Below are 72,089 nucleotides of genomic sequence, written 5' to 3' on the forward strand. Positions count from 1 at the left end.
TAGATGATAGATAGATAGATAGATATTAGACAATAATAGATAGATATTAGACATTTCTGTTTATTGTGACAAAACTGTAGCTGCTTTAATAGGAGCTATTAGGATTAAAGGTGTATTATTTGCATTGGGTGCTATTAATATTGGTCTTCCCCTTAAAAGTGAGGTACTGGGAGACTTCAGGGATGCTATAAGACTACAGGGTAGAACCTACTGCCTCAGAGTTATACTGCTGGGTGGGAAGAAACACAACATGAAAATCAAGGGATCAAAGTGCCTCAAAAAAACAACACTTTCCAACAATGGAATCTATATATGAAGGAGTAGAAGAAATGTCAGAAAAGGAATTTAGAAGATACATAATTAGGCTGAACTTTGAAATGAAGGATGGTACAGTAGAGGAAATACAGGAAGTAAATTATCACTTCAATAAGGAGGCAGAAATTATAAAAAGAAATCAAGCAAAAAATCCTCAAATGAAGAAAACAATAAACTGAATTAAAATTTCAATGAAAAATATTACCAACAGACTAGACCACTTAGAAAAAAAATCTCAGGCAATGAAGACATAGTATATACTCTTGAAAATAAAGTCAACCACACCAAGAAGATGGCAAGAAATCATTAACAGGTTTCTAAGAAATATGAGATAACATGAAAAGACCAAATTTAAGATTCATCAAAATTGATGAAGGCTTGAAGATGCAAACCAAAGTAATGCATAATCTTTAAAAAAAATAATATCAAAAAATGCAGAATAAAATACAAGAGGCTTACAAGACCTAGAATGTACAAATTTCAGCAAAACCACACCAAGTCACATTATAATAAGAGTGAATAACATACAGAATAAGAATAAAATTTTAAAGCCTGCAAGGAAAAAAATACATATGGGGGGACCAATTCAAATTTCAGCTGATTTCTCAACACAGACCCTCAATGCCAGGAGGTCCTAGAATAACATATATCAAGCTCTTAAAAAAAAGTGGATTTCAACCAAGATTTTTATATATGGCAAAATTAAGCTTTAGATTCAAAGATGAAGGCTCTGAAAATCTGCCATATTTGGAGAAGGACAGAGATAAGATGCCACAAGTGTGCAGATAGGGAGGAGGCATCAGGAGAGTTGGGGGCATGAAGCCACCAGAAAGCATCCTTTTCAGCTGATTCCACCCCTGTTTAGGAGTCTTGACTAAATGAGAAGTGAATTCAGTACAAAATGAGTAAATAAGAGATCAGCAAAGCAGAGGCAGAGAATGGGAGGCATTAGGTAGAAAGGTGAGAAGCAGAGACCAAAGGATGGGCAAGCCTGCCTTTATAGTTTCCCTCATCTTTGGAAAAAATCTGCTTATAACAAACTCAGCTCAACAGCCTGGTTTGGAAAAGGTTCAGCTTTAATTTTACCACAATTATTCATTAGAAAGCCCCCTGGGGAAAAATGTGCTGTGAAAAGATTAGAAAATTTAGCTCAGACAACCCTAGCAGCACCAATTCATCCTTTACCTAGGATGATTATTCTTCATGATTTAGTGCTTAGTTTTATTGCCTGCTCACAAAACTACACTGTTTTACCTTGGATGATATAAATTAGGAGGCATTCTTAGAACTTATTTTTCTTTAAGAGCATGAATGCTTCCTTCAGTGTAGACTTGCACATTCATTATTAGAAGAGGTAAATTATTCTATTTGAGAGAAAAATTATGTTCTCTGGTAATATGTACAATGTATATATTTTTATAATTGGGGTCTTTAACTTAATGCATGAAGCTGTTTTGAGAATGACTTATGCTGAGTAATTTTTGGTATTTAGAATCTGATCTTTATGAAGTCTGTGTTCATGGTCTTTTTAATACTTACCTTTCATTCTATAAAATCATTAAGATACAATTATTGCCTAATTTAGTACTCTAAATTTACCAGTGATTTTTAGAATTTGGTATTCTATTTTGAAATCTAACATGCCAAGAACTTTGAAAAATTAATTCACTTGTGATATTTTTATTAACATTTTTCGTAATTTTAGTCTGGTTTGAAGCTGCTATATTTGGAATGAAGTTACTTAGTCAAATTTTAACTAAATTTAAGAATTTTGTCTGTAGAAATGAAGGTGAAAAGGTACTTATGACAATTCAATTTGAAGTGAAAAAAGGCATTGGCAACCTGCCTTTGGCTGATCTTTGATCCTTGGTTGTAAGTGGACTATCTAGTTATTTAGTGCTTGGCCTTCATCTACTGGACTGTTTATGAATTTGAATAAATTATAAATGCCTTGGGTACAAATTAATGATTCCTTTCACCTTGTGAAGAAATAAAGAATATTGGCAGTCATGTAATTTTTGAAAAGCATCTAGTAATTAAAAAAACTATTTATGAATTCTTCATAGTAAACATCCTTTATTTAGTAAAATTTTGTGTTATTACTATTTTTTAAAGTCTTTAGAATATATAATAGTTAAACATTAGAAAGAGGCAATACAAAATGGTAGGTGAAAATGTGAACTTGGAAATCTGACTGACAGCCTGGGTTAAAATCCTGAGTCTGACACAGCACAGCCATGTAACCTGGGGCACACTACTCAAACTCTCAGAATTTTTTTTCCTTTTCTGTAAAGATGGCATAATAATAATGCCTGTGTCAAGATTGTTGTAGGGTAATCTGTTGAAAAATGTGTAAAAGTGTGAAAATCTTTGGACCTATAGTAATACCTAGGTCATAGAAAGACTATCATAAATTTTCTTTCTTTCTTTTAATTTTCCTATTACAGGAAGTCCCTCTTATTCAGTTTCTTTTCCATATTTTTAGTTACTAGGTCAGCTGCCATCCTAAATTGTTGCATGAAAAATTCCAGAAATAAAGAATTCATGAGTTTTAAAAATGTGCTATTCTGAGCATAGTGATGAAATATTGTTCCTTCCCATTGTATACATAAATGATTCCTTTGTCAGGTGACTCCAGATTGTATACACAACCTGGATGTTATCAGATTGTTACAATAATATGCTTGTGTTCAAATAAGCCTATTTTACTTAATAATTGCCCCAAAGCATGTGAATGGTGATGCAAAGGAGGTACCAGGGCATAAAACATGAAGGAGAGATTAACTCCTATACTCTGTCACAGCATGGAAGGTACCTAAAAAATCATTTTTGTGCATGGAGGTTGATAGTTTTCATGGTTTTAGACATCTATTGGGGGGTCTTGAAACATCTATACTCTGAGGTCCAGGGGGAAGAGATGCTGTGTTATTACTTTTTTGAGTAATTCCAACATAGGAAGAGGCAGTCATGATATTTTTCTGTTGGTGTTAGTTAGTTCAAGAGACTCTTAGCAAAATCTTGTATATATGATTACTCTCATGTGACTGGAGATGTGAAAATTATTTTCTTAATGTTTTATGAACAAGAGTTCAAATTCTTAATAGCAGTATGAAAAGAAAAAGAACTGATGAAGTGCTAGTGAAAAGAGCACTTTGAGCTGAGTTTAAGTTATGCAGGTTTTAAAAGTACTATCCAAATTTATCACAGTGCTTTTCAAATGACATTGTTCTTGGTTAAAGAAAATTCTTAGTTTGATTCTGGGTATGAAACTGTAAGTGAAAAGCCCATCTTCTCTTTCCTTCCTTTTCTCACCTTACACGTTAACCCTGAAAGTAAAACCCATCCTGTGTACAACTCTTCAAAGTTGCTGTTTGTCATTCAAGAGCCTATTTTAGCAGACAGAGAAGGTCCTGAAGATCCAGACCTTCTTTCTTGTTATTCTGAGAAAAGAATGTTGCTGATAATGCCTGCTGAAGGGAAAGTCCCACACTCACAGTCTTGGTCAGAGAAGGAGGTGTACAGCAGCAATGACAGATATTTTTGCCCTCTGCATACTCCAAATGTGTCTCATTTTACATGGTAAAGCTATGTAATGTATATAGAAGTGTGTGTGTCTGCGCAGATGTGCATGTGTGTATAAAACAGCCAGTATACACATTTGATTTTATATGGAACTTTGGTAATTAGATTTGATAATTTCAATTTGATAATTAAATAATCAGATTATTTCATTTTTATATATTATAACCTATTACAGGGTGAAAGGCTTTGGTTCTTGTCTGTGTCTCATGATACTAATTTTTAAGTAAGATTTTTTTTATGGTGCTGGGGATTCAATGCAGGGCCTTTTGCATGCATGGCAAGCACTCTACCTACTGAGCTATATATCCCTAACTAGAGAAAGATTTGTGATCAAAATAAAATATCTCACATCAGTGAGATATCTTTCACATCAGTGAAGTGAACATACATGTTTTTGCCTCCAAGCGGGATAGTTTCAGTTGAAGACTAAAAGCTGAATCTTGTTTCATACATACCTATCTTCCTCTTAACATATTTAACTACACATATTTATGGAAGTAGGATTTAGGTTTGGGACCTATCTTTTTGGTCTCATGGTATTGTTGCTGTACTCTCTCTGAAGCTGTCCTCTTAGAAGTTTCTGCTAATATTGAGCATTTTATACTATCACAAAGGATATGTTTAAGAGAGAGAAACCATTTAGACCATATTCTAGAGGTTGCACATGTAAGTTTAGGGCCACCAGATCAGTTTAGTTTGCCATAGATTGTCCCTGTTTTAGCAGTTAATTTTTTTGTTTTTGTTTTTGTTTTAGTCTCTGGGAAAAGCAAGGTGGTTGGCCACCCTTCTTGTTTACTGCTATTGGATATGTTGAAGAGAGAGAAACCATTTAGACCATATTCTAGAGGTTGCACATGTAAGTTTAGGGCCACCAGATCAGTTTAGTTTGCCATAGATTGTCCCTGTTTTAGCAGTTAATTTTTTTGTTTTTGTTTTTGTTTTAGTCTCTGGGAAAAGCAAGGTGGTTGGCCACCCTTCTTGTTTACTGCTATTGGGGGTATGTAACTTACCCTGTTGTATTTGTTTTTTCTTTACTACTGTCAAACTTTCTACATTTCCATGGAACTATGGAAAGTTTTTTAAAAAATCTAAGAATAGGTAATTATCCGGAAATTTTTCTAAGATTATTTCATTCAACAGATTGTTCATTCCTTTGGTTTGGACCTCTATACCTTCTTCTATCCCAATGACTCTCAAGTTTGGTTTTTTTTATAACATCCCATATCTCTTGGATGCCTTACTCGTGATTTCTTATCATCCTTTCTGCGTTGACTGTATTCTTTTCGAGTTGATAAACTTTGTCTTCATTATCTGATGTGCTTACTTCTATTTGATCTAGTCTATCTGTAATATTCTCGTTTGAGTTTTTAATTTGGTTTATGGTTTCCTGCATTTCTAGGATTACTGTTTGATTTTTTTTAAATCTCTGTCTCCTGGTAGAGTTCATTTTTTGCTATTTGAATTTGCTTATGCAATTCATTTTCAATGTATTCTTTCATTGTTTGGACTTGCTGTCTAATGACTTCTTTAAGATTCCATTCCATCTGAATAAAGTATGCCTTGAGTTCTTTCTCTGTCCATTTTTCTGATGCCTCTAGGTTCTCCTGTAAATTTAAGTTGTCCTGCATTGTTTGTAATCCTTTTTTCCCTTGTTTTTCCATGGTGTTCACGTTACTTTCCAACTCTGTTTAACTGCTGTATTTCTGTTTTCTCCTATAAATTTGTTTTGGTTTTGTATATCTCTGTGGTCTCTCCTTTGTGGTGGGAGACTATGCCTAGAAATGTTGGGCTTTATACTAAGCAAGGCTGAAATATTTTGTGAATAGAACTGTGCTACAGTCTGGCTGGGCACAAATAACCGAGCCGCCACGAAGCACTTGTAGGTTCAAACAACAACTCTTTATTCCCGAACTCTCACCGGCACTCCACACACACTCCCCGGGAACACTCTCACCCTCCACCGGACTCCACAGGCACTCTCTCGGAAACCCGCAAGAACTCAATGGGAACTCCAAAGTAGCGGGTGTCCGAGGCAGCAGGAGCCGCCCTATTGCCGGACAGCAAAGGTCTATATACAACTGAATACACAGCTTAACTTAACCATCATCATCTCAATGGCTTGCTGGCGTCACCTCTCAATCACTCTCTCTGGCAAAATGCCTGGTGCCACCCTGACTTGGCTGTGGCTCTCAACAGAACTGAATTTATTTTCAAAGTATTTTTCTCAGTAATGTACCATTGTCCCTACAGCAGAACTTACTATTGATTCCACTTATATAACATTATTGAAATAAGCAGATGACAGGTTGTTGGGAGTTAGTGAGGTAGGGGAGGGCCAAAGGTGAGTGGAATAGAGAAGGACAGGCCAACAGAGCTTTGTGGCCATGGAAATACTCAGCCTTGACTGTTTCACAGCAGCATTCTTGTCAGTTGTCCAGTTGTGATTTTGCAGGCTGTTACCATTACAGGAAATTTTGTAAAGGGAATATATCATCTGTGAATTATTATTTCTTAAAAATACTGGTGAATTTGTAGTTATCTCAAGAGCTTAGATAGAGGAAATGGGAAGAGAAATGTGACATCTGCTAACAGTATTAGAAAAGGTTTTATTTCCAGGTTGGGTTTGTGGCTTAGTGGCAAAATTGCTTGCCTAACAAGTGTTAGGCACTGGGTTTGATCCTTAGCACCACATACATAAATAAGCAAATAAAATAAAGACATTCTGTCCATCTACAACTACAAAAAAATAAGAGAAAAAGTCTGGATGGTTTCCAGAAGGAAACTCCTCTAGAAACTCTTTGTAGCCGATCCTGCACAGGGAGTTTTTTAAGAGCTCTGAGACCATATATGCTCATTGTGGTGACAGCACAACTACTGCTTAATTTCTGTTTGATGTTGTGCACACCGTGTTCAGCATTTTAGTACCATTTCAAATGTAGTGGCTTCTGAGTATTTGTTAGGAATGTGATGTGCCTTTTCAGTGCCCTAAAGTGCTGTGAAGTGAAAAGGAAGCTGTAGTCACTACAGTCTGGTTGTGCAGAGCCTGAACTCAGATACCACAGCAGGGTTCATGGCTTAGCTCTACCACCTCTTGGTTGTATGATCTTTAGCAAATCAGTTATCATTTTGGCTTCAGTTCTTAAATGCAGTATGAGATCAGAGAAGTCAGTTGTGTCTCTATCATAAGTGTGGTGTGAAGAACAATTGAGACAATGAATGCATTTCATGAGTACTCTGCAGATGCCATTTTTTGTTTGTTTGTTTGTTTGTTTTCAGTTATTATTGGAAGCAGGTATAGTAGTGGTACAGGAAAACCAAGAGATATATTTCTTCTTTCCTTTCAACAACTGTGATTTTAGAAAGACTCTTAGCCTTCCATAACTTGGTTTTCTTCTGTGGAATCTCAGTATGTTTGAGTAGATAACAGGTCAACAAGCTTCTTGAATCCAAATGCCTGGATCCTGAAGTGAACTTTCTAGAGGCACTAAAGCCATGACTGAAAGCACAAGCTAGTTTATTAGTTCGTGTCTCTTTTATTTTATCTTTTGATAAAATTAATGGCAACCATTAACATTTTATGGTCTACCATTTTGCACTTTTCAGGTATTTTTTATTAATTTAAAATTATTTATTTATTCTAATTTGTTATACATGACAGCAGAATGCATTTCAATTAATAGTACACATATATAGGACAGTTTTTCATTTCTCTGGTTGTACATGAAGTAGAGTCCCAGCATTTGTGACTTCATACATGTACTTAGGGTAATGATTTCCATCATTTCACCACCATTCCTACCTTATGCCCCCTCTCTTCTCCTCCCTCCCTTTTGCCCTATCTAAAGTTCCTCTATTACTCTTATGCTCCCTCCACATTATGAATCAGTATCCTTATATCAGAGAAAAGATTTGTCCTTTGGATTTTGGGGATTGGCTTGCTTCACTTACTATTATATACCTCAAATTCATCCATTTACCTGAAAATGCTATGATTTTATTCTCTTTTAATTCTGAGTAATGTTACATTGTGTGTATATACATTGTGTGTGTTTATATAAATGTGTGTGTGTGTGTGTGTGTGTGTGTGTGTATATATATATATATATATATATATATATATATATATATATATACATTCATTTGGACTCTACCCCATTTATTGATTCTTGATTTCAATTCTTGTGCTATAGGAGTTTTATTGAGAAAGTTTTTTTATTGGTCTATTTTGGTACCAATAACATGCTGTTTTAAGTACTATTGTTTTATATTATAGTTTTAGGTCTGGAATAGTAATATCACCAGGTTCATTCTTCTTGCTAAGAATTCATGAAAGAGAGAAAGAGAGAGAGAGAGAGAGAGAGAGAGAATCTTGAAGAAAAATACACAAATTAATTTTGTTGGAGTTCAGTATATTTTCTCCTTCCCTTCTCACCAAATAGGTGGGGTTGCCTGTTGTTTGCTGGTATCTCTGCCCTCAGGATGGTAAATGTTATGAGGGTTGGAGGGTTTGTCTTGGGGGTGGAGCTCCTAGAGGTGGGGTATAGCAATTACCAGTCCTGATGGGGGACTGGCACCCCAATGATCTCTTTTGGGGCCCACTTGTGTGATGTGGGCACCTGGTCTTACCTCCTTATATCATGTGGAGACCTCACAATTTCTGGTTTCCAATTCAGCCTCTTAAATGTATCTCACTCATCCTCTCTCTTATTACTTCTCAGTGAGGAACCTCTTTCTCCAGATGTTTTATGAGCTGAACTCTGGGGCTGCACACCTGTCTTGTAGAGCTGTTTTGTGTTGGGCAGTCACTGTGCCATGTTAGTGGCTGCCAGGGAGAGGGGTGAGTTGGGGATTGTAGGTCCCCACTCAGCTGGTGTTTCAAGCTGGGAGTTGTCCCAACTGAAGATGATGATGAAGGTGACTCGTGATTGAGGTGGCTGCTTTAAGCGATTAGGAGTCAGGTAGGTTGGGGGGCAGGCAATGGCATTGGGTGATGGGTTCAGAGATTCTGCTCTGTGTCATGCAGTGTTGTGGCTGTCTGCTGTCTTCAAAGCCTGTGCAAAGTCTCCAGGTAAAGGTAGGCTTCCTTGTGTATGGGATTATGACACTGTCTGCAGAGTCCCAAGATGGAGTCAAATTGGGGACCCCCATGTTTGTTGATGGACATCCACACTGGAGTGGTGGTTGGAGTTCCTGCACGTGAGTTGCAGCTGACTGTCCTGTGTGGGATCAGCATCTGGGATTCGTGTGCAGGTGGATGGCCAGGAGTCCTGTAAGGGTGCTGAGGCTCATGGTCCTGCTCTGATGCTGAGGCCTGCATCCCTGTGTGGGCACAGCCGCCGTGATTACTGTGTGGGAGCAGCTGTGAGGGCATCCTCTATCTCTCCAAGAGAAGCAATAGTCCCACTACTAGAATCCCAGGTCATGGATTGAAATAGAATGTTGCCTTTTATCTTCATTCCTGGCAGAGTTTTATTTTGACCATATTTTCCAAAGGTTACAAGGTAACTTCCGAATCATCCCCAAAAAGACAACCTGAGAAAAGGAAGCAATTTTTTTTGAGGGGGGTGGGCTACTAGAGATTGAACCCAGGGGAGTTCTACCACTGAGCTACATCTCTAGCCTTTTTATTTTTTAATTTTAAGAATGGGTCTTATTGAATTGCTCAGGCTGACCTCTAACTTGTGATCCTCCTACCTTGGCCTCCCAAATTGCGGGATTACATTACTATTGTGCCCAATAAAAGGAAACAATTCTTAGTTGAAGGTTTTATTTTATCTTCTTCTTCTTTTTTTTTCTTTTAGAAAGAAATTGGAATTTTGTTTTTAGAGGATTTTGAACTAGAATTTTTTTAATTTTTAAAATTATAATTTACAATGCTGGGTGTTGTGGCACACCTGTAATCCCAGCAGCTCAGGAGGCTGAGGAAGGGAGATCACTAGTTCAAAGCCAGCCTCAGCAAAAGTGAGGAGCTAAGCAACTCAGTGAGATTTTGTCTCTAAATGAAATAGGGCTGGGGATGTGGCTCAGTGGTTGAGTGTCCCTGAGTTCAATCCCTGGTACCAAATATAAATATATAAATATATATATATATACACACACACACATACATATACACATATAATTTACAGAATTACTCTTTTGATTAAGATAAAACACAGCATTTTTGCAAAGCTAAAGAAAACAGATCCCAACAAAACAAAACAAAACAAAACTCCTTGTATGATTCTGTTTATGTTCATGTGACATTCTGGAAAAGACAAAATTGTAGGGACGCAGAATAGATGAGCGGGTCCAGGGCTGGGCGTGGAGGAGGGGCTGACCACACAGGGGCAGCTCCAGGGACTTGACTGGTGCTGGCATAGTTCTGTACCTTGGTTTTAGTAGCTATTTCATAACTCTGTGCTTGCTCTTAATTCAGAATGGTACAGAACAAAGAGTGAATTTCACTGTATATAAATAATAAGAAGAAATAAAATTATCATACAAAAAGACCAAACACATATGTATTGTGCAAAAGGTACAAAATACTTAAAACCAAAAGTATTATAATCACCCATACTCTAGGGAATAGCTGTAAAGATGTTGGTGGTTTCTTTCTAGTTCTTTTGTACATTTCTCTGGGTCCTTTGTGTCTTAAAAGAAAATTGGTAGCTTACTTTGATACTGTTTTGTTGCCTCTTGTTTCTTAATCTTTAAGAAAGTCAGCTGTTCTGTGTTTGCCGAGTGAGTTGTGCCATCACCGTCTCCCCATCCTTCGTGTCTGGAATCCTTTCTGCAGCAGGCTGCACCCAAGTTTTTCAACCCCATGAGCCACACATGCCCCAGTGACTAGAATGTTCTATTGTTGCAACTTAAAGTTCTGCACAGTATTTTTTCAGTATCCTAAAAGCAACTTTATCAGATGAAATGGAAAATTTTAGCCAGAAAATTGAGAAACAGACTTCTCAGGTTTTATTTAAAAGAAGTTTCTTCACATGAAAACACATGCAATGGCTTTATTTGAGAAGAATGTTTCTTCTTGTGTGTTTTATTCACTTAAATATAAACTGTAGGGGCAGAGCTGGAGCGTCTGACCTTGTGGACTTCCTGTTGGCTCTCAGGGCCTGGACCCCCTCAGGCTGGCCTCCCCCTACCCCTGTTCATGGGCCGCACTGTTGAGAAACAATTTTTATTCTCAAGTAAATTCTGCACCGTTTTACTCCATTCTTTCCTAAATTGGGACTTGGGGGACAAGAGAATGCAGCTTGTCAAACAGAAATGCTGACTAAGACTGGCCTCTGGTGGTTAGGGCAACAGGGATGAGGAAGGAGGGAGGCCCAGGAATCTCTTGGCAGACTCCTGTTGGACCTGACAACCACTAGCAGCTGGCCAGCTGTCACACCCGGCTGGGAGCAGCCCTGGTCAGGGGAAGGATCTGTTTTCCATCTTGAGGAGAGAAGCCATTAGAGAGGTTGAGAAGTGTCACGGCCTAGCAGGTCGCGTAGTGTGAATGCAGCTATTTCATTGTCTCGCCTTTGGAACTTGGGACCCAACTTTGAGGAAACCTTGTAACAGAGTTAGGTTTTAGAGTTGCCTGGGATGTCCAGGGACACGTGGTCACCATCTAGGAAATCCCTCGGTCCCCCTGTAGTGGCTTGGCTGTTTAAATTCCCTGGTCCATTTTTGTGTTCAGCAGATGTCCTGGGCACTGGGTGTGTGGCAGTGAGCAGGCCTGCCCCACCTTCTTGGAGCTGCTCTTCAACCCCATGTCAATTGTCACATTAACTTACAAGTCCCAGAAGTGACCGTTTTCTAAGATGGCCTGCCACTCCCCTCTTGAGGAATAATACCAATTCAAGTCTTGTTTTAAACAACTCCTTTTATTCACACCCACGTGTTGTACATGATAGATAGATACATTTTTAGCAGTTAAAATAAAAAAAATAATAAAAGAAAAGGACCCTCTTGGAAAAATGTTTTAAATTGAACATCATTTTAAAGTAGAGGCTCATTTTGTGTAAAGGAAAAGCAGCTTATTACTTCTGATCTTAATCAGATCACTGGGGTCTGATGAAATATCCATCTCAAAGACCATTCAGCTTCTTATGTATTTTAATGAAGAAAGAAGAGTATCTAGATTATAATGTTTTCCTTAGTGCGAGTCCAAGGGACAACAGAAACAGAGAGTGGGATAACATGAGATTGTCACACACACTGTGAGACAAAAGAGCCACTAGCAGGCCGTGGAGGATGATCACGGACTGCCCCCGCATCTGTGCCCCAGCCCTGTCCTTGTGCAGCACCAGCCTGGCAGCTGAGGCTCCAGGAAGTGTGACCGTGAGTTTCTAGAACCACTTGGCACAGTGAAGGAGAGATTTACAGCAAGAATTTCTTTTCTTTTTCCTAAAGGTAAAGTGATTCAGCATTCTGCCTCTGAAGTCCCCAGGATTTTGGCTGAGAGAGCCATGTCTCTGCACCAGAATAACTATTTTAACGTTAGGATTTAAAAATATTGTCTTTATTTATTTATTTTGCTTTTCATTTGTTCTCACTCCCCACACCCTCTATAATTAAAACAATCCAGTCTTCCATACTTAGGGAATCGCTGGCCACACTTAACTCAAGCAGCGCACCCTTAGCAGAGACAGCTGCCCTTTCCTTTGAAGCTGTTCCAGGGAGGGCAGAGCTGGCTGGTGGGAGCTGCCCCCAGCCAGACCAGCCAGCTGACACTCCCCACCTCTGTGATTGATCCCACTGGCGAGCTGCAGGCCAGTGGGGAGCTGAAGGAGCTTGGGGTTTGCTTCCAGAGACACCTTGCTCCACCCCTGCAGCTGCTTTGCACACCACAACGCCCTCCAGCCACTAGGACAGGGTGTTTCTTTAACCCACATGTGATTTTTTGTTTTAAGGAGCTGAATGGATGACTACAGACTCACAGATTCTCAGGCCCTTATTTTGCAACAGTCTTTTCAACCCTGACTTGGACATAAGTTAGAAAAATAAAGTTGTTGGGGGAAGGAAAGATCTGGGATGGGACTACCGAGGGCAACTTTCCAGATCTTTCTGAAACTGGCCTTTTAAATTTGAACTTGCAACTTTTTTCTTGATGTGTTGTGAATTCCCAGGACACTAGCACTACCCACATACGTTGAAAAGAACTGTAGAATACATCCAGTTCAATCTGTTTCCCAATTCAGGGAGGAGGACTCTGAAACAGACAGTGCATTAAATTCTACTCTAAGCTGTCTGAGGTAGAGGGGATGGTATTTCCACTTTGTAGCAGGGAAAACAGGCTCAGAAAAATGAAGTAACTTGCCCAAGTCTCACAGCCAGTAGGTGAAAGGGCCCAAAATTTGAGGTCTGCCACCCCAATCCTCAGCTTTCTTTTCTCTGCCATGCTGCCTGTGGAGGTCATCAGAATAGCTGCACGGCCTGCACTCAGATCCTGGTGCCTCCAGTTATCAGCCGTGTTATACGGGGAGAATGGCTTCATCTCTGTGCCTTGGCTTCCTCAGCTGTAAAGTGAAAACAATTGGGTGAAAGCACTGGGGACAGCGTTCCCCACACGGTAGGCCGCTAGTCTGCTAGTCGGAGCTGACATTTCTGCCTCCCTGACCACCCAATACCTTCAGGAGCTCATTCTGTTGAAGAGAATCTGGGGCCAGGTTCTTTATAAATATGCTTTCTGAACTAACTTATCCTTTGTCTGATGAATGACCTGTCAAGAGAGGTTAAGATTTAGTGCATTTGTCACAGCCAAAGCACAGCTGCAGTGGGGTTTGAACGCCAATCTTTCTGATTCCAAAGACAGTTTTTCTTCTGTGCTGTGCTTCTGTGCCTAGCCTAAGACATGCTCAATAGCACTGAACCCTTAATTGCTGCTGAGAATCCCAGTGGCTGATATCCCAGAGAAGTGAGAATCAGCCACCTCCTCACTGAGCTACTACCTGGGAAGATCTCATCCCGTCCTCCTCAGATCTGGGACAGAACATGTCTTCCTTCTTTCATGTCTCGGTGCTTTAATAGTCTGAGAGCCATGGCTGTGTCCCTTGAGTCTTCTCCTTATGCAAAAAAAAAATTGGTTTGCAAATTATGGTTTGCATATGAGGTGTCCCCCAAAAGCTCATGTGTTAATGCAGGAGTGATCGGAGGATGAGATCAGGAATGAGAGCTCTAACCTAATCGGTGGATTAATCCATTTGATGAATTAGTAATTTGGATTACTGGGTTGCAACTACAGGCAGATGGAGTATGGCTAGAGGAAATAGGTCTCTGGGGATGTGTCCTTGGAGGTTGGTTGTCTTTGTGCCTTGTTCCTTGCTCTCTCTCTCTCTCTGCCTTCTGGCTGCCGTGAGCTGAGTAGCTCTTGTCCACCATGCCTGTCCACCATGATGTTCTGCCTCACTTTGGGCCCAGAGCTATAAAAATGGTCATTCATTGACTGAGACCTCTGAAACTGTGAGCCCCCAAATAACTTTTTCCTCCTTAAAGTAATTCTTATCACGTATTTTGGTCACAGTGAGGAAACGCTGATGGACAGATCTCTTTTGGTTAAATAATTCCCATGATACCCTGACTCCTAGTTATCCTTGTTTCTCTTTCTGGTTCTCCCTTGTGAGGACTTTGGTGAGTGTTGAACAGACACCTACATGCAGCTTTGTACATGGAAATTGACTGGCAGAAGGGAGGCCCATGGGATACACAGAGAAGCAGTGATGATCTGCTGCTGGAGAAGGCAAGGGTGTGGAGCCTGGAGATCCTAGGAGCTGGGATGCAGGAGGCTTGACCCTTAGCCTTCATTCTTCCTGATGGTCTGCCTCCCACTCTGGAATGTTCACGAGGAGAAGGCCCTTCCTTGTCAGTTGCTGCTGTGAGACACGGTTCCCGGCACCTGAGAGTCTCAGGAGTATGTTTTAAAGACCAAATACAGGTGTAAACAAAAGAATTGCTAAGGGGCTGGGGCTGGGGCTCAGTGGTGGAGCATGTGCCTCCCACATGTGAGGCCCTGGGTTTGATCCTGAGCACCACATAAAAATAAATAAAGGTATTGTGTCCATCTAAAAATTAAAAAGAAAAAAAAAACTTCTGTGGGGTCTAAGGAAGAAATTGTTGACTTGGATCTTGAACTTGGATGGGTAGTGATGACACTAAGAAAAGGTTCTACATTAATAAGAAGAGCTGCCTTGAGCCATATGAGGAGACCTCCTGAGGCGCGTGGAGGCTCAGAGGCCAGTGGACACCTTTGTATAGGAATTCAGAGCTGGGAGGGAGTGGTTACTTGCTGAGTTGTGGTGGCAGGCAAGCCCTCGTGGATGTGGATTGGACTTCTGAGGCTCTAGTGGGAGGGACCCAAGGCACTGGTGAGCCTGGAAATGGATGGCTTCTTGGGGATGGCAGTGGGGAGTGTGGTGGACATGGAGGGGACACTGGAGGGACGTGTGGGTAGGCCACTGGCAGAGGTGGGTATAAGAGATGGCGCTGGGGTGCAGTGGTGCCTGGAGCTCGGCTTTCCTCATCTCTGCTGGACCAGAGGATCTAAGGGCCACACCCTGGGCCAGCCTCGGCCACCGTCCCCTCCCTTCCCAGCACATGGCTTGTTTTAGCTCCATCAGTTTGGACTGTCATTTCCTGCTACGTAAAACCTGATGCTTGCCTTTCATTGCTGCCCATGCCAGGGCAGTGGGTGTCTCGTGATGGCCAGTCATGCTGGGCCTGGACCTTAACCTCATGTCTAAGTTTAGTTTAAAAGTTAACAAAGAAAACCCCAGGCTCTCCCCTGTTTGGCTGGGGTCATGTTCATGAGGTTTGTCCTTTTATTTTTATCCTTGGATTTTTTTGTTTTTTTGTGTTACTGATAGTGTGTGTGTGTGTGTGTGTGTGTGAGAGAGAGAGAGAGAGAGAGAGAGAGAGAGAGAGAGAGAGAGAAAGAGAGAGACACACACACACACACACACTAGGTGTTATTAAAGACTGAACCCATGGTGTTCTACCTAGCACCGCCCCCCCCCAACCTTTTAATTTTGAGACAGGGTCTCACTAAGTTGCCCAAGATGACCTTCAACTTGTAGTCCTCCTGCTTCAGCTTCCCAAGTCACTGGAATCATAGGCATGCACCACCATGTCCAGCTCATACTTAGATTTTATACTGTACTTTTTCTTTTAATTCATGAGCAGAAATCAGGAAATATTTTCATTCAAAAAGGCTAGAATTTTAAAAATTCTAAATATAGAAGATTATATTATAAAATATAATTTTCACCACTTTATATTCAAAACTGATTTTTATGTTATATAAAAGGTTTATAAACTTCTCCTTGTTGAACAAAAGTGTTTTTTTAGCCTTTAGATGAATTTCACACTTTGGTTTAATCCTGGTGAAGTGAAAGCTGAAATATCCTACCTCTCAAAGAGGGTCTGTGACACACAGACAGCATCCCTTTTAGATGGTTTGCTTTTGCTTTTGTCTTTTGAGGTTGGAATGCAGAGATGAGGCAGGACTGATGCTGGAGCCTCTTCTTGGTGAGGCCTGGGGGCGGCTGCTCACCTGCACTGCACACACAGCAGCCCCCACCAGCTGCAGCTCTCATGCTCCCACTGTGAAGCACAGGGGGTGAGAGGCTTGCTGGGAGGTGGCCTGGCAGGCAGAACCCAGGCATTGGCTGCCCACTTCCTGCTGGTGACTGCTCTGGCCGCACAGCCCTGTGTCAGGAGCTGGGGAGGGAGCAGCAGGAGAGAGTTAGGGTGGACGGTGTGGCGCCCGCCTGGCTAGGATGAACGCAGAGGCTGTTTTGTCACTCATCTGTGTGGTGGAAGGTTGAGCAAATGCTCTCAGTTTATTTTTCCTTTTATTACTAATCGCGACTTCAGATCTTTCCACTTGGATCCAGTGAAACTGTCCATTTATTCATCGAGTGGGTGTTTCCTTAGTACACACTATGTTCCCAGCATGGCCATGTTGCAGCAGCACAGACGTGGACAAGACAGACGAGGCCTTGCTGGCACGAGCTCACATTCCAGCAGGAAAGAGAGCCAATGCCTAAGTGGAGAGAAGAGAATAAATACAGGGGAAGAGATGAATTAACAGAGGCAGGGTTAGGGAGGAGCATCTCTGAGGGGGTGATGTTTGTAGATGAGCAGCGAGTGAGATAATGAGCCTTGGGGAAATCTGAGGAGTGGGCTCCAACCAGAGGGACAGATGGTGTGGAGTGGAGGAACAGCAGAGACCAGGAGACTGCGTGGAGCCAGGGGGAGCTGTGAGGGACTAGGAGGGGTTCGGGCAGGGCTGGGGGCTACGGTCCCCATCCAGGTAGGATCTGAAGCAGGGGTGGGGGTGGGGTTGCTGTGCATAGTGCATAGTGCCTTGTGACCTGAAGATGATTTTGGAAGAGTCTCAGAGAAGGTGCTGTGTTGTGAGCAATGGCCTTGTAGCTTAGACTGGCCTGTTTCTCAAAGTCACTTTTCTTAGTTCCATGCAACATCCTTGTGTATTCTCCCGTGTGTCAATCATCTGTATGGAGGGTGAGACTGTGAACCCCTGTGGTCAGCAGGTAGCACTTCCTCTTAGGGTGACTTGTCAAGTCTCCGCAGCAGATAGCAGCACCGTCAATGCTGGGGAGCAGAACTTCAGTTCTTCCGAACTCAAAACAGCGGCTGACATGAACTGGCACAGTGAGACGTCTTCCTCGCAGCTTTGGCTGCAACATAGTCCCTTTGAATTTTATTTATATGTTTAGCAACAATATATCATTATTTTACATTCTCTGTATTTGAAGTGTTCCAGGAATAATCTAAATGAAAGTGAAGTTCAGAACTACATGTTTTATATCTTGTTTCTGAGATTTGTTCTTATAACTTGAATTTTATTTCTATATTATATGTCATTACAGATGACCATTCATATACAGTCTTCTTCTCTTTTTTATCTAAAGTAGCTGAGGTTTCAGAAATTATTCTTCTTATTTGAACTCAGATCCTTCTGGATTTTATAAATTGAACCTGAATTTTTTTATGAAATTTTCAGACATGGTGATAAAATTCTGTGAAATATAAGGAAATACTGTCACCCCATCAACTTTTATGTTTAAAAGGGTATTTGTCTGGAGGTAAACCCCCAAATTTATTCATTTATGGTTGAAGAATAGAAACTTCTAGTTAAAGTCTTTTTTAATATATATAATGAAGGTTATCAGCCACAAGATTCTTGCATTTGTAGTTTATAAGGAACTAGAAATTGTGTCAGTGGCCAGATGTTTTTGCACTAGGGCCAAGGCATGTGAGCTGCAGGAGTGGGCTGGTGGCACGGGCTCTTGGCACCTGGTGCAGCCTCGCCGCCATCCTATACAAGATTTTGGGGAAGACTTTGTTGGGGGAACGTTTCTAAGGCATGCTGCCTACTGTGTAAAAGTAACCATCAGAAAATAGTTTGGCTTTTCTAGATTTATTCAAAACTTTCTTCCAAGATTTACATGATGGATTAAAAATCATCTTTTAAAAATAGCTTTATTTCTTATGTGCTTGTTATGGATCACTGAATGAGGTATGGGAGTGAAGCATTCTGAGGACTTGCCATCCAGGCCAACAGCAGTGACCTGGGGGCCCTTTCTGGTCAGGGTGTTGATGTCAGGCTAAGTTACCCAGCAGGCCTCACAGTGTGCAGCCGTCACGCTACCAGGACTCCCACGAACAACAGAATGAACTCTAGTAACCGAAAGTTTTTATTTCCGATGACTTCACTGGGACTTGTCTAGACCACAGTTCCTCTCTGAAGTCATGGCATGTTAGGTCTGGGGAGGGCTAATGAGATGTGCAACTCAGACGGCCTGAGTCTGCTTGCCACTGCAGCCATGGCTTGGGGTCTGGGAGGTTCAGTGACCTAAGCCTGGAGTGGGAGATGGTGGCCTGGGGAGGAGCCTGTCCTTGGTTTCCAAGCAGCACACTGTACAGAATCCTTCTTCTCCAGAAGTAGCAGTGCATTGGAAAGCAATTTAATTCCTGCTCATGTTTGTCAGAGCAGACAAACTCCAGGAGGTACTACCTAGAGAGATTGTAGTCAATAAATTCATAGTTGTTTGTATTGACTCTACTTGGCAAAGCAGTGCTGGCTTAAAAAAATAATTCTAGCAGCATGATCTTGCTGGTAAAACCCATGTGCCCCCAGATACCTAATTGTTGATGGGGTTCTGTTTGGCTCTGCGTGGTCTCCAACCTCAGCCATGTTAGTCACATCAACAATACAATGCAGTAGAAAAATGTTTTTTTTTTTTTTAGCTGTTTTCTTTATTATTGACATAAACTGTCAGATGTAATTTAGTGTAAATCCTGAATTCTGTAATACAGGTTCGCTGGCCTGTAAGCAATAGGGACTAGAATGTACCTACTCGTCCTGAGTCATCCGATTGCATTGATTGGCTTAGGTTTGTTCTGAGATCGGGACTGCAATAGCCTGTCTCTGAGAAAGTGCCTGAGAAGCCTGGATGTGATGGTGTTTAAACAGTCCTGTGGGTGGTACATGGAGAAGTCAGTGTCCAGAGGCCAATGTTAGCCGAACTTCTCCTCAACTCTGTGAATGTAGGAAGGTGATTTATGTCACTCATGACTTCCTGATGATTTAGACTCACTGGGAATTAATATAAGTGCATTGTATTTGGCGAGTGCTTCTCCCACAAGTACACTCTGCTCTAATCCTTGTACCTCTGCAGGAAGCTGCCCTCTGCAGACAGCTCCCCATGGAAGCCGAGACAATGGCCGCAGTCCAGGCTGCTGCAAACCCTCCTGCCATGACCCCAGATATGAGATCCATCACTAATAACAGCTCAGATCCTTTTCTCAATGGGTAAGTTAACATTTGGGGAACATTTAATTTTGCTCTATTTATTATGAAGTCTAGACTAAAAGGGGGTTTGGTTTATACTGGGAAAAGATAAGGAGCTTGAGGTTTGGGGTGAGAATAGGAAGTAGGAGGAACTGGTAGAAAAAAGAAAAGCCAAGGAAGTCATCTGCCTTTTAAAAATTATATAGTCAGCCCCTAGTGCACAGTTTGAATCAGGAATGCATTTGTCATTTAAACAGGATGGTGTTGTCTAGTGTTTATACCGGGAAGAATCCTGTGGCTTTCGGTGGCCACCTGGGGGATAAAAGCATGTCATGTGGCAAGTTGAGAACAAAATAATTAAAGATGATATTTTGATGGTGAAATGTAAATAAGGCTGTAGGTTAGTTAGTAGGATTTCACATCATCTGTTCCCAGGCTTCTATACTGCACTGTGGCTGTGTGGGATGCCGTCGTAGAAGTTGTTGGGTGAAGGGAGCACGGACTGTAATCTCTATAATCACTTTGCATCTTCTGTGTGTGTTTAAAATTATTTTATAATTAAGAAATTAATTAAAGTAGATGATGTTTCTTCAAAAAACAAACAAAACGAAGGAGCAGAATAAAAAGATGCTTTTGGGCAGTGTGTCCGCATGTGCAGATGTCAGCATCACCTGTGGCCTTTTAAGCACATGGGGGCCACTCTTTGTTCCCCCATGTCCTAGTGCCCTCGCGGGTGCTTCTGGCAAAAGAATACAAGTAAAGACAGGTAAGAAAACAAACATGAACTGAAATAATGAAGGTATGGGTGTTTTACGTTGTTGATTTTAAAGTACAGAAAAGTGTAAAGAATAACATGGAAGTTACTAATTTACCCACCACCTAGATTTGCCATATTTCCGTCCAGTCTTATTTTTTTTTTAAAGAGAGAGAGAGAGAATTTTTTTTTAATATTTACTTTTTTTTAGTTCTCGGCGGACACAACATCTTTGTTTGTATGTGGTGCTGAGGATCGAACCTGGGCCGCACGCATGCCAGGCGAGCGCGCTACCACTTGAGCCACATCCCCAGCCCCAGTCTTAGGTTTTTTTATAAATAAAGTATTACACTTACCATGTGAAGCCATCCCTCCAATACTGAACTCTTGTTTCTTTCCCTCTTCTCTTCCTCATGTAGCCACTATTCAGGAACTGGCATATGCCCATCATGTATATATCTTTTGTTAGTGTGTATATCCATAGCAGTGTTGAATTTTGTTTTCTGTTTTTTTTTTAAATCCCACATAAATGGTATCATACTCTGTTTGTAGAACAGTATCCAAATGGTTATTTGAAGATGGAAAGAAAATCAAGGGCCATTCATCATGAATGGCCAGTTTTGCTTGCTTATAATTTGATTACATTAACATCAGAATGTATATTTCAGAGTGAAGGGAGGTGCTATCTTCTCCCTTCACTACCTGGAAAGTTGAGCCAATGACAGAGCCACACTGTTTCTGGGGTTGTGATGCGACTGTGCACTGCATTGAGTGGGTCAATGTTGTCTCTCCCTCTTTTACTCACAGGGGGCCCTACCACTCAAGGGAGCAGAGCACCGACAGTGGCCTGGGGTTAGGGTGCTACAGTGTCCCCACCACCCCTGAGGACTTTCTCAGCAACGTGGACGAGATGGACACAGGTGGGGCACAGCCTGTCAATGCTTGCAATGTGTTTTCACTTTCAATTTGTCCCTTTGTCACCTTAACTCTAAAATCCAACCAGAAACACGAAATCTCAATGACAACATAAAATGACTCCTGAAAAGCTGCGCAACCCACAGGCACTATTAATTAATCAATTCACTATTAATGAACTCCAGCCTCTTTCCCAGAGCTTCCCAAACAGTTTCATACATGGGCACAGGATTTTAATTACTGTTTTTTAAAAGCTCATCTCTGCTCCTTATAGCCCCTTGCTCACGGTTGTACTCAGAGACCTGTCTGCTTTGCCACTCTTCTGCCGTTGCTCCTACTGTCCATAGTTTTAAAGTATAATGCACAGGCCACTTTTTGTCCTGGAAAATGTTCCTAGTTAACAGTTCCGCCAATCACATATGTTTCCATGTTATTCCCTGCATTTGGGGAGCAACTGGAAGTAGGCATGTAGAGAGGTCAGTCACTCAGAGCATGTTACGCTGTCGACTCGGCGTTCCGTGATGGTGATGATGCCCGCCCTTGCAATTAAAAAGAACACCAGAAAACTTCTCCCTGGCCTCAGCCTGTGCATCCTCAGGCCAGGGCTCGGCAGGCTTTGAGAATGCCTCCTACCCCATTTCACTACATAATCATTGCAGAATTTATGCTTCTTGTATGTTTGTTTTGCAAAAAAGCGGGGCGCAACCATTTTGTGAAGCTTTTTTTTTTATTGTGCCGGTGTTACTTAAAAATAAGTTATTACTAAATTATTTTTTATGCAACATTAGGATGCACAAAATACTGGAGAATATATGTCAATGCTGTGAAATACAGTACTTCTCCCATTCTCTAGGAGGGAGCCCTCCAATGCAAAATCTGAATTTAGTCTTATTTGCTTAATCTAGACTTAATTATGAAACTCATAACTCCCAGAAAATATTCTAGAACCAGAACCAAATGACAGCTGAAGTGTCCACTCTTTGGAGTTACCCAGGCAAGTTTCTCCTCCATTGTCATGGATGATAGAAAATTAATCGTTCTGTGACAAAAATTGAAAATTGCTTCCCCAAGCGTTTGTCTAGAGTGCCTGCTCCTAAGTGACTCCTTTGTGCCCTGGTCCCTGTTGTCGGGGGGCCTGAGAGTCAGACCAGCCAGGTCCTGGGGTGCGGCAGGGAGCAACTCCTGGGCTGGGTGGTCCTGCGGCCTTGCTGTCCGACGGCTGCACAGTGGTCTCCTGAGGAGCTGAACAGAATAGTTTGAACTATCATCTTACTGTTCTTCAATTCATTGCTGCTGTTTTCTCTCTCCCCTTCCCCTTTTATCCTTCTTTCCTTTTTGGTGTTAGGTTTATTTTGCTCCCTTGGATCGGCCTGATTAAGGGGCTCCTTCTTATATAATAGCTGTTTACTTTCATCTTTTAAACACAAGGAAGCCAGTAAGGGCAAAAATCAAAAGTTAGATAAGGAAAAAGCCTCTGGAGATCTTAAAAAAAATAAAGAAAAGAAAAGAAAGAAAGGATTCTTTTCCACGTTTTAAAAATTGTGACCTCAAGTCAGAAGATGGGGAGTGTTATGAACCATAAGGTGGAATTAAATGGTGTCTTGAAAAGAAAATGGTCTTTGCAGACAGGCAACCTGGGTTGAAGCCTTGCTTCTCTACTTTCTGGTAGCTACTGTGGGCACCTAACCTCTGTGGGCCTCAGATTCTCACCCATGAAGTGGGAGCAATGTGCTCACTTTATATCACGGGTCGAATCCTAGCACAAAAATCTGCCCCTCTATCTAAGAAGCTGTGAAAGGGACTTAAGTTTAGGGCCACCTCTGTGAAGTCTTAAAGGAAGTGGGCATTAACCCTCTCAAGGGGAGACATGCTGCCACATAGCAAGCAGCTGAGGAGAACCAGGGAAGGCAGACCTCAAGTGTGGCTAAAAGACATCCGTTAATCCTGCTGAGCACACGTTGACCACAGGCCAGATGGGAATGGGCCAGCTGAGCATTCCCTCTTCACCATGCACACCAAACAACAGCTGGGCTTGGTGTGAGGACAGAGCACAGGGACCAGCATGAGCAAAAGCTGGGCACGCATCCATCCTTCTAGAACTTTCTACAATAATCACACCCTTGCAAGAATTGTCTGGTTTTTATCACATCTACTTAAAAAAAAATTTTATATATATATATATATATATATATATATATTAGTTATACATGAACACAATGTCTTTATTTTGTTTATTTTTTTTTTATGTGGTACTGAGGATGGAACCCAGTGCCTCACATGTGCGAGGTAAGCGCTCTGTCACTGAGCACAACCCCAGCCCCTGTCATCCACCTTTTAAGTGGACAAAACTACAAAGACCCTAGTATCACTAGGAGATTTCCAAGTTGTTCCAGACAGACAGTTGAAGATGGTCAACCCCGAGGAGAAGCTCCACCTGACTCCCTGTGCTTCCCATCAATCCTGGGAAGTAAGGATCGGAGTGAGTCCTTAAATCAGGGATTTCTTTTGACTAAAATATATGTTTTAAGTATTAGAAAGTTGGAACAATGATTCTCACTGGAAATGAAGATAAAAAAGATATCTAGCCCTTAAGATTGAATAGCTTTTTGGGATAGATCAATTTTAAAACCTCCTTTTCATCTGTTAATCTGTAATGGTAGAAGAAAGTTATTTTGGACTTTCTTTTCTATTTTTAAGGTTGTTTTTCAGTATCTGAAGCACTCTATTGAGGTCATGTTGTTGCATATAATTTAATTTTTCAAATTACTGATCTTCAAAAAATCCTATAAAATATCAGGCAAGAGTCATGGATATTTTGTGACTTTTAGAAAAGCCATGTGCTTTACTGTCACCAAAAGTTTGCTTCCCTCACCAATCAGTAAGTCTTCCTTGGGAAACACATATGGATAAAATAAAATTTCTGTACTTTTATCAATATGATGCAACCTGTATGCATGCTTTTTAGGAAGGCGGCTGCATGTATAAACCAAAAACTAGCATAGCGAGTTTCTTCCCTTCCAATGTTGTTCTGGTGGAAGCTGGCCTCAGTTATCAGTGCCTCTCAAGTCAGTTTTTTTTTTTTTTGGTAGTTACAAATTGATATCATGCCTTTATTTTATTTACTTATTTTTATATGATGCTAAGGATCAAACTCAGTGCCTCACACATGCTGGCCAAGTGCTCTGCTGCTGACCTGCAGCCGCAGCCCTTCTCAATCTTTGAGGTAGTTTATCCCTTCAGAAAATTTGGGGCTGTTTGAATCAACTAGTTGTTCAATAGTTGAATGCCTAGATTTTTCTTTCTCCTAGCACGATCCACAAACATTTTCTGTTTTTATGTGGACACCCTTGGTGTGTGCCAGACACTATTTTGCATTTGATTCATTTTGCATTTTATTTAGACAAGCAAATATGTCTAAGGTCACACAGCTAAAAGAATCAGTCTGGTGACAGGTCTCTGAGGACTTCCTCCAGTGGTCTTACAGGTGAAGGACAGATTCTTCCTGTCCTGTTCCAGCTACTCAATGTTCTGGCGTTTTCTCAATGGTGCTCTAAAGTATTCTGGTTTTATTCAGAGATACATTCTGCCAAAATAGGATTAGATAATTTATTGGGTTTAGGAAATTGTGGTTTAAGCAAAATAAAAGAGATTACTCTGTGCTCTGAGGAGGTGGCTTGTCGTGGGGTGTGTGGGGCGGAGGACCTGCAGATCCCCTGTGTACATGGTGCCCAACACCCTCATGAAGACTGTCTTCTAACACAGCACGAGTAAAAGAAACCTCAGACCACTGTCCCCAAACATCAGCAAGGATGGCGAGAGTAGAAAGCAGCTCACAGTCAGACCATGGAGTGCAGCTGTGTGATAAGATATTCATCCCAGGCAGGGCCTCTGTTTCTTGAAACAACCCTTCATGCCTCTGTCACAGGAAGGCATAGATCCCAGGCTCTTACATTTCCATTCTGGGCCACGGCTACCCATTTCAGATGACCCCAGCACCTCTGTACCTCTTACAAGTGAAATTCATTAATGTACTGTCTGAAAGTGTGAAGGTAACAGTTGTGTTAACATTTAAACTGTCCCTCTCTCAAGACCTTGCAAGAAGAACTTACCATGGCTTCCTTTCATTCTGTTACAGGAGAAACCACAGGTCAGACACCTATGAACATCAACCCGCAACAGACCCGCTTCCCTGATTTCCTTGACTGTCTTCCGGGAACCAACGTTGACCTAGGAACGCTGGAGTCTGAAGATCTGATCCCCCTCTTCAATGACGTAGAGTCGGCTCTGAACAAAAGTGAGCCCTTTCTAACCTGGCTGTAATGGCTACCATTTTGTCACTGGGGTGCAGCGCAACCTGACATTTCCTAGGCCTCTTGGAGAAAGCGACAGTGCACGGCTTTCTGCCTCTGTGACTCCTTTTCCTTCCTGTCCATGTGGCCAGTTTCATCAATGCCTGGTTTTTATTGACAGTGACTTAAGTTAAACATGAATAAATGTTCTATCTTTATTTTCTGCAAGCCTGCATTTCTGAGACAGATGATGCAGAATTGTGCCTATAGAATTGGTTATGCAGAATTACTTCTCTTCATTCTCTGCTGCCCCATGGCTAAGCTTTATGTGTATTAGTTGAAATTTATACATAAATTGATTATAAACCATAGAAAGCTGATCACAGCCAGTGAATTCAGATGGGCAGCTTGGTCCAGGAAATGTGCACAAAATTTGACCTGATTTATGTCTCTAAAGCTGAGTGTATTACAGTAGTACCAAGTGCTTTAAACCTACTCAATGAATTTTACAACATTGTTGTATGGGTAGCGAAATCCTGCTCTATGGAATGCAGCCTAGTTTTGAATCCATGCTGGCTCTGACAGCCTCTGAAAGAGGGACACACAGTTCTATTGGAGTGTCTCCTTGGTCCTCTGCTGCATAGTATCTGTACAACCTGGCCCTCCCAGCAGGAGGGTGGCAGCAGCATCAGCCACAGTGCTTATACTAGAGACCTGTGAAAGAGACCAATTTCAGACTAAAATGAGCATTTATTAAATAAAACTTTTTTTTATATTGCAACTTAGATTTCTAAAAAAAAAATGCAGCTCAGAATTCAATGTTTATTTTATAAAACACTGTAATTTTGTAGCTGACAACAAAGACCAGCTAGATGTTTTTGATAAATCAGTGGCAACTGTATTTTTGTCTTTTGAAACTGTTCTGAAACATCAGGACAACATAGATTCAACCTGATAGTACACACAGTAAGCTGTTGCTTTTTAAATTGCGAAGCTTTGTCAGTTTTGTTTTAAAAATTTCTGATGTTTTAAATAATCACATCTATGAAACTGAAGGATGAAGCAGATCTCTGACTGACGTTTAAAAAGTCGCCCTCCAAGGGCGTAGTGGAGACATGTTTCTGAATGCAGGAAAATTGGTTCCTACGTATATTATCCTAACTCTGTTGCTACAGTTGGTCTAAAAAGGCATGAGCTATATACTCAATACCTCTTATAGAAACAAGAATCTCTCCTCATTAGCCTTCAAGGACTGAGAGTGGCATGTTCACCTGGCACGAAGCCCCCTGCCTCACCAATGAAGTCCTCGACTGTTAATGTTTTGAACTGACATTATTTATACTCTATGAATTTAATCTCTTTTTTTCAAAGACATTAATAATTCAGGTCTCTAAAAGGAAACATTCAGTTCCCATGGGGGCTTATTTGTTGGGGATCTTAATTGAGATCCTTTTTGATCTACCAGAATAGAGATGCACAGAATATACTTGATCTAGCTGCAAAGAAGGCAAGTGAAAAGGTCAGAGATGAAGTGGTAAATTGAATGGCACGTAGTAGAAAGGACACTAGTGTGACATGGAGACAGACAAGGCATAGTCCCTGAAGGTAGGACAGGCAAGTGTGAGAGGTGCCCCCACGGAGCAGAGCAGCAGCCTTCTGCCACAGGCTTTGTGCCAGGAGACTGTGGTAGAAGAAAAGAGGGCTTTGGTGCACTTTATGGGAGTTGGGGGCTAGCCCTGTGGCACTGTCCCCAGGGCACTGAGCAGTGGGCAGACATACGCAGGGACGCTCTTGCCTGCGCGCTGACTGCCTGAGGTCAGGGCTTTTGTTCCACTGATTCCTTTTGCTCTCTCTAAGCAGAGAGAGGTGAGGAAGGTGTTTGTGTTGCTACTAAATTGAAAGGGAACACTCTTTATTTTCCTCTTTTGTTAGCAAAAATTGCAAAAAGAGTTGTACATTCTTTCTAAGAAAAAACAAATAGAAGGGACCTAACAGAACTCAGCAGTGTTACTGTACTTTTAAAAGATATTTTTATAGACTCATTTTCAGGTTATTAAATGTAAAAGATACAGATACCCTTTTTTTAAAAAAAAAAAAGCAGTTAATCATTGATGATTTACATTACCACCTTTTAGGAGTAATTTTCTAGTAAGCTTGTGCCATTAGAAAATACTAGGATCATTTTTTTAAGTGAAATTAGTTAGAACATTTATCAATGAATATAATAAATATTTTTCAGAGTAAACTAGGGACCTTATTTGTTTACTAATAGATAAAGCCAGGTATAATTTTTTGTTGTTTTTAAGGCCATTAACTATGGTCTCATTAAAGAACATTAAGGCTAAAAATCTAAAGTAAGAGCTTTTTTTTTTGGGGGGGGGAGGTGCTGGGATTCAAACCAGTGTGCCAGGCCGGGCTCCACGGAGCTGTACCCACAGCCTGTCAGAGCAACTTTCTGATGGCTGTTTCTCTTATTTTAAGTGTTAAAACCCCTCAGAAGTCATGATAAGGTGCTATTTATATTTCTTTTTATTAAGACAGCTGCCAGGATATCTAGTATTTTTTATTCAAAACCAGTCAATAAATTTCACCATCTCATCCCAAAATCTTGTTAGAGAAAAGCCATATTTCAAAAGTGAAATTGAAAAGTAATTTCAGAGATTTTTTTATTCAAGATTTTTTTTCTGATAAAATACATTTTCTTTTGAAGCAAATAAATTGTCAAAATTTATTTGTCATTTTTTAAAATCTAAGTAATTGGTAGATAGTGTTTCACATTATCCTAAGTGTTTCACTTAGGATATAAACCACCATTTCTTTCACTGAGCACACAATACACAGGAAGGTGTGAAACAGAGTGGAGTATTCTGTGTGCTGGTAGCTGTGGCCCCCACCTGGTGGAAAAGCTCTCTGCAGAAGAAGGTGGAGCGACAGACTTGCTGAGTACAAGTCACATTCTCACCCTGTAATGAGAAAGGAACTTCTGGAAGTACAGCCAACTTCTGTGAAAAAAATAAGCTGTTAGGAAGGAAGGAAGGAAGGAAGGAAGGAAGGAAGGAAGGAAGGAATGAATTGTGGACTAATTTAATTGGAAAAATGGGTGATTTGACAGAGACTGTTTCCCCAACACTACATCATTTGTGCTAGTTCTTTAAATTTTTTAAAATTTTACTTCTACATTTTGTAATATGACATGTGTGTTTATTTTTAATTTAGAATGTTATGCATAAAAAAAGTATGCAGCCAAATCAATCAGATCAAACCCTTTTACCTGGAGTTTGGTACTGATTTTTACTTCTTTGATTCTGTATAAGAAAAATAAATACAATTGAGTTTCCACTTGGAGTCTTTGTCTCATTATTCATGTATGTTCTTCATACCGAGCGTTTTGGGTGGAACAGAATGGAGAGACTTATATAACCTCTTGGCGGACAACAAAGGAAGGAAAATTCTGTAGGAAGATGCTTTTTTTGGCTCCCATGCCTGAACTTCAATACTCTTCAATACTCTAGATGTCGACAGAATTCTAATTTCCACTTTATTTGAAGTGGCCCCCTGAGATTAAAAAAAAAAAAAAATGGTACCAGTGATTGTACCCAGGAGCATTTAACCACTGAGCCACATCTCCAGCCCTTAAAAAAAAAAAAAAAAAAATATATATATATATATATATATATATATATATATATATAGTAAATAAATATGTATTATTTAGGGACAGGTGCCACTAAGTTGTTGGGGCTGGCATTGAACTTAGAATCCTGCCTTAGCCTCCCCAGCCATTGGGATTACAGGCATGTGCCACCACTCTGTGCGCCCCCCCATCCCCCCCCCCCCCCCGAGGTTTTTTAAAGGTTTGTATTTCTTTAAAAAGCCATGCTGTCCTGCTAACAACTTCACAGAGGTAACAAGTCATCAGAATTACAGGATTCTTATTCCTATTATTAACCATATGATTTAGCTTTTTGTTGTTGCTCTCAAAATTAAAACCAGAGACTCAGTAGTCTGAGGCAGGAGGACTGCAGGTTTGAGGACAGACTCAGCAACGTAGTGAGACCCTAAGCAACCTAGTGAGACCCTGTCTCAAAACAAAAAATAAAAAAGCGCTGGGGACGTGGCTCAGTGGTAAAGTGCCCTGGATTAGATCCCTAGTACTAAAACAAACAAAAAGCCTAAAATCAGAATAGCTGCTCATCATTCATGCTTGGGACAGTGCTCTCTGTCCTTAAAGTTCCTTTGGATCCCACTGTCCCATACTTGTGTCCACTGGGTGGATGGGTCATGTGAGAGCACTGTTTGGCAGGAGCCTCAGAGGAACCTGGAAGGAGGTGCCAGGGGAAGTGGCTTCTCAACCTCTCTTAACAATAACTGATATCACTAATACTTGTTGAACATTATGTCCTAGATGTTGTGCAAAACACCTGAGAAGCATCATCTAATCCATACAGCAATATCATTTCAAATACTGGCCTCAATTCCCAGATAGGTACATTGAGGTGTAGAGAAGTCAAATAATTTACACAGGGTCGCCCAGTAAGCAACAGATACGTCAATGGACATCTCTCTGAAGCCAGATCCTTGTCCCAGAGCTGTGGAGGGAAGGGCTGGTGGTGAGAACAGCGTCCATCTAGCACTGCAGCCCGGAACCCGCACTCCCTGCTTGAGCCTACGGGCCTCAACCTCCCCTTCCAGACCAATAGGGGAAGGTTAAAGTGGGGCAGACCTGAATAGGCTTGCAGGGCTAACCAGTGTTGATGGTGACTTTCCCAGACACTGAAAAGCATTCATTTGGACCAGCAGCATTGACCCAAGCATGTATGAACCCCTAAACCGACCCACTCCAGTGGCACCCCTCGTGTTCTCTCTCTCACTCCGGAGGACTTCTGTTTCCAGTCACAGTTAAGTGAGTCCTACTGTTACACTCACCCATGCTCCTCTGTGGATTTCATTCTTCAAATTTGTCAGACAAAATCCAGAAAGAAGAAATCTGTGGTGAGCTGCTGAGGTCTGCAGCCCGCCCTGGAGCAGGGGTCTGCAGTCCACACAGGTCCCGCCCTCCAGCAGAGGCTTCATTTCTGCCAGTTACTTTAAATAGCTGATAATGCTCTTCTGTATGGATGTACGCTGTTGGTTTTTGTCTCTGTGAGTAGTGCTGCTGTGCACTGCCTACTTTTGTGGATGACAGGTAGAGGATAAATTCCTAGGAAAGGAATCACTGCATCAAAAGGTACATGATTTTAAATCTAGATAGATTCCATTGCAGAGGGGCCTGCTCTTCCAGCATGGACTTTGGGGAGCTTGAGGGTGGGGAGAAACCTCTCCTAGATTGTTTCAGAGAATGGCTCTGCTTTATTGTGCAGCAAAAATAGCTTTAATAGTGGGTATGTGCCAATTTACATGTGACAGTCATGATAAGCCAGAGGTGGTACACAAGGTGTTATCTTACAGGGGTCCAGACATCAGGAGTTAGAAACTGCCACACAGGCCGACCTTGTACCAACAGGGGAATAACTTGCTGTCAAAGGAGCAAGGAAATTGTGCTTGCCAATGTTCTAACAGCACTTTGTCCCAAAACAGTGTTCTGTGTTAAGACTTCCTTGCACAATGAGCAAGATAAGCATCCCTCCATGTAGGTACAGAGTCAGGCCCACGAACATTCTATCAAATATTTTCCCCCAAAAGGATGGTACCAATTTATATTCCCAGCAAGAGTGTTTGCAGAAGCCTGTGCACTACTGCAGCTAGAGACAGGTGTTGCCTGTCCTTTGCATCTACAAAATGTCTTGCTCTTGCAAGTTGTTTCTTGAATTAATCGTGAAGTTGAGTTTGTGTTGCCGTTAGTGGATGCCATTGGTTCTCCGAGGTCACCTCAGATTCCTGTTTGGCCATTTTCCAAGCACTTCACTCCCCACCCACCCCAGGTGTTTTCATACTTCACGCCAGCTCTTAAAAGGGTGCCAGAATCCACTTGCCCACACATATGTGGAGAGCTTGAAATGCCAGGAGTGTCCATCCTCCAGCATGGCCCTCAGCCATGGACTAGCAACTGGGGCCTCTAACCTCCCCTCCAGATTTCCAAGGGATCATGCAGAGCCGGCCTGTGCTGCGACTCCAGTGCACTCTTGCTTTTTCTCTCTCCCCTTTTTTTCCTGCTTCTTGTACTCTCACCAGTTTCTCTACAAAAACACTTCTGTAACAAGCCCTTTTTCTAATTCTTTTTTAAGTAAATCACTTCTACATAATTCCCTGAATCAGGGCTTGCTTCTAGGAACCAGACCTGATATTCAGGCTATAAAACAAACTCACAAATCAGTAAGAAAAACAGCCCAAAAGAAATATGAGCCAACAATAGAAATATATAGAAGATGAAACTGGGTAGCAATTGATTTGTGACATCATTACTAATCAAAAATTTAGATATTAAAGACATACCATTTTACTTCTTGCAAACCAAAATTTAAAAGACTGGCAAGCTGGTACATTGGGGCACTCTTGCAATCCCAGCAACTTGGGAGGCTGAGGCAGAAGGATCAAGAGTTCAAAGCCAGCCTCAGCAACTTATGAGACTCTGCCTCAATAAAATAAAATAAAATAAATAAAGTGGGCTAGGGATATGGCTCAGTGGTTAAGTGCCTGTTATGGTTTGGATGTGCTGTCCCCCAAAGGCTCATGTATAAGAAAATACAAGAAGGTTCAAAGAAGAAATGATTGGGTTAGGAGAGCCTTAACCTAATCAGTGAATTACCTGATGGGATTAACAGAGTGGTGATTGGAGTGGTAGCTGGGGCTGGAGGAGGTGGGTCATCGGGGGTGGCTTTGGAGTATATATTTGTATCAGGCCAGTGGAGTCTCTCTGCTTCTGGATGAGTCGTGTGGGCTGCTTCCCTCCCACAGAATGGAGCCTGCTGTCTATGAATTGGAGCCTCTGAAACCGTGAGCTCCAAAATAACCTTTTCCTCCTCTAAAATTGTTTTGGTTGCGTCTTTTAGTCACAGCAGTGAAAAACTTGACTAAAACAGTGCCCTTGGGTTCAATCCTCCAGGACCAAAAAGAGGGAGTTCATGTACTGTGGGTGGTGGTGTTGCATGTGGAGGCAGCCTCTGCCTCCATGAGGCTGTGACTTGGTCCATTTTGTTGACTACTGTATCCCAAGCCCCTGGGCCACGTAGTGTGTGCCCAGCACACACTGTATGCCCAGCAAATGTTTGTGGAATGAATTAATTTTTTGGCACACCAAAGAAGCAAGTAGTTTCAGAGAGGACACACAGGACAGGGAGAAAGAAACTTCCCAGAAAGTGAGTTGATTAAACAAGTCTATTACCAATTAGTGAATTGGTAGGCATTCCCGCTGATCACATTCAGCTACTTTATCCATCAGTCTAGTTGATCAAGTAAATCTGTGATGGGCATTGAATCCATACCAGTTCAGAGCTGGCAGCTTTGCACCTGAAAGATTTCCACACTTTTTTCCCTCTCTGTCTTCCTTCTGGCTTTCTTCCCTTCCTACCTCCTTTACAATTCTTTTTGGATTACAATATATGAAAAACTCACATGTTGGTATTTTGTATTAAACATATGACTAGTAGGTTTTAGCTTTTTTCTCTTTTGGGGCACTGGATTTTTTAAAAGCTATAATTAAATAGTGTGGACATCAAAGCTCCTGGATATGTCATTTGCTTGATTTTCACTGGGAGCACATTTAAGGTGTCTTGTAGGTGCTAGGTTACAATGGGAGACTCTGACGTCTTTCTTCCTTGCTTCCCAGAATAAACACATGTGTCCTATAACACGATGAATATGGAGTCAAGAGCTGACACGTAATGTCAGGAAGACCTTTGTGGATGGGTTTCTGATTACTGGAGTGAGATGGGTTTATAAAGTCTGCCCCTAAACTGGGATGGCTTTGTTCCAGGGACACCCCAGAGAGTATGGTCCTCACTCAGACCCACCAAACTCAACAGGTACTCACTGGAAGGAGTGGCTACATGAAGGAGTGGGACCCAGGGCATTATAAAAGTATAGGGCATCTTCCTCAACTTCACTAAGAATGATGAGGGTGGGACGACCGGAATGTCAGCCCACATGTGGGACTCTCGAGTGTGGGGCCCTGAAACCTGCTGGTGAAGCCAGCCCTGAACATGGCTTCCTGTTAGGGTGCTTAGTGGTCTTGCAAATCAAGGGATTTTTGAGTGCTAATTTATTCATGAAAATAAGTAAGAGGCTGATGTAAAGGACTTCATTTATATAAAAATATTATTGTAAGTATTAGTTTGGGGAATTGTTAACATTTTCTCTTAAAATAACTTTTCACTGAACTTTCCAGTAGTTGGAGAGACGTAGCTGGGTCTGCAGGTATATGTGTATTTCTACACATATCGAAATATATATTACTAAATATATTCATATATATATTACTGCATATGTTTATACATGTTCATATAATACTAATATATATGTATATATACATGTTCTTATATATAGATATATATATTCCTATGTTCTTATACATATTCACATTATTTATGTATATTCATTTATACTCATTTATACATATTCATTTAAATATATATCCATATATACACACATATTCATATATATTCAAATAAATATATTCACATATATTCATGTATACATACATATATTCATATATATGCAAATACATATTTATACAAATACATATCTATACACATATTCATATATTCACATATATATGCAAATATATATTTATACACATATTCATATATTCACAGATTTATACTCATATTCACATGCAAATTCAAATAACATTCATCTGCACAATCATTTGCATAGCCATATGCATATCATTTGCATACACATCTGCATGTTCATCTGTATATTCATCTGCATAGTCATGTATTCATGTACAAAATAATTTATTATATACCCATATACAGTCACATATGTATTGGTAAATACACATATATTGATACACATCTCTTCTTTAGTTTTATACATTGTGGGTTGATCTGGAATGTTATCAAATGGGAACTCTTCAGATGGAGGGTACAGTGACTATCTCCCTGATCAGGTGGAGGATATAGGGTCTACTCTGCTCACCAGATACCTGGAATGCGGATATGGCTATACATACCTTACCAGATGCAGGGTATAAGGATGTGAACCCACCACATGGAGGACACAAGGACCCACTCTCCCCTCGGGCACCTACTCCCTCTCAAGAGGGAGGATGTGAAGACCTACTCCCATAATAGATTGAAGGGCAAGGTGAGACATTCCCCATATTGAGTGGAAGGCACCAAGATCTGCTTATTCAAGATATGTTTATACATATGTTCATCATACATGTCTTCTCCAGTTTAGAACTGTGGGGGTTGAACTGAAATATGAGATGGGAACTCAACAGATCTAGGATATAGTGATTAACTCCTCTTCCTGCTTGGCTCATCTTTTTGAGATGCCTTCATCTGTTATTCAGAATCCCAGGACTCCATGCTCACTCACATTTCTACACATTTATACTCATGAATGAAGCCAATGATGTGGATGATTCAGAAAGGATTTGTCCTGTTTCCAGAAGGTTCATACTTGCTCTTTGAGGCCACTAGCCTGGGAACCATTGTTTTCTCTGGTCAGGATGAGGATACATGTTTCTAACTCACCAGGTGGAGGACATGGGGACCTATCCCCTCAAAGGATAAGGACATAGGGAGCTACTCAGGTGATGGGGATCATCTCCTCTCACAGCATAGAGGGTGTGAAGATCCCACGACCTCTTGTGGCGCAGGGGTCTGTGATCCACTACCACCTGAGCAGAAGGTACTGGGATGTAATTCATTTTATATATATATGTGTTGAGAGCCACAGCCAAGTAGGGATGGCGCCTGGCATTTTGCCAGAAGGAGTGGTTGGGAGGTGACGCCAGCGAGCCATTGGGATGATGGTGATTAAGTTAAGCTGTGTATAATTATTGGGATGGTGACTGATTGCTGTAACTGGATGATGCTGGATTGGGGCAAGCTGTGTATTCAGTTGTGTATGTGGACCTCTGCTGTCTGGCAGTGGGGCGGCTCCTGCTGCCTTGGGTGCCCGCTACTTTTGAGTTCTCACGGAGTTCCCGTTGGTTCTTGTGGAGTTTCGGTGGAGTTCGGGTGGAGTTCCCGTTGGGTTCGGGCAATAAAGTAGTTCCTGTTTGAACCTACAAGTGGCTCGTGACCTCCCGGTTATTTTGTGCCCAGCCAGACTGCGGCATATATGTATATATATAAAATCTTCACAGATGCATTCATACATATAGTCACACACTCATTCATATTCAATTATATTCACATACATATTCATGTTCATATTCTTATATATATCTATATGTATGCACATTCATTTTCATGTACATATTCCTGCACTTATTCATATGCATACATGTGATATTGATATACACATTCATATGCAAATGATCATACTCATTCATATACATGTTTATATTCATGAACATCAACAGGATATGGTCATATTAATACACATTTATATTCATGTACATGTACACATTAGTATCTACACAATATTCAAGTACATATTCATACTTATATATACAATTATATTCACATCCATATATTCATATTAATGTTGATGCTCACATTCATATTTATATTTTATGTACACATGCATATTTACATGCATATTAATACATTTGTATTCATAATAAACATTTATATTTATAGACATTCAGATATACATGTTCATATTCACATACACATTCATACACATAGTCATAAACAAATTCACATATAAATATCTTCACCAGTTCATACCTTGATGGTAGAACTGGAAAAATCTGGAGTGGGAATGAAGGACTGTACAGAGAGTAACTCCCTTAATCAGGTGGAGTGTATATGGCTCTAATCCCTTACCAGATATAGGGCAAGGGAAATTGTACTCCTAAATGTGTGAAGGAAATGATACCTACCACCCAAGGGGAATTACTTCACTCATTCTAAGAGGCATGGAAATTTGTTCCCTATCGAGGGGAGGGCACAGTGTTCCATTCCCTGTAGTTAGTAGAAGGCACTGGAAAGTATTTCATCTATGAATTCATCTACAGATGATTCATGTCCCTCCTCAGTTACTAGTGCAGGTAAATCCAACAAGAATGTACATCTCCTCCTGATGCCTGTAGCAGGCGAGTCCATCACACTGGTACATCTCTTCAAGTTACTCTTCAGTGACTTCACTATTCAGGTACATCTTCTCCTTATGTTTCCCTGAGCCCACCCCACAGGTACATCTCTTCCTCATGTCCCCTCAGGTGACTCATCACAGAGTCCATCTTCTTTGCATGTCCCCTCAGGTGACTCTGTCACAGAGGTACATCTCCTCCTCATGATTCTGCAGGTGACTCCATCAGAGAGGTATATTTCTTCCTCATGTTTCTTGCATATGTGTCCACCACAAAGGTACCTCTCCTGCTCATGCCCACAGCAGGTGAGCCAGACGCACAGGTATTCCTCCTCCCCATGCCCCCTGCAGGGAGTCCATCACTCACAGACATCTCCTTCTCATGTTCCCCTGCAGGTGAGTCTACCACAGAGGTACATATCTTTTTCAAGTTCCCATGCAGTGAGCCAACCACACAGGTATATCTCATCCCTTTGCCCCTGCAGATGAGTCAACCCCATGGGTACATCTCCTTTTTATGCCCCCCTGCAGTGAGTCCACCACACAGGTACACCTTCTCCTCATGTCCCCTGCAGGTGAGTCACACTCATATACCTCTTCATCATACTCCCTGTAGATGAGTCCACTTGTAAGGGTTCTGGCTGTGGAAATGTACAACACAGTGAATTTCCTCTGGTGAGCAAACTCTCGAGGAATAACAGTCATTTTGTTTTCCACAGTTGGAATATTCTGCAGTTTCTCCCAGGGACTAGTAAGATAACTAATACATGTGCAATGCCTAGCTGCTATAGTAATGCCCTCCATGAGGAGGCTCTGTGCTAGAGTCTTATCAGCCTCGATCTTGATCTCAGACACTCATCTCCTGGGAATAAAGGAAATCTCTTTAGACAACCACAATGTCTCACTGCACATGAGCCTGTCCACTCAACAGTAACTTTATACAATGAACTTTCTTGAGAGCTACACTTGGCAACTTAGTATGCAACCCAGGAATAAGCTGCATGATGTTGCTAACTCTGTAACCTGCCTGGTGACATAATGAACAGCATGTACTACTGATGCCAGTGACCTGTGTGACCTGCTGATATCAATAAGGCTGGCAGGTGAGTGGACAGCTTTGCTTTGCCTCTGCACTTTGTTCTGTTTCCTTTTGCTTTCTTTGCAACTGGTGCCCAAAACATGGGGCAAAGGAGAGTCCTGTCCCCACACTATTTCATAGCCTCTTGGTCCACAAGGAGTCTAGGGCCCAGTGAGCCCAAACAGGGACAATCCTGGATGTTTTGACAGCTTACTGCCTGGAGCAGCCTTTGACACATCCCCACTGGTAAGCTATGGCAAATTCCCTATCTGATGCCCAACATCATCATCATTGGGCTGAACTTTCCAATTTACTTTGCAAGGCTAGACATACTGTATTAATACTGAACTCACTGCTTTTCTGGCAGAGATAGACTCTCATTGTTCCCAGTACCCAGAAAGTGGTTGGGCAGATATAGGTAAGAAGCTTCCTGAGGACCACAAGCTCCTGTGCTTGTGCAGCAAGCTTGGTTTCTTTGTCGTGATGTAGTGTGTAAGCTTTGTGTTTCTCAGCCGAAGCACACTTCTCTCCTGCACCCAACACACTGCCCACTGTTACAATCCAGGAGCCTCTCAGATGTTCAGCCTCTTTAAATTATCCACAGCTGACAGAAGCTATCACCCTGCCCCTACTTAGATCCCATTTACCTGAAAGTATACAGCAAGTACAGGAGTAAGGAAAATCTCATAATTTAGCTGTTTGTCCTATTAGGCTGAATCCCGCTTGCCAAATAGAACATAAACAATCACCTTTTACTGTATTTAAAGAATTACAACCTACTCACCCAGGACAAAAGGAGGGGGAATCCATTTTTCCAGGCCCCTCAAACTCCCAGGACACAAAAGTTTTCAGTTCAAACAAAACATCCTTGCAGAAATCCTTTCATGCCACTAGAGGGAGATCTAACTTAAATTTGATTACTACTGCAGATGCCCAAATGCAACGACATGGAGAAATATATAAAATTATTACTCACATTCAGGAATCTTTACCCAATACTTTTGGATTAATTTTGTCTCATTCTCATAATGCTAAAGAGGAAAAATTTTTTATTCTGGTAGTAATTAATTCTGATTACACCAATACAATATATGTCCAAATGTCATCCCATATGCCCTTAAGCCTCTCCAAAGGATCCTCTATTGGTCAATTGATTGTGATTTCCTATATTTCAGCTCAACAACCTTTAAATGAAAGAGAAAATGCAAGACTTGGCTCTACTGTTATTGGAGCATGTTTACCAGTTACTGAAGGTAGACAGACCTAAATTAATTGTTTAAATGAGCAGTCAATTACAGGGTTGTTAGACACCAATGCTAATGTCATAGTAATACCTCTTATGGTTTGGCCTTATGTATGGCCTCTTCAAAAGGTCATCCCGGTCTGGAGTAAAGGAGGCAAAAATGAGCGAGCGTCCAAAAGCTCCTTGTGGCTACCATGCTCTGCCCCTTCCAATCCACAACAAATCATTGCTCATGTTTAGCCATATGTGGAAACTATTGCAAAGTTTACAAGACTTAAAACAAAAACAAAAAAGGAAAAAAAAAAACTCTCCAAAAAGAATGCAAACTGCACCACCATGCTTTAAGAGAATAATCGTATAAAAGAAAAAAATGGTTATAGCAGTTTTCCTTACTTCTTTCCTTCTGCTGGATCTCTAGCTCTCCTAGCCTTATATTTAAAATGTAAATTATAGGGCCTACAAGATTTACTAGGCTTATGAAAAACTAGTTAAGGCAAAAGAAGAAAAAGTGCCCCTTTTAAATCCAAACTGCTTAACTGGTTATCTTATCTGTTTTCAGCTGGCTTTCTTAACCAGTTCCTCCATAATGTTACAGCACAGAAAGACAAAAATGAAAAGATTCCAAATGTATAAGCTTTCTTTAAATTTTTTTTAAAAGAATTTCACAGGCTTCCAACTGACTCTTATCTAAGCTAAAAGTACACTCTGACGAGATGAAAAAGTTACAACCATGTATGTTTTTAAATATTCTACGTAAGTTAATGTATTTTTCTGATCAGTTTTGTTTTATCTAACTATAAAGGTTTTTACATTCTGTCTTTGTCCAAAGGCCAATTTCTCTTGAGTTAACTCTAAAATATGTTCAAAAATTTCTTTTATAAATCCTTAGGAAGATATAAGAATGATAATATTGGGAATAAATTTGATAACCATCAAGGACCAATAGCCACCTCCTATCTGAAACCTTTAATTTCATTGTTCATCATGGCTGTTGGATTTCGAACCTGGTGTTTCCAATTACACAGGCCTGTCATATCTATATATCATATACTTGGTATTAAATTGGCATTTAAAGAAATGGGCACTCATCAATTAAAATATAAATAAGTAAAGTATATGGACCCAAATAATTCAATTAAAGTCAAGTGATTAAATAAATATATAGATATCTTTAAAATTCTAACTCACAAATTTTTCTAGGTGGCCAAGCAATAAAATCTTAATTTCTAAAAAAGATATAAAATGTATATAATATCTGTTGCTTCTAAGATTTTTATTCAACAATAAAGAAATAATTAATGCTATTAATTACACTTTTCTGATATTTTTAGTTTTTACAATTAGAATAAATAAATTTAACATAAGTAGGATTAATCTTCATAAATATGGTTTATTAAATAAATTAAAAATTACAGCTGATGCTCTCTCCTTTTTTTCCAGTTGATAAAGAATCAATAGGGGGCTGGGGATGTGGCTCAAGCGGTATTGCGCTCGCCTGGCGTGTGTGCGGCCCGGGTTCGATCCTCAGCACCACATACAAACAAAGATGTTGTGTCCGCCGAGAACTAAGAAAAAATAAATAAATATTTTAAAAAATTCTCTCTCTCTCTCTGTCCCCCTCTCTCTCACTCTCTCTTTAAAAAAAAAAAAGAATCAATAGGACCTAATCTTCACCCTTTATCTGACTCCTTCTCTAAAACAAGCTCTACAAAACATTAACAAAAATTTTCTCAACAGTAATGGTGGATTGACTTCCTGTATCTAATATGTTATTATCATTGGTAATTTTTGCTGAAAAACCTTATGCTTTTACAGCAGTAATTGCTATTTATAACTAATGATTAAATATATTAAAATTGTTATATTCTCCTCATTTTTCAGGCTGTAATATTTTGCCTTTTGCTGATAGATATGCTCAATTAATTGCTTATGGTCTTACTAAAATTTTATCCTTCACAGGCACAGACATTCATGTTATATACTTAACTTGTGGAAAAATGTTACAACTCCAATACTTACAGTTCTCCTACTATCAAGCTATATTAACATGTTTTTTAGCATCAATTGCTTTTCACAACGTGATGGCCAATTCCCTTTGTTATGTCAGGTTACACATCCTCCTCTTCCTTGATGTCTACCATTCCTCTTGTAGATGAGTTACCAAAGTATACAGATGAAGGTAAACAAAGAGGGAAAATATCTGTTTTTATTAATGGTAAATGGAATGACTATCATACCCTGCCTCAAATTTCTCCATAGAAAGCTGAATTAACCAGCATTATCCTGGCACTGAGATTATTTCCTTCTACTTTAAACATTATTACAGATTTTCAACATATAACGAAACTTGTTCCTCATATTTCTATAGCTGTGTTATCCCCTCATTTGGATTCCAATTTACTCTTTCCTTTTTTAACCCTTCAAACTCTGTTATAGCATGCTACAACCCCTATTTCCCTTGTTCATATATGCAGCTCATATCCTCTGATGAAGGATAACGTGACACAGACAAAGCTCTGAGATCCCTTTATCCTTTATTTTCAGATGCTGTAGAATCTCATGGATTTTCTCATTAAGACACTCACTCACTAGTGAACATGCTTTCCATTTCTTCTCAACAGGCTCATGTCATTGTCAATAATTCTGTGCACTGTACACCCTTCCAGGCCCTTATGTGGGAATCTATCAATCACGAAGCCTACATTCTAATGCACTTTGACAAATTAATGTCACCCATTTCTTTCCTTTTCATCCTTACTCCCTTCTTCATGTTTCCATTGACACTCATTCATAGTCCAGGCAAGTTCTGCAAGCAGTTCAGTGATGGCTCCTTTTGGAAAAATTGTACCACCAATGACACTATCAGCATAAATACCCCAACACTCCCACAAGTCGCTGCACCAATAGATAGTTCACAATGCATACAAGTGATACATAGTCCAGGCAAGTTCTGCAAGCAGTTCAGTGATGGCTATTGCAGAAGCTGTAGATTGGTTTTATCTTTGTCTTCACCGGCACTGGAATGAAGATAGGAATTCTGGCAATAATGACTAAAGAAAAAATTATATAACATTCCAGAAGGCACTAAAAGAAAACAATTTTCTTAAAAATTTACATTATCTTGAACAGAATTAATAAATATAATGAAAAGGAAAGGTGAAAATAAACAAACAGATCTGTTAACCTCCTTTTTTGTTCACATATTAAAAAAATCCTCCACAGCTGTTTACCCAATTTAAATTCAACCATTTAAATCACGTGAATAAAAAAAATATTTGGATCCATTTTTTCATGAGCGCTCATCATATATGATATATGGACATACGTACATACAAACATACAACATAAAACACAAGTGTGCACACAACACATAACATAATAGTAAAGGCCTTATAACATTTTACAGGTGAAATCTCCATTGCAATGTTTAAAAACTCTATAGTCAAAAAATAGAACTGATCAGCAAAACATTAACCTAGGTCTGTATGAGCTCAAAAAACAAAATAGAACTTCATGATGTGGGAAAGGATAATAATAAAATAGATATTGAAAAAAGCATCCTGGTTGTGTCGCAGATGTAAGAATAGCCAAACTGGAGTTTTGGATATCAGTTGTTATGGATTTGAGCCAAATCATCTTCTTTTTGGTCTGTAGAAATCGTTTTAGTTAATCTTTCTGGAATCCAAATCAGCTGCTATTCTCCTTGTGGAAACACATAAACAGACCCCTGACTCCAGACAATCACTGGGTCAGGACTTTAGTTAATCTCTCTGGAATTCAAATCGGCTGCTGTTCTCCCTGTGGAAACACACAAACAGACCCCCGACTCCAGATAATTACTGGGTCAGGACCTTTCCATTGTCCTGTTAGAATATCCTTCCAAAGTACCTTGGGCTTATGTAAATTTTTTGGACACATATGCCTTTCTGCAGCACTAAGCTCTGATGAATCCAAATTTAAAAAGTTTAGAGTAAAAAGTGTTATTTTAAGTTTATCTTTGGGGAATATATACCCCTTCCCAATTCTTTCTTTTTGCTTTAATAAGTACATTTTAATAGTTTGATGAGCTCTTTCAACTATGCCTTGTCCCTGTGGATTGTATGGGATTCCTGTTATATGAGTAATGCCAAATGATGAGCAAAATTGTTTAAAAGAGGTAGAAGTATAACCAGGGGCATTATCTGTTTTTAACTGTTTTGGAACGCCCCAGTGGCAAAATTTTGTAAGCAATGAGCTATAATATCTTTAGTTTTTTTCTCCCTCATGAAGGGAGCCCATCAAAAATCCAGAAGAAGTATCAACTGTAACATGCAAATATTTTAATTTTCCAAATTCTGGCAAGTGTGTCACATCCATCTGCCAAATATGGTTAGGTATCAGTCCTCTAGGATTGACTCCAAGATTAACTTGTGGTAAAAAGGTCACACAATTTTGACATTGTTTTATTATTTGTCTAGCTTGTTCCTTAGTTATTTTAAAATGCTTTTGTAAAGTATTAGCATTGACATGGAACTTTTTATGAAAATTTATAGCTTCTTCTAGTGTAGAGAAAATATGTATATCATGTGTAGTTTTATCTGCTAAATCATTGCCCAAACTAAGGGCTCCAGGCAATCCTGTATGTGCCCTGATATGTCCTATAAAGAATGGATCTTTTCTATCCCAGATTAGACTTTGTATAGTGGAAAGCAAAGAGAAAACAGTAGAGGAAGGGGAAATCCTACCAGCATCTTCAAGGGATACTATAGCATTAACTATATACTGACTATCAGAAAATAAATTAAATGCAGAATCTTTAAACATCACAAAAGCTTGTAATACTGCATTAAGCTCTACATTTTGAGCTGATTGTTTGGGTACAAAAATGTAAAAGTTTGATCAGGTGTAACTATTGCTGCTGTACCATTATTTGACCCATCAGTGAATATATTTGGAGCATTCATGATAGGTGTTTTTCTTGTCATTTTTGGAAAAATTATAGGATGCAATGACCAAAAAGACAATAAAGGATTAGGTGGTAAGTGGTTATCAAATGAAACATTAGATTTGCACATGATTATTGCCCAAGTATTTAACTCATTAGCTAACTCATCAATTTGATTCATAGTATATGGAGTAATAATTTTATTGGGAGAAATTCCAAACACTCCCTTTGATGCTTTTATTCCTTTGAGTATTAATTGTCCTATAGCCTCAGGATACCTAGTAAGAATAGTGTTAGGAGAATAAGATAAATGTATCCATAATAATGGACCTTCTTGCCAAATTACTCCTGTAGGAATATTTTTGTTGGTAGTACAATAAATAATAAAGACAAACTTATATCAATTCTATCCAAATGCATATTTTCCATATATGTTTCAATGATTTTTAATGTCTTTCTTGCTTCAGGCGTTAACATTTGGGGTAAATTTGGATCTGATGGACCTTTTAGGATATCAAATAAAGGTCCCAACTCTCCTGTTGTTATGCCTAGATAAGGCCTTATCCAATTTATGTCTCCTAGTAACTTTTGAAAGTCATTAAGTGATTTGAGTTGATCTACTCGTATTTGAATTTTTGGTGGACGGACCATGGTTGAGGATAATAGAACTCCTAAATAATTAATTGGAAAATTTAATTGTACTTTATCTATTGCTATCTCTAGATTATAATTTTTAATAAGTTAGTAAGTGTGGCATAACATTCTAGCAATGTGTTTTTATCTTTATGTGCTAATAATACATCATCCATATAGTGAAATATTTGTAGTTCAGGATTTTTATTTCTAAGTGGCTGGATTGCTTTGTTAACATAAATTTGACACATAGTTGGGCTGTTAGCCATCCCTTGAGGGAGTACTTTCCATTCATATCTCTGATCAGGACCTTCATGATTCAGTGCAGGGATAGTAAATGCAAAACGTGGACTATCCTCAGGATGAATTGGAATTGAAAAAAAAAACAATCTTTAATATCTATAACTAAAACATACCAAGTTTTTGGCAAAGCAGACAATTGAGGAATCCCCAATTGAGCAGGTCCCATAATAACCATCTCATTATTAATGGCTCTTAAATCTTGCAATAATCTCCATTTACCAGATTTCTTTTTGATGAAAAAATGGGAGTATTATGGGGAGATACAGAAGGTTGTATTTGTCCTTCCGCTAATTGTTGTTTGACCAGGTCATGGGCTGCTTGTATCTTTTCTTTAGTCAGGGGCCACTGAGGAACCCATAGTGGTCTTTCTGATTTCCAAGTAATTTTTATTGTCTCAGTGTCCCTTTCTGAAAATCCAACCCATGTCTGTCTGTTCCTTGATCTATTTGTATTGATGCTGCTATACCTTGTTCTTGTTTTTCTAATCTTTTTCCTTTCCTAAAACCTTGTCTAGCCATAATAGTGGGTGCATTTTGGTTGATGTTATTTGTTAATGTCAAACCTAATTGATCTAGGACATCTCGTCCCCATAAATTTACGGGAAGATGATCCAATACATATGGCAGTATAGTTCCTTCACATCCTTCAGGATCCTTCCAATCTAATACCATTGCACTTCTATGGGGATTAGTCGCCACTCCTAGGCCTTGAAGCATTTGAGTGGCTTGTTGTAATGGCCAATGTTTTGGCCATTCTTGACGAGAGATGATGCTAAGGTCTGCACCTGTATCCAGTAGCCCATTAAATTCATGTCCTTGAATATTTAGTTTTAGCATGGGGCGAGAATCTAAATTTAAAGAAAGCATAGCCCAATCTACACCTGTGGAGCCTAATCCCTTGGAACCTCTTTCTACAGTATGACTGGAAAATTTATCATGTAGGCCGGGTATTATTAGTAACCGTGCTATTCTATCTCCTGGTGAAATTACTGATATACCCTTTGGAGAACTGGCTATAATTTTTATTTCACCTTCATAATTGGGATTAATTACCCCAGGACTTATCATAAGTCCTTTTAGAGTAGAAGAGCTGCGTCCCAATAATAAGCCTACTGTTTCTTGGGGAAGAGGTCCTTTTACCCCTGTGGGAATGATTTGAACTCCCATCTCTGGAGTTAGTACTGATCTGGCGGAGGCGCAGATGTCCAACCCTGCGCATCCTCTGGTTTGTCTGATGAGGGATTTAATGGACAATGTGTCCTGGGCACTACCCTGATGGGGTTGCTGGGTTCCTCCAGTGCTCTGTATGTTTGTGGTCTTGGGTTCCAGAGCATTGGGCCCCCCTGTCCATTTTTTGGCAATGGAGCCCGATGCCTTTCTCCATGATATCGTGGATAAACACCTGGTCCTTGTTAATTTTTTGATAATGGAGTACCCTCTATGGTGGTTTGAGAATGGCATTCATTAGCCCAATGTCTCCCTCTATGGCATCATGGGCAAATACCCGGTATTCTACTCCTTTGATACCTAGTTTTGTTAAACCCTCCTCCTATGGGCAATTCCTTTTAAAATGTCCTGTTTGTTCACAATTGTAGCATGTTGTTGGACTGGCATCTAAAGCCTGTTTTATTGCAGCTGCCACGACTTGCCCTTGTTCATTAATGTCTCTACATAATTTAATATATGTGTTTAAATCTTCATGTTTCCATGTTCTAATGACTTCTCTGCACCAACGATTCACTTGCTCATAAGCCAGTTGTTTTATTAATGGCATTGCTAGTTCTGTATTCCCAAAAACTCTGGTAGCTGTTTGAATAAGCCTATCTACAAATTCAGTGTAAGGTTGATTAGCTCATGTATTACCTTAGATAATTGACCTTGTAAACCTCCATGTCCTTGTAAAGTCTTCCAAGCTTTAACTGCATCTGCAGCAATTTGTGTGTGTACACCAGGATCATATGCAATTTGTTGCTGCTGATCCTCATAAGGTCCCTTTCCTAACAACATTTCTAGATTTCTCTGAGGATAATCAGCTGCTGCATTTCGCCAGCCGTCTCCTTGCAAAATTCCTCATTGGCAATCTTCCATAACAGGTCTCGACCTCCATTTAGCACAGCTTTACACATATTAGCCCAATCTGCTGGCGTCATGTTCAAGTTGTTAATGGATTTGACCAAGCTTACAGTGAAGGGTGCTTGAGGACCATAGGTTGTTACAGCCTCTTTTAGCTGCTTCACTGTTTTGAAATTTAAAGCATGGTGAATTCGCTGCCCTCCTGCCTCAAATACAGGGCATGTTAATACTTGAGATCCTGTCTCAGGATCCCAACTATCAACTGTGGGGGTTGGGGGCCTCCCAGCATATGGAGGTGGCCTTGTTAGTTGGACATTTACATCCTCTGGTGATAGAAAGGTGTTAGTAGCAGTCTCCTGTAGAGGTGGCACTGTTGGTTGGACACTTACGCTCTCTGGTGATAGAAAGGCGTTAGTAGCAGTCTCCTTTTGTAACTTTCCCCCTGATGGCTTTTTCTGCTCTACACTTTCTTTCTCTGTCTGACTAGCTTGAGAGACCTTCTCTTTTACTTGAATTTTTTCCTCTGTCTGACTAGTTCGAGAGACCTTCTCTTTTAATTGAATTTTTTCCTCTGTCTGACTAGCTTGAGAGACCTTCTTTTTTACTTGAAAATTTTTCTCTGTCTGACTAGTTCAAGAGACCTTCTCTTTTACTTGAATATTTCTACTATAACTATAATACAACCCAACAAGATAACGCCAAACAAAACTGAAACAGAATGAAACAAAAGTGGAACAACAGAAAATCATTATAGCCTTTCTATCCTCCTGAAATGTCCATCCGTCCTTTCTCCCTATCTGTTCCTCAGATGTGAGCGGTTTTTCTTCCATCTCACTCATCTCCAGGGACAGGCAACTTAAAACAAAGGTGAAGCAAAACAAAAGAATAATCTTAAAATGGCTACCCATCCTCTCACCCTGCCCTCAGGGGCGAGCAGTTTACCTTGTCACTTACTCTCAGTCGTTCCCCGTGCGGCCCACCAAAGCCGCAGTCTGGCTGGGCACAATTCAGGAGCCACTTGTCAAAAGAAACGAACTTTATTTTTAGAACCACACAGGCAAAACAAAACAGCTCCTCAGGAAAAACCTTCAGAGCCCAACTGCCACCACCGGCTTCCCACAAGCCTCTCAACCTCCCCCACTCCTCCTGCTCTTGAGGCTGATTGGCTGGGTCACGTGGGTGGAGCAAAAAAAGTCCCACAATGAGCAGCTCTGTGGTCTGAAAGGGCGGGGAAACAGCCCAATGAGCATCACCACAGAGGAGCCAATCAGTTGGCAGCTAGAAGTTTGCTGGCAGCTAGAAGTTTGCTGGCAGCTGGAAGTTTGCTGGCAGCTGGAAGTTTGCAGGGGCCCCTTCAGCTGTTACTCTCAACAGTTACCCATTTCCCTCCTTTTCATCCTTACTCCCTTCTTCATGTTTCCATTGACACTCATTCTGCATTTGTCTGGGATAATGCCCAAAGGTCTAAAAAGTATCTACTTGCATTTCTCCTTTATTACTCTGCTTTGCCACTATGGGAAAGCCTGCTCACTTAAAAATGGATAAGGTTCCATCACATACATCCTATGCTTTTGCACAATTTTGTACTCATTAAAATATAATTTTGACCCATGAAATTCCTCATAATACTAACAGACAAGTCTTGGTTAATCAAGCATATTGTCCCCTGAAGACAGAAACAAAAAAGGGAACCTAATACTCTCATGTTAACAATGACTCAAATACTGCTTTATTTACAGTTAGTGCACTCCATATGCAACACAAAAATTATGCTCACAGTTGGTCATCTGCCTTGGATAGATGTTTCATTCCCAAACAACCATTGCCAATAATTTATGTAAAATATAGGGCTCCACCAGACCCAATACGGCAAGACCCCGTGCCTCTGATCACATGGCTCTGCTTATACCAACAGGTCCTGTTAGGTCTCATGCATTGAGCTGGAATTCAGTCAATTATGAATGGGCACCAGGGACTACATAACCCAATCCCCAAGTTTAATTTGGCCCTTGATGAGGAGTATTTGCCAAACAAAAAGATGATCACTGTCCTTGAAAGAGAAAGAACACTACAAAAGTGTCCCAAGATACTTGACCACCCTTGACTTGGGGAGATATAAAATCATTAACAGCCTCAGTTCAACAGCTGGTTGCTCAAAAGGGGTTAAAATACACTCTGGAAAATTTATTTACAGCGTTGTTTGCTAAACTTACACAAAAATCTGTAAATGTTTTGATTCTTATGATAATGTTGTTCTGCTGCTGTACCCTAGCAATGGGAAATCCAAAAGGACCAGACCCCTTCTTCATAGGTGGATGTTCACCAATACTGGGGTTGTTATGTTGTTCTTGGTATTGTCAATGCCTACCCTATTTTTTTCTTTTTTGCCTCTGCCAATATTAGAGAAAACAAACGTTATCCAAAATGCCATACAAAACTAAATGGGGAGATGTAAGCTTTCTGGCTGTGGAAATGTACAACTCAGCGAATTTCCTCTGGTGAGCAAACTCTCAAGGAATAACAGGCATTTTGTTTCCCACAGTTGGAATATTCTGCAGTTTCTCCCAGGGACTAGTAAGATAACTAATACATGTGCAATGCCTAGCTGCTATGGTAATGCCCTCCATGAGGAGGCTCTGTGCTAGAGTCTTATCAGCCTCGATCTTGATCTCAGACACTCATCTCCTGGGAATAAAGGAACTCTCTTGTTAGACAACCACAATGTCTTACTGCACCTGAGCCTGTCCATGCAACAGTAACTTTATACCGTGGACTTTCTTGAGAGCTACACATTGCAACTTAGTATGCAATCCAGGAATAAGCTGCATGATGTTGCTAACTCTGTAACCTGCCTGGTGACACACAATGAACAGCATGTACTACTGATGCCAGTGACCTGTGTGACCTGATGATATCAATAAGGCTGGCAGGTAAGTGAGCAGGTTTTCTTTGCCTCTGCACTTTACTTCTGTCTCCTTTTGCTTTTATTGCATCCACCACACAGATACCTCTCCTCCTCATGAACCTGCAGTGAGTCAAATACACAGGTACCTCTCCTCCTCATGTTCCCTCTCAATGAGTCCACCACACAGGTACATGTCCTCCTCATACCTCTCAGGTGAACCCATCACACAGGTCCATCTCCCTCTCATCCTCTGGTTCCTGTGCCCTCCTGTGGTTAGTCAACCACACAAGTGCTTAGGTTCTGACTATGAACTTGGGCTTTACGTCCTGAGCCTCCCCAGGGGATTCACCCAGCACTCCCAGGCCCCCATGGATTCACAGCACGGTTACTCTAAGTGCAGCCCTGAAGTTGCCCTTTATTTCTTCATGTTTCTTGAAGCATTATACACAAATAACAATTATGTATATTTATGTGTGCATGGAGATGGTTTGATATGCATCTAGTCTGTGACATATTAGTTGTAGGAAGCTAAACATCTTGGCCCTCACAGATTCACTGTCTATGTAGGGGGATAAACCTGAGGTCTCTTTCCTAGTATCAAGTGAACTCATGGTATAACTTACACTTAATTCCCCAACTTACTCATAACTGGAAGTTTGTTCCCTTTTACCAATGTCCTCCCCTCACTACACACACCACCCCTGCAGCTCCAGGAACCACTGTCCAGCTCTTTGCATGAATTTGAACTTTATACATTGCACATATCAGTGAAGCCATGCATGGTGTTTCTTGTACTCTCTGGCCTTATTTCATTTAGCATGTCCTTTGGTTCTTCCATGTTGTTGTAAATGATAGAATTTCTTTCTTCTTGAAGGCTGAATACTATTCCAGTGTGGTGTGTGTGATGTTATCTTTAATCATATCCATCACTGAACATTGGGTCGTTCCCATACCTAGGCTATTGTGAACAATACTGCAATGCAAACCAGGGTGCAGATGTCTCTTTAAGGTCCTGATTTCATTTCCTTGGATAAGTACTCAGAAGAGGAATCACTGGTCACATGGTAGCTCTATTTTTGAGGAGTATGTGTGATGTCCATAGTGGCTGTGAGGCCAAGTCCTTGTCCTAGAGCAGGGGATGCATGGCCCAGGGGGGCTGGAGCACAGGTCTCAGCTGCACGGAGTCAGGCCATGCCAGTGTGGACCTGAGGCATGGCCAGCCTGGGCCCAGGTGAGCCAGGACATGTGATCAGTTCTACCATGGTGGTCCAGCCCAAGCCTGTATGGATGCCTGCTCCACTTGGTGCCATAGCCAACCCCAAGCATCCATGATTCAATGACCTCAACCTTCCATCTCTCTGTGAGCAGTGGCAAAATGCAAGTGGGCAGGCCTGAATGGAAGTTCTGAGCAAGGGCCAACCACTAGCCTTGGTGCTTCTCCAAACCCTGATTAGCCTAATTTTGGACCAATGGTGTTGACTCAAGTGCTACCTAACCCTCAGGACTTGAGTACTCCAAAGGCAGCTTTGCTGGGGTTAGGGTTCAGTTTCTCTTCTTTACACTTGATTAAATCTTGTTCTTTTTACTTTTTTGGGGGAGGGTACTGGGGATGGAACTCGGGGGTGCTTAACTACTGACCCACACCCCCAGCACTTTTTATTTCGTATTGAGACAAGGTTCCCAGAGAGGCCTGGAACTTGCCATGCCCCTGCCCTCAGCCTCCCAAGTTGCTGGAATTACAGACAGGGCCGGCGCGCTGGCCGAGGGATGGGTCTTGATGGAGAACAACCTTCCATCGCGCCACCTGCCATTCCGCACTGGCCTTGGTGCTGTCCTGGAGGGGCTGGAGAACCCTCCCTCTGCTCCCCTGCTCTTCACCTTTGGGTCAGCCATGCACTCCTCACCCAAAGGCACCTGGTCCCCATGTTCACTCTCCCTGTCCCTCTGAAGCACAGCCCACCGGCTTCTGCTCCCATGGTACCAAACGCCTCCAGCTACAGCTATGCCTGTGGCCAGAGACTGGCCAGTGGACCCACAGACGGCCTCGTGGACTCTGCTGATTGTGAGGTGCTGGACTCATTGATTTTACTAGACTTGTGAGGTGATTTAACACAGGAAATATCTGGGCTAAGACACGGATCAGTTGAGGGCTAGCTCTTCCTCTCTTTTTCATTGATCTAGTAGAGAATTTTTATTTGTTCTTGGGGCTGACTGCAGTACAGTAATTACAAAGGGCCCAAGGGTCAGGGTGTCTTGTACTTCAAATACAGTTTGACTAGATCTTACTGTTCCTTTGTTCATCACAGTTATGATGCTGTGCTAAGGTCACAGATTATGATCAGAATCAGCGCTCTTTCCTTTTTCTTTTTTTCTTTAAGAATGAAAGCAAGATGTACGCTATCACTTGATCTGGTTATGTACTGCACTCTATGTTCCAGTGACTTTGTATTATTTTTTTCTAATAGGTCAGAAATCCTTTTCTGACCTATTCACAATGTTGTCTGTGGGTCATAATCATTGGACAAACCTTACAATATGAGGAAATGTAGATGAAAAGACCACCTAATTCAGAATGTGCATTCTGAATAGGTTTACCAACAGACGACCTATTAGAATTTGAAAGTTTTGGTGTGTACTTGCTTAAGGTGCTTCACATTACCTGCCTTAACATGATGTCCAAGAACATAGCCCAGTTTCCTCCCTATGATGTTCCCCAACATGGAGGATGAAAAGAAGTCCTACTTTTTCTAGAGGACATTTTTAGAAATCCATGAGTTTGGAGATGGGTCCATAATCATTTGTAAACTTTCCTACTTCCCATCTTGTGGTTTCTGTCCTCTATCATTACTTTATGTTTTAAAAAATAAAACCGTTTCTTTGCATGATCAGTTCTTTACTTGGCCCTTTCTTTCCAATGACAACTAAGACAGGAGAGTTGGGAAAATTTATTCAAACCCTCAGTCACGTTCATAACTGGAAACTCACAAATTCCATATTTATGACACCTCGGCCTCCATGCTTCTCTTCTCCTTATTTAGTCCCTGTACTCTCTGCATTTCTCAATTTTTTATCCCCCTTTCTCATCTTCTCTTCCTTTTTTCAGCTCTACAGAGATCTATGCCTACCTTGAATACAAACTAAGAGGGACACTCCCAATATAACATCTAGCTTAATATTTGTTATTAAGATATACAACTTATTTCCTTTCTTCTTTTTAATTACTATCTCTTTACTAGGTACATTTATAAAACAATTAGGATGTACTAGTGCTCATGTTTGAAATCAATAGTATGTCCAAAGTGTTTTGCATATTATGAAGTTATTAACTTTGACATGTCCATCTACTTATTTTTGCTTTTTGATGTTTATCTCCAGATGAATGAGAAACAAACATCTGTGGCTGGCTCAAAGAAACTGCAAAACCAGTGTCAACAAGTTGCATAGATTTAGTAATCACCCTTTAGATATCATGCAAATTTTAGTTTTGAAAGCAAGTAATTAAAATTTAGACAAGTACAGACAACATTGTATGTTACTGTATGCTACTGTAATCTCAGTAGCATGGGAAGCTCAAGGAGGAACTCAAGTTCAAAGCCAGCCTCAGCAACAGTGAGGTGCTAAGCAACTCAGGGAGACCATGTTTCTAAATAAAATACAAAATGGGGCTGGAGGTGTGGCTCAGTAAAGTACTCCTGAGTTCAATCCCAGTTCTCCCCCACCCCAATTTTTAGACAAGTACAGATTTTACAAATACTTTCCAGAAGACAGTCTAGCATTTGCACTCCAGATGAACCTGAACAATTACCTTAATGCGGATACTGATTTGGTAAAACAAGGATGGAGATCATAGAAAAGATATTCACTAAAAACATACCAAAAGATGTATATACAGCCTAAAGGAACTAAAGTCATTGTGAATAATCCTACTTCACATTCCCCATCACAAGTAAGAATGTTTAAAATATTATTTAAAACAGTTTTGAGAAATATGCTTGATGTTATATAGCATTACACTTTAAACCCTGGATTGATAAACATTTATTTTTAAAATATGAGACTTGTTGTGAGGAGATTTTGATTTCTGTGATGTTGAGTGGAAATAAAATAGTATTGCAATTGCTTCATTTTAGTCATCACAGTGTTATAAAATGTACAGTTTTCTGTAAAATTTTCACTGAGAGGAATCTAGTTTAGATGTAAAAAGGACAAATATGTTTAGCTTTTATTTTTCATTACAGCTCACACTATTTAGGTAGGATAAGTGACAGTGTCCATTGAAGGAAAAACTAAAAAGTAAACTCATGAAAATATAGCAGTTCAGGAAGATACAGTGCTTAATTATTATATTTAGAGGTTAAGTCATACTGACAGGTGGGTGGTTTCTTGATGAAAAAGAGAAACTGTGGGAAAACACTGGAAAGCCACTATATGAGAGCCTTAGATAAGACACCAAGAAACATTGACTGGTTTGTAATAGTAAATGCAATCATAGGAAAATATCCTATAGCAGTGTCAGGAAAAAAATGCACTGAGTCAAAGAGGGGAAGATTCCCTCTGGTGAGTTGAGGATAATTGTATCAACCACATCAGTAAATGGAGAAAAGGAGTAAAGAGACACTTCTGTCTGTGAGACTGGAGACTAGAACTTGCACTCTGAAAAGCAGGGTGGAGATGACTCAAGGAAACTAGAAATATAGCCACCACAGGATGCAGCCATCGCATGCCTTGGTATTTATATTAATGAATTAAAATATGAGACACATCAACATCAAGGTTTGTAGCAGTACAATTCACAATAAGCAAGCTATAGAACTAGAAAAGATGTTGGTCAACTGATGGAAGGATAGAAAGAATGTGCTTTATATGCAGAAGCCATTAGAGAAAATGCAGTTATGACAACTGTTGGCAAAAAATCGGTGGAACTGGAGAACATCATGCCAAGGAATATAAGCCAGAATCTAAAAACCAAGGGTCAAACATTTCCTCTAATATGTGGGATCAGAGAAAAACAAGGGGAAGTATGAGGGGAGAGATTTTATTATGCCAGGTGATAGATAATTGAAATTTAGGAAGGAAATGGAGGGCATGGGAAGAGGGTGAGAAATGGGAAGCACAGTGAAATAAAACTGACCACATGTCCTAAGTAAATACATGAATATACACCAGGGATTTTCATCTTTTTTTTTAACAGCAAAACGGCATTCAGGAGAGCTTTTCTTTGTATGGAACAGTTTTAAAAATACAGAATAAAATAGCTTTATCTCCACTATTATTCACAACATCTGGTCCAAATATTACATATTTTTAAAATACTTAAATGTTTAATGAAGCCATGTTAGAAAAAACAATATGAAAATTCTTTTTTAAAAACTCCATAAAAGAATTACACATCTCAAAAAACAACCCCACCCCAAATACCCTCAGTATGCAAAATAAAAAAAACAAACAAAATCCCAGAAAGGTATATAGGCAAAGTCAGTCACAAAAACTCAAAGAAAATAGAGGCATGGATTTTCATCTTTGTATATGTGTACAATACACTAAATTAAAAATTATAAATAAATGGAAGGACAAAATTGTAGAGGAAAAAAGAAAAGGGGCAAGAGGTGAGGTTGGTAATGGGAATCAGTGGGAACTGAATCTGAGCAAATTATTTTCCATGCTAATATAATTATGTCAAAATTAACCCAATATTGTGTATGACAACAATGCTGCAAAAAAATCACTAAAATAATCTATAAATTATACTTCCTTTAATTTAACAAATTTCATAAATGGATGTCATTCTATTAAAACAGGCAAAGAAAAAGAAAGGTATTGAACTCTAAATTCAAATATAACAACTTCTGCAAAGAGGAGAGGACTTGGATTCTGCCTAAGAGGTCAAAGAAGACTGGAAGTAATGCAGATTCTTGCCAGCAGAGTCAGAATCCCAGGCCAGGAGTCTTTTTCACACAGGGTCATTTTTCTAGTCTTTCCTAATTGGAGCAGAAACTACAGTGGGCCTGGATACAACCCCAACAAGCGACAGGCTGGGTATAGAGAAAAAATAAGACAGATGTGCTGAGGACTTTGGCAAGCTAGAGAATGATCTTGTGGTCCACACCTAAGGTATTGAAAATCAAGGGCTCTTTCATTTCAATGTGTTTGTAGTTCTGGGACAGAATTCCAGGGATATTTTTGGTAGAAAACCAGGTGCACGTAGCACCATACACATGAGCAGATATCATAGGTATGTTCAACCCATCACGCCCAGAGGCATTTGTTGTATTTGCTCCTACTACATGGGTGATTCTAGGCACTTTCCTGGGTATTAGAACCCTGAGGGCAAGCACCTTTCAGAAAGGCTCCATTATAGAGGTTTTGTGTGAGAGATCACCACACTGCATGTCTTGTATCTCCAAGATTCATATTCTACCTCTCTTCACTAGATGGTGGTTGTTCACTGTAATAGTATGAGCCCATAATATAAACTGATAGGAATGTGATAAAACTCTCATCAGCAAAAGCTGTGTTGTGCCCATTACATGGCTTGTGAAATAGAGGCCTATGGCAACATTACACATTTCAAATCAGTGCTTTGAGAATATTGATAGTTAGAGAGATCCTGTGCAAAAATTCAAGAGGCAGAAGTGTCTCAGAGGGGCAGAGATGTGTCATATGGAAATAATTTTCTATCATTCTCAGCACAAAACACAGATTCTGCAATCTAGCCACCTTTGTCATTCTCAAGAGAGTATATGAGAAAACCACCCAAGAGGCTTGGAATCTCACAAACATCTGAGATCACTGAGTGAAAGAGTCCAGAATTGGATTCTTCATTACAGACAAGTTCCCGGGGCTCTATAGGCAGAAGGTTTTTTTGTTGGGCAGTTCCTACATTAGATACTTCCCTAAGGCTTACCCTATTGTAGGGTTGGAGGGAAAATGAGAAGAACTCAGGTTGTATACTCCATTACCATGTTATAAGTGATTGGGCTGGAGCACATATGAAAAAAGCTGGACTGTAGTTGCATCCCCAAAGCCTCACCAGGCTATTGGGTTCTAAATAGGGACAGCCTGGACAGAAACGCTCATTTACAAGAGCACGCAGAAAAAAAAAACTTTAGCTTTTATTGTTCAAAGTTGCTCTTGAATTCATTTGGCAGTTATTATGTATGGGGTTTTCTCATTATGTGTTTCTTCACATTCCATCTCATTTTCTAAGATATTTTTATTGCTTTCTTGTTTTTTTCCCCCTGTATCACATTTTCTTCTCATTTTAAATCCCATCATTTCTCATGTTACTACTTTTTCTCCTCACTTCCTCTAGTGTCACTATTCTCACATCAATTTAATAATCACTCATTTATTTAACTGTTTTCTAATAATTTTAATATCATTAATGCCTATATTTTTTATTCAGGAGTTTACTGTTTTTTTTCCCCACTTCATCTATGCATTGTGGAGATCATTTTTGGGTGTTGTACTAGGGATGGAAGACAGGGATTGTTAAACATTAAGCCACATTGCCTAAACTTTTTATAGTTTTATTAAGAGACAGGGTCTCGATGTGTTGCTTAGGGCCTTACTAATGATGAACCCAGTCTAATTTCATTTTAAGATTGGGAGCCATCTCGTCACAAGGTCATGAAAAGTTCATTTATATTTTACTGCAAAATACTAAGGTTTCTATTTGGCCTGACCATACTTTGATGTTTTAAAAACTTATTTGGGATTCCTGCCCATGCTTTGAACTTATTCATGCCTGGCTCTCCTTAACCAGATAACAACCCTCCCTGAAATCTCAGTTGCTCCTCACTAATTCTAATGTTGAAATCTGAATTCACTCTCTACCTTGAGATGTTAAGCCATGTAGATCATTAATCTGCTATCTGCCCTTGTATCATGCTTGCCAGAACCCAGTTAGCTATGAGCTCCCAAGACACCTGCCTTTGTAACTTTTGTTATACCCCTGCCCCAAGATGCTGTCCTGTGGCCCAGCCTTTGGTGAGGCAGTCACTGATCATCTCTCTTGTGTACACAATATAAGCTTGCTTTAATTTGGTTTAAAATTCGAGTTGGTTGTCTTTTCTTTGCATTGTGGGTTCAACACTAAGTGGTTGAGGTTGGCTTTGTACTTGCATTTCTTCTGTCTGCCTTCCAAGCTTCTCAGACTATTCTTCATTATTAACTAAGGATTTCATAAATAGGTGATATATGATATCCACTGATAGAGATTCAGAGTGAAAATCCCTGTCTTTGCATCAGAAAGGAGCTGACAACAGCCTTAACACGTGCATAGCTTGAATCCTGTTCACAACTGGAAGTGAAAGGGTGGGCATTGTCTGGATGAATGCAGGACCTTCCATAGGGCTTACTAAGCAAAAGGAGTTAACTCCTGCTATTCTCAATCTGGGAAGATGGAAAAGAGAACCCAGCTAAGCCACAAGAGACCCTTCACTATAATACTGCAGGGAGTGAAATAGGATGAGAGAATACTTCTGCATCAGAGATCACTCACAGAAAATCCACAGCCATAATTCATGTGCTCACAGACAGCCACCAGAATCTTCACTCTCACAAAAAATATCCTCCTTCCAGAACTACTGAACACAACAGAAAGAGAAAACTGACAACCTTTCAAGCAGTAAGGTGCAGTCCCGTAAGCTGTCAAACAAGAAGCTGCTGCCAGAGAGTTCACTGAAACCCAGAGATTACCTCCTATGCCCCTGCAACTCAGGAAAGATCCACAATCAAAGACTTATGGAAATTTACTTAAATATCTAAACCTCCATGAAATGCAAACCATGATTCAATTAGAATTTTCTACACCTTGGCATGTTATACTATAAAGAACTCTAAGATGAACTTTGATCATATAAATAACTCCTTACCTTGAACAATAATTGTCAATCCCATAGCCAACATTATACCTTCAACTCATTTGAATGTAGTTCATCTAATGTTTTAAAGCATTAACTGGAATCAATCTTTTTATGTTTGTTTTCTTAACTCCAGTTTATATCTACTTCTCTTCCCCCTGTTCATCCTCTTGCACTATCTGCTACTACTTTGAATAACACTTATTCTTCTATTTCTCCTTTATGTCTTCATAGAGATTACCCTTTTAAAGATTTATCTCTCTCTCCTTTCTCCTCTGGCTTCTCTCCTTTGTCAAATCTTTCTTCCTTTCCATCTTTGACCCTCACTTAAAGTTATAAATTTACTAATCATAACAACTGTGACTTGTTCCAGAACTTTATTGGAGGCTTATATCTGAATTTGAGGAACCACATAAAACACTTGCAAAAAGTTTTTTTTTTCTTATAAGTTTGAATACAATGAAGCTTGGCTGAGAATTGATTATAGTAATTAGGGCTCAGTGACATTTCTGAAAGTGGTGCTGACATTGGAATCAGCAGATGTCACAGGCTGAATTAAAATATCATTAACTGGATATTCACCCAACACAGAGATCTTAATAAAAAGAAGCTCACAGAGTAGTTCTTCACTTAAAATAAGTTGGAACAATACCTGCAGATGAGTAGATGTACCAATAATATGTAATAGAAAAGGAACAATACATCCCAAACAACAGACTTAATTGACACCACAGTTGAGAAATTTCCGAGAAGGAATGTAGAAAATTTATTATTAAACTATTTTATGAGCTTATAAACCATATAATGAGTAAAATCAGAGAGAAAATAAAGAGAAAGAACACTTGAATTAAGAGAGTGAGATTCTGAAGAAGAACCAAGTGGAAAATCTTGAAATAACAAATCAGTTAACCAAATTCAAAATTCAATGGAAGGCATCACCAACAGATTAGAGATCTTTGAAAATAGACTATCAGGCCTGAAAGACAATTATATAACCTGAACATAAAGCTGACCTTAGAGAAAGGTGTTACAAAACCATGAACAGAATATTAAAAAAATCTGGGATAACTTTAAAAGGCCATAATTAAGATTCATTGGGTTAGAAGAAGGTTCTGAAGTATAAACTAAAGGAATGCACAATTTTTGCAATGAAATAATATCAGAAATATTTCCACATCTGAGAAACAAAATGGAAATCCACATACAGAAACCTCAGAGAGTACAAGAATACAAAATCATAATATATTAAATCCTAGACACATTACTATGAAAATGCCTAACAGACAGAAGGAGGACAGAATTTTTTTTATTGGTTGTTCAAAACATTACAAAGCTCATGACATATCATCTTTCATACATTTGATTCAAGTGAGTTATGAACTCCCATTTTTACCCCAAATACAAATTGCAGAATCACATCAGTTACACATTCACAATTTTTACATAATGCCATATTAGTGACTGTTGTATTCTGCTGCCTTTCCTATCCCCTACTATCCCCCCTCCCCTCCCCTCCCCTCCCATCTTCCCTCTCTACCTCATCTGCTGTTGTTCAATTCTCTCCCTTGTTCCCCCCCCTTTCCCCTCACAACCTCTTATATGTAATTTTGTGTAACATTGAGGGTCTCCTACCATTTCCATATGCTTTCCCTTCTCTCTCCCTTTCTCTCCCCCCACTCATCTCTGTTTAATGTTAATCTTTTCCTCATGCTCTTCCTCCCTGTTCTGTTCTTAGTTGTTCTCTTTATATCAAAGAAGACATTTGGCATTTGTTTTTTAAGGATTGGCTAGCTTCCCTTAGCATAATCTGTTCTAATGCCATCCATTTCCCTGCAAATTCTATGATTTTGTCATTTTTTAGTGCTGTGTAATACTCCATTGTGTATCGATGCCACATTTTTTTTATCCATTCATCTATTGAAGGGCATCTAGGTTGGTTCCACAGTCTAGCTATTGTGAATTGTGCTGCTATGATCATTGATGTGGCAGTATCCCTATAGTATGCTCTTTTAAGATCCTCAGGGAATAGTCCAAGAAGGGCAATAGCTGGGTCAAATGGTGGTTCCATTCCAAGCTTTCCCAGGAATCTCCATACTGCTTTCCAAATTGGCCGCACCAATTTGCAGTCCCACCAGCAGTGTACAAGTGTACCCTTTCCCCCACATCCTCGCCAACACTTATTGTTGTTTGACTTCATAATGGCTGCCAATCTTACTGGAGTGAGATGGTATCCTGGGTTGTTTTGATTTGCATTTCTCTGACTGCTAGAGATGGTGAGCATTTTTCATGTACTTGTTGATTGATTGTATGAGGAGGACAGAATTTTAAAAGCTGCAAGAGAATAACAATTGATTGCATTTAGAGATAAACAAATTCATATTTCAACTGACTTCTTGACCCAGACCCTAAAATCTAGGAAAGCTTGAAACAATATATAACACGATTTGAAAGAACCCGAGAGCCAACCAAGAATACTATCTTCAGAAAAATTGAGCTTCTAAATTAAAGAGGAAATAAAAACCTTCCATGATAAACAAGAGCTAAAAAGAATTAATAATTAGTAAGCCTACCCTATGAAATATATTCAATAAAACATTTCATGAAGAACAAATAAAAAAATGAAAGCCAGGAAAGGGAGGGACTCACTAGAATAGTCAAGCAAAGGTGAATTTCATTTAATTTATAGAAATAAATCAAAATGGCAGGAAATAAAAATCTAAAAATCTTCTCTTAACAATGACATTGGATGCACATGGTATACACTCATCAATGAAAACACAGATTGGCAGATTGGAATAGAAACAAGATACACTAATATGCTGTTTTCAAGAGTCTCACCTCATAGGAGAAGACATCCACAGACTGAATTTGAAAGGATGACACAAAGCATAAAATTTACAAGAATCTAAAAAAAAAGCAGGGGTTAGTATTGTCATACCAGATAAAGAGGACTTCAACCCAAAATTAATTCAAAGAGACAAAGATCATTTCATTCTGTTTAAAGAAATCATACATGAAACACAATTTATGCCTGAAAAAATGAAATATCTGCATACATCAAAGAAACTCTTTGCAACATTAAGTATCAAATAGACCACAATATAACATAATTTAATTTTAACATTGCTTTGTTTTCACTGGATACACCATTCAAAGAAAAACTAAATAAAGAGACTATAGAATTAAAAGTAAGTAAATGAAAATGTGAACCTTATGAACGTCTACAAAATATTTCATTCATCAATGACTGAATTCACAATTCTTTTCAACATCATGTGGAACATTTTCTAAAATAGGTCATATTATAAATCACAAAATATTATCAAATATGGAAAATGAAATAAAATATCTTGTATTGTATCACATCATAATAAAATAAAATTATAAATCAACAATATGAAAACAGAAACCACTCTAACACCCAAATATTAGACAAAACATCTTGCCCTAATTCCATCTCCCCTCTCTTCTCTTGATTTCCATTTGTATAATCCAATAAACTTCTATTCTTTCCTCCACTCCTCATTATTGTGTGTAGTCAGCCACACATCAGAGGGAAGAACACTCAGTCTTTGTTTTTTGTGGGGACTGGTTTATTTCACTTAGCATGATAATTTATAGTTTCATCCACTTACCAGCAAATGCCATAATTTTATTTTTCTTTATAGTTGAGTAATATTCCATGATGTGTACATACCATGTTTTCATTATCCATTCATCTTGTGAACAGCACCTTGATTGTGTCCATCATACCTTTGATATTGTGAATATGGCTGCTATAAATATTGATGTGGTGAGCTGGGGCTGTGGCTCAGTGGTAGAGTGCTCACCTGGCATGTGTGAGGAACTGGGTTTGATCCTAAGCACCATATAAACATAAAATAAAGGTATTGTGTCTACCTATAACAAAAATACATATTTTAAAAATAGTGAGGCTGTGTTACTGTAGCATGATGATTTTAAGACCTTTGAGTATATACTGAGGAGCGGAATAACTCAGTTAAATAATGATTCCATTGCAGGGTTTGTGAGGAATTGCCATACTATTATATAACATACTTTTGAGGATTCATAAATAGCAGAAAAATTGGGAGAGAAATAAAGAAAACTTAGAAGTAAATGAGAAAAATGATACAATATAAAAAAATTTGAGATCCAATATAAAAAATTCTAAAAGAAAATTTCTTATCATTGATCTCATACACTAAAGCAACAGGAAGACACCTATAAATAATCAAATATTACATATAAAGGTTCTAGAAAAAGAAGAACAATATCAGTAGTAACTGCAATATCAGTAGAAGACAGGATTATCATTAAAGTTAGAACCCACTGCAACAAAATTGAGATTAAAAAACAATAGAAAAAAATCAGCAAAAAAAGCAATTGTTGTTTGAAAGAATAAAAAAAAAAACCTGATAAAACCTCAGGCAAACTAACTAAAGGAGGACAAAGTCTCAAATTATTAAAATCTGAGATGGGAAAGGAAGCATCACCACAGATACTACTGAATAGCAGAAGTGATTCAGGAAATGTCTGGGAAATTTGTACTCCAAAGAACTAGAAAAATTTGAATATACTGACAGAATCCTAGAGACACATGACCTACCTAACTTGAATTAGGAGGATATACAAAGCATAATAAAATCAGTTTGAAAGCCATTCAATTGAAACAATGAGCAAAACAGCTTCAACAAAGAAAATTCCTGTACCAGATGGATTCTGAGCTTAGTTCTACCAAACCATTAAAAGAGAAATAATATCAACCTTCCTCAAATTATTCCATGAAATTGAAAATAAAGGCACTCTGCCAAACTTATTTTATGAAGCCAATATTACATTGATACCAAAAGCATACAAAGACACATCATGGAAAGAAAAATTCTGACCAATATTCTTGATGAGCATAGACAAAAAATTTGTTAATAAAGTACTGGTAATTTGCATACCAAAATACATGAAAAGGGTTGTTTTCATCCTTCATGATGAAGTAGGTTTCATCCAAGGAATGCAAGGTTTTAACATACAGAAATCAATAAATGTAGTTTATCACATAAATAAACTTAAAGACAGGAATCACAAGATTATCTCAGTAGATGCAGAAAAATTATTTGACAAAGTACAGCACTTTTATGTTTAAAACATGAGAAAAAACTAGAGCTAAGGGGAACTTGTCTCAACACTGTCAAGGCTATCTAGGACAAATCCAAGGCTAACAGCATTCTAAATGGAGGAAAACTGAAAGCATATAATGAGTAAAGATGACCACTTTCACCACTCCTATTCAACACCATCCTTCAAAGTCTGACCAGGAAAATCAGGCAAGAGGTGAAAATTAAAGGGATATAAAAAGGAAAAGAGCTAAAATTGTCTGTCAATGACATGATCCTATATGTAGAATATCTTCACTAGAAGACTTATACAGTTCACAAATATATTCAGCAATATAGCAGGATGCAAAACCAACATCCATTAGTCAATCATGCTCCTAAACTCCAATGATGAATCCAGCGAAAATGTACTTAGGAAAACTGTCTCTCATAATACTTTCAAAAATAAAATAAAATACCTGGGAACCAATTTAGCAAAAGAGGTTAAGGACTTCTACAAGCACAACTATAGAATTCTAAAGAAAGAAATTGAAAAAAAAATTTGAAAATGAAAAGACCTTCATGTCCTTGGATAGGCAGAATTAATACTGTCAAAATGACCATACTGAGATTCCAACATGGCGGCGGGCGCAGAGAGATCAAGTCACTGACCTCTTCAGCTGTGCAGGCATAGGGAGTCATAAACAACCTAAATCTGTTTGCTCAGGATCACTAGGCAATGCTGAGCTGATGTGGATCTGGGGCGAACAGTCTGGGCCTCTCAGAACACACACTGAGCCCGGATCGGCTGAATTCAAGCTCCCGTTCGCCTGCTTCCCGCAGACAAACAGCTGTGACTCAGCACTAATCCATCCGGCTGAAACAACTGGTCAGCCCTTCTGATCCTATGGAGGTAAATGCCTCCATAATTTCTTTCTTTTTATTTTATTTTATTTGTCCTTTTTAGATATGCATGATGACAGAATATATTTTGGCATATTATACATACATGGAGTATAACTCATTGTATTTAGGGTTCTATTTTTTTACTTCTACATAATGCAGTTACTCTGGTAATGTGTTGCCCATCAAAAAATAAGTTAAGTAGTGACATTTACAATGTTGCGGTATAATTACTACAATTACCTTTTTTAAACATTTTAATCACTGAAAATAAATCATGTAATCTGTTAATCAACCACTCACTTACATGACTTCCAAGCCCTTGGCAACCAACTCTCTCCTTTTTAACTCTATGCGTTCCAGTTCTGGGATATTTAATATAAATGTAGTTATAGCACAGGTGAAATTTTATGTCTGATTTTTTTTTTTTACTTTTCTTAATGTTTTTGAGACTTGTCTACATGGTTTCCTGTATAAGTACTTCATTTTTGAGGCAGAGTAATTTTCAAACATATATATATATATATATATATATATATATATATATAGAGAGAGAGAGAGAGAGAGAGAGAGAGAGAGAGAGAGAGAGATGCTATATCTATATCTATATATACATGAAAATATCTATATGTACATGAATATATCTATATGTACATGAAAAAAATATATTTTCTTCTGTTCTTCACTGCAGAAAATTCATTGAAATTATAATAAATTAATTTGTCATTTAAGTTTAAGAAGCATTTATATATTTAAAATATATCTATTTGTAAATCATGAACATTCATACTGTTCCTGAGAGCTAATCATAAAACCTAGAAGACTGAAACTTGGGAAGCCAAGTAAGTTCTAGTCAAGAAAGAATCCAGACCATGATTAAAAACATTTGACCAAACCTACCGCTAACTCAAAGCCTAAAGCTTACCCAATTGGTATGCCTAACTACAACTCTAATTTCTTCCTGTTAGCAAACCATTGAACTTGAAGACCCAAACTTGGGGAGCTCAGTGGAGCTAGGAAACAGATGAATCATGCACACTATCAAAGAAATCTGACCAAAGCTAACCCTTACCCTATCCCAAACCCTAACCATAGCCTACACCTAACATGTTCCTTTTAGCAAAACATTCAACATAGAAGACCCAAACTTTAGGGGCCTACTGAGACTAGGTAAAAGATGAATCTTGTCTAGCATTAAGAAATTATGACTAACAAAATTTTCGTGCTATTTCATAACAAATGTATTCACCTCCTTGCTCCTGAATTGCTCACAGGTGAACCTGTTTCTTTCTAATTCAGATTATGGCTACTTCAACGAGAGAGAGAGAGAGAGAGAGAGAGAGAGAGAGAGAGAGAGAGAGAGAGAACACTAAGAAGTAATTCAACGAGCAAAGTTTTTAGAAGGCAGCACAAACACTGGTGTATTTTTCCTCCCTTTCCATTCATCTCAATAGGGCAAAGTAAAGTGAAACATAAATATTCAGACTTTTCCAAAGAGCTAACCATTTAACCCAGAAGACCCAGACTTGGAAAGCTGACTAAGTATAGGTCAGGAAAGAATCCATACCAGTATTAAAGAAATCTAACCAAACTTACTGCACACCCTAAGCCTAAAGCTTACCATAACCCTATCCCTAACTATAAACTTAAATTGTTCCTGTTAGCAAACTGTTGAACCTAGAAGCCCAAGCTTGGTAAGCCTAGTGGGGCTCCATAAAGAATGATCCTTGCCCAGTATGAATGTAATCCATCCAAATTGAAACCTAATTCTAACTCTAAACTAAACCTATCCTGTTCCTTTTAGTGATCATTTGAACTTAGAAATCCAAATTTTTGAGACTAGTGGGACAGGAAAATTATAAATATTGCTCCGGATCAATGAAATCCAAACATATCTAACCCTAACCCTAAACCTAAAGCCAACCCTAACCATAAATCTAATGCTAACAATAATATAAACCTAACCTTTTTCTTTTAGCCAACCTTTGAACCTAGAAAACCAAACTTGGGGAGGCTAGTGGGCCAGGTATGTGATGAATCTTGCCCAGTATCAAAAAAATGCAACCAAATCTAACCCTAACCCTAACACTAACCCTAACTCTAACAGAAACCTAACTTATTTATTTTAGACAACCTTTGAACATAGAAGACCCAAATTTGAGAACATAGTAAATCTAGGTAAATGATGAATCTTTTCCATCATGAAGAAATTATGACTAATAAAATCATGGCCCTATTTTAGAACAAGTTTAATCTTCTGCTTGTTCCTACACTGCTCAAGATGAAGCTGTTGCTTTCTAATTCAGTTTAGGGCTTCTACAACAAGGAAGCAACCAGAGAGTGTACAATATGAACTGATTCAATGAATGAAGTTTTAAGCAACCAGCACACACACTGGTTGATTTTTACCTCCCTTTCCATTCTTCCCAATAGGGCAAAGTAAAATGAAACATAAAAATTCAAGCATTTGCAGACGGAAGTCGTTCCCGCAAGGCAATTGGCACAGATGGAAGACAGTCCCTTGTGGCACTCAGTGCAGACAGAAGGTGGTCTTGCGAGGAGCCAGCACAGAAGGAAGGCAATCCCCTTGAGAAATCTGATGGCGCAGACAGTTGGCGGTACTGCTTGGAGCTCAGCGCAGATGGAAGGAGATTCCCCCTCGATGCCTGTGGGTTTGGAAGGTGATCCCACGTGGAGCTCAGTACAGATGTAAGGCAGTACCACACAGCGTTTGGCACAGAAGTAAGGTGGTCCAGAGCGGCACTCAGCACAGACAGAAGGTGGGATCATGCAGAGCAGAAAGCAGAGTGTTTGCTGCGGGTCACCAGACTGAGCTCTAGACACAGTACAAGGTCACCCCAGCACCACCACCACACCAAACACCCTATATGGGAAACGGATGAAATCCATCTTGGAAAGCCTTACACGCCATCTATCCAGGGCCATGGCTACCAGTGAGCTTCTGTGGCTGATTGGGTACCCAATTTCCAACTCCTCCACCCTAAGCTGTGATAACTCAAAATTTTTTCAGAAGCTTTTGGGGGGTGTAGCTATCAACATGGAACAGTAACTGTATAGGCACTTTGTTTCCAGCTCAGAGACTAAGAGTAGGGAGGCTCCAGATAGAAGCTCAAGTCCTCTTACACTGGCTACCTCCAACACCCTGAACACAGAGAGTCAAGCTAGGAATAGATAATTCCACCTACTGGAAGAAAAGAAAACAAAGTTCTGAGAGACTTTTTCTTTCTTTCTTTTCTTTTCTCTCTCTTCTCATCCAACCTCCTCTACCCTTCTCCCTCTGGTCCTCACCACCTCAATATATGAGAAACCAAGATCTTTGCATGAAATAAAACCTTAAGAATGGACTCACCAGAATGTATAATATAGAGGAACTGCATATGCCCCACATCCCCCCTTTTTAGTCTTCTTATTCTTTTCTTTCTCCCTCTATTTTCATTGTTTCCTTGTTAATTTTTCTTTTTTTCTTTCTCCCTCTATTTTCATTGTTTCCTTGTTATTTTTTCTTTTTTATTCCTCCCTCTATCACATTTTAAACCTCCTAAATTTTACTATTTATAAGTAGGGTAATTTTCTAAATAGAGATCAGAGTTTGAATTTATACATTCTTCCATAAATTACCCCTATCTATTCGTTAGAATTCTCTTTGGAGTTGCTAAGTTAGATTAACCCCATACCCTCACTTCTTTCCCCATTACCATAACGTCCTATGCCTGACCCTCAGTTCTCTATACACCACCAGAAATGGTACGCCTTTTATGAAACTAATGAGTATATTCTAAATAATAATTGAAGCCAACATCTGTAGACATAGAGTCTAACTCTAAATGTATGAATAATAAAAACTTGATCATCGATGATGTATTATTGATATTGGGAACTGTTAACATTGTCTTTATCCATTGTCTTTATCCACAAAAGAGAGATTTTGGAACTATACAAGAGTGATAAAAATATATAGGGGAAAAACAATAATACAACAGTTACACGGAGTTGGAAAGAAACGTGAGCAGATTGAAAAGACAAGGAAAGAAAGGACCACAAACAATGCAGGACAATTCAACATTAGAAGAGGTAACATCTGTAGCAGAAGGAATGTCAGATAAAGATTTCAGGATAGACATGTTTCAGATGATCTGGAGTCTCAAGGAAGACATTATACAGCAAATTTGGGCAATGAAAGATCACTTTGACAATGAATTACATAAACAAATCCAAGAAGCAAAATATCAATTCTACAAGGAGATAGATGTTATACAAAACAATCACCAGAAATCCTGGAAATGAAGGAAATAATAAAACAAATTAAAAACTCAAATGAGAGTATCACCAGCAGAGTAGAACACTTAGAAGATAGAGCACCATCCAATAAAGACAAAGTATATCATCTTGAAAAGAGTGTAGAGAGCACAGCGAGACTGATAAGAAACCACATGCAGAACACCCAAGAAATATGCGATAGCATAAAGAGACCAAATTTAAGAGTTATTGGGATGGAGGAAGGTATTGTTGTCCAAACCAAAGGAAAGAGCAATCTGTTCAATGCAATAATATTGGAAGACTTTCCAGACATGAAGAATGAAAGAGAAATCCAAATCCTAGAAGCCTACAGGACGCCAAATGTGCAAAATTACAAGAGATCCACACCAAGACACATTATAATGAAGATGCCCAACATACAGAACAAGGAGAGAATTTTAAAAGCCACAAGATAAAGGAAGCAGATTACATTTAGGGGTAAACCAATTAGGTTAACAGCTGATCTTTCAACACAGACTCTGAAAGCTAGAAGATCCTGGAACAACATACTTCAAAAGCAGAAAGATAATGGGTTCCAACCAATAATCATGGATCCAGCAAAATTAAGCTTCAGGTTTAAAGATGGAATAAAAAACCTTCCATGATAAACAAAAGTTAAAAGAATTTGCAGCTAGGAAACCGGTGTTTCAAAACATCGTTGGCAAAACATTAAATGAAGAGGAAATAAAAAATAACAATGAAAACCAACAGTGGGAGGTAGTACAGTAAAGGAAAAACTAATCAAAGAGGAAAAACAAACCAAGTTAAATAACAATAAAACACAAATATGGCTGGAAATACAAACCATATCTCAATAGTAGTTTAATGGCTTAAACTCACCAATCAAAAGACATAGGCTAGTAGGCTAGATTTAGAAAAAAAGATCCAACAATATTCTGCCTACAGGAGACTCATCTGTTAGGAAAAGACACACACAAATTGAGGTGAAAGGTTGGGAAAAATCATACCACTCTCATGGACCTTGAAAGCAAGCAGGAGTGTCCATACTCATATCAAATAAAGTAGACTTCAAGCCAAAGTTAATCAAAAGGGATAAAGAAGGACAATACATACTGCTCAAGAGAACCATACACCAACAACACATAAAAATCATACATTGCATCAAACAATGGTGCAGCTATGTTCATTAAACAAATTCTTCTCAAGTTCAAGAGTCAAATACACCACAGCACAATAATCATGGGTGATTTTAACACACCTCTTTTACCACTGGACAGATCTTCCAAACAAAAGATGAATAAGGAAACTATAGAACTAAAAAACACAATTAATAACTTAGACTTAATTAACATATGTAGAATATATCAATGAACATCAAGTGGATACACTTTTTTTCTCAGCAGCACATGTATCCTTCTCAAAAAATAGACCATATATTATGTCACGGGGCAACACTTAGCAAATACAAAGGAGTAGGTATACTACCATGCAATTTATCCAATCATAATGGAATTAAATTGGAAACCAACAATAAAATAAGGAATAAAAATTCCTACATCACATGGAGAATAAACAATATGTTACTGAATGAACAATGGGTTACAGAAGACATCAAGGAGGAAATTAAAAAATTCTTAGAGGTAAATGAAAACACAGACACAACATATAGAAATATCTGGGACATTATAAAAGCAGTATTAAGAGTAAAATTCATTGCATGGAGTTCATTCCTTAAAAGAAGAAAAAGCCAACAAATAAATGACCTCACATTACATCTTAAAGAAGAACAAATCAGCAGCAAATGCAGTAGAAGGCAAGAAATAATTAAAATCAGAGATGAAATAGAAACTAAAGAAATAATTGAAAAAATTGACAAAACTAAAATATGGTTCTTTGAAAAATAAATAAGATTGATAGTTCCTTAGCCATGCTAATGAAAAGAAGAAGAGAGAGAACCCAAATTACTAGCATAAGGGATGAAAAATGCAATATCACAACAGACATTATAGAAATACAGAAGACAATTAGAAATTATTTTGAAACCTTATACTCTAATAAAATAGAAGATAGTGATGGCATCAATAAATTCCTTTAAGTCATATGATCTGCCCAGATTGAATCAGGAAGATATACACAACTTAAACAGACCAATATCAAATGAGGAAATAGAAGAAGGCATCAAAAGATTACAAACCAAGAAAATCCCAGGACCAGACGGATATACAGCCGAGTTTACAAGACCTTTAAAGAAGAACTAATACCAATACTCTACAATCAATTTCAGGAAATAGAAAAAGAGGGAGTACTTCCTAATTCATTCTACGAGGCCAATATCACCCTGATTCCAAAACCAGACAAAGACACCTCAAAGAAAGAAAATTTCAGACAAATATCTCTCATGAATATAGATGCAAAAACTTCAGACCAATATCTCTTACGAGTATAGATACAAAAATCCTCAATAAAATTCTGGAAAATCGGATACAAAAACATTTCAAAAAGATTGTGCACCATGATCAAGTGGGATTCATCCCTAAAATCAATGTTGGTTCAACATACAGAAATCAATAAATGTAATTCATCACATCAATAGACTTAAAGATAAGAACCATATAATCATCTCAATAGACTCAGAAAAAGCATTTGACAAAATACAGCACTCCTTTATTTTCAAAACACTAGAAAAACCAGGGTTAACAGGAACTTACCTCAACATTGCAAAAGCTATCTACACTAAGCCTCAGGCCAGCATCATTCTAAATGGAGAAAAACTGAAGGCATTCCCTCTAAAATCTGGGAAAAGACACGGATGCCCTCTCTCACCACTAGTATTCAACATATTTCATGAAACTATGAAACTTGTGTAACTGATGTGATTCTGCAATCTGTATACAGGATAAAAATGGGAGTTCATAATCCACTTGAATCAAATGTATGAAATATGATATGTCAAGAGCTTTGAACAACTAATAATAAAAAAGAAAGAAACTGGTGAAAGCA

At 39.3% G+C, this 72,089-nt stretch overlaps 1 protein-coding gene across 1 annotated transcript; it reads left to right on the forward strand.

Moving 5' to 3' along the window:
- The first annotated feature begins 18,858 nt into the window (after positions 1-18,858).
- Positions 18,859-28,431, forward strand: LOC308652842 (WW domain-containing transcription regulator protein 1-like). The gene is made up of 4 exons (XM_081300911.1): positions 18,859-18,903; positions 19,575-19,708; positions 21,249-21,361; positions 25,492-28,431. The coding sequence occupies exons 1-4, from the start codon at positions 18,874-18,876 to the stop codon at positions 25,674-25,676; spliced, it is 462 nt and encodes a 153-aa protein (XP_081157037.1). The 5' UTR covers positions 18,859-18,873; the 3' UTR covers positions 25,677-28,431.
- The last annotated feature ends 43,658 nt before the right edge of the window (positions 28,432-72,089 follow it).

The sequence above is a fragment of the Spermophilus citellus genome (genome assembly GCF_964194105.1).
Source record: "Spermophilus citellus genome assembly, chromosome: 7".
Taxonomy (NCBI): Eukaryota; Metazoa; Chordata; class Mammalia; order Rodentia; family Sciuridae; genus Spermophilus; species Spermophilus citellus.

Bases quoted from the DNA above. Each gene is read 5' to 3' on its own strand.
- LOC308652842 (XM_081300911.1), top strand. From the start codon at position 18,874: ATGTTTGTCAGAGCAGACAAACTCCAGGAG. The intron at 18,904-19,574 runs GTACTACCTAGA...GTACCTCTGCAG, and splicing joins GAGCAGACAAACTCCAGGAG to GAAGCTGCCCTCTGCAGACA. The intron at 21,362-25,491 runs GTGGGGCACAGC...ATTCTGTTACAG, and splicing joins CGTGGACGAGATGGACACAG to GAGAAACCACAGGTCAGACA.